We start from the raw sequence: 61,671 nt of genomic DNA, 5'->3' as shown, positions 1-61,671 counted from the left end.
CATTTCATCCTTACTAATCTTTGCCACTTCCTGGTCCACAACAGCCACCTCTTCTACTCTCATTTTCCTCATCCGTCAACTCTTCAAAGTACTCTTTCCATCTTCCCATCACGCTACTGGCATCTGTAACCTGTTGCACATCCTTCCCATCTCTGTCTCTTTGCCTTGCCAACCTGTATAGCTCAGTCTCTCCCTCCTTACTATCCAACCTAGCATACAAGTCATCGTAAGCCCCTTCTTTGGCTTTTGCCGCTTCTACTTTCACCCTATGCCGCATTTCCCTGTACTCCTGTCTACTTTCTTCAGTCCTCTCAGTGTCTCACTTCTTTTTAACTAACTCTTTCTCTGGATTCACTTCTGCACCTCCTCATTCCACCACTGAGTCTCCTTATCTCTTTTCCTTCCAGATGAAACATCAAGGACTGTCCTACCTTTCTCCCTGATCACATTTGCTGTAGTGGTTGGCTGAACCTGAAGTGGCAAAATGGCCGCCCCTTGAGATGGATAAAAACGACTGGATTTTGCTGCAAAATTCATATTCCACAAATGTAATATTAATCAGAATGTCATGTTTAGATTAATGAGGTCACATATAACATATCATTATTATGAAATGTTTAATGTTGACTTCCCCTTTAAGGTGAATTTGCAGCGTTAATACTGCATGCAAGATTTGAATGTAGCCTCATTTAACTAACTTACAGTTTAAATATACTTATGTACAACTATTTGAAATGTCAAAATGTAAGCAGTCGTTCTAATTCCTTGTTCTATAGTTTATCAGATAATTAGCTTCAGACAGTAGAAAAATGTCAGCGACCACTACCATTACAAAGGGGTCATAAAGTGATTTGACCCCAATTTGCAATTGGTTAACGGGCACCTCAATAACCTCCCTCAATAAAAAAAAAAAGACAATGCAGACGTACCATGAAGAAGTGTAATTATTTTCTGCTGATATCCTTGTTTTCCGATCACATCCTTATTACAGTCTTTTGTGCAAGTAAAACCTGCGAGTTGAATTCATCAATCATCTTGACATATTTTTAGAAAGTGAACAATGGCCACTCCGCCGCTTTCATTGCCGTTCAGCAACACCTGGCTCTTAAGAATCAACAGCCACCAGCCAGGCATATGCACCGCCTGCATGCTGAAAGTAGGGATGATGAATCACACGGCCGGTGAATGCCGGTGATTTATGGCAAAGCGTGACAGTGTGGTCATAACACAGAAATGACATGTGGGACGAGCTGCGGTTTAAACGCTACAACGGGAGATCTAATGGGCTATTATTTGGAATTCAGTGCTCAAACCAAAGGGGTCCCCCCACCCCCCACTGCCACTTAGCCAGGGGAAATGAGGGGAAGGGCCCATCTCCCATCTGCTACTTTTGATGGCGCTCTTATAAGGATTCCCTTCTCCCCCCTTTCCCCTTCCCTGTGGTTTCCCTCTGCCTTTTCTTGTTCCTTTCTCAAAGGACACATTCCCACACTGTAACCAGAAAGCATCAGGGCCCACTTTCCCCAAGCAGCTTTTATGGCTCGGCTGGGGGTGGGGTTAGAGGGGCAAGGCGCTGGCCACCCCAAGGGACCCCCCACCCCCACCACCCCCACCCCCCACCTGCGTCCTTGCTGTCCGCTGTCTCTCACAAAACAGATAAAAATCAGACAAATGGATTCTGTCAAGTGCTTTTACTCATGTGATGCTGTGGGAGTCAACAATCATAGTGGTACTCTAGCGCTCTCGCCGCCTTCTGGGACGTCTCTTATCAATGTGAAGACGTCGCAGGAGGAAATGCCAACTTAACTAGAAGGGGCTCGCACACTGCTGTTTATCTGCCATCGGCAGCGACGGGGGATTTGAAGCAGCTAAGGGGGCTGGCACGTCTCGTAACTGTTAACCTCGTAGTGCGCTGGGGATCTTGTTACAGGCCTTGCAGGAAAAGGGCACGACGCACGCAAGCAGCAACTCGGGGTTGCGCACGCAAGCATGGGAAATGTACTCATGTATCGACGCGCCTTTTTCTCTCCGGGCAGGAAACCACACATCTGCAGAAGAACAGCTGTGGGACATCAGAATGGACAGCATGAGAAATAAGTGCTCGTGACTGACTCGTTCATTCTGCTGATTTGTTAGTAAGGTTGCCTGTGCGATGGAGCGCTACTGTGTCTTTAATGAGTCAATTTAAACTGCTGGGTGCAAATACTGTTTAGTGTTCTTTCTGCTGAGAGAATGGCTACTTTATATGTCACTCTAAAAAGATAATTGTTGAATCAATTTAAGATTAAACAGAGAATTGTTGGCCAACTTAGTCAAATTGCTTCAAGTGGTAGCACACGATTGAATTAAGTTAATCCAAAGTGAATATATTAAGTTTAATTAAGTCATTATTAATTGAATTTAATATATTCACTTTGGATTAATTTAATTAACTTAATATATCCCTTTGGATTAACTTCATTAAATTTTGTGGTCAACAATTCTCTGTTTAATCTTAAATTGGTTCAACAATTCTCTTTTGAGAGTAGTCAATAATCCTTTAAAACCCCAATTCTGCCAATATTTGGGTTTTGACCCCGAATATACTCTTCTTCGGGTTTTTATAAACCCCAAAAACACCCCTGGCTAACCTCTCGTTTCTAACCTGAATATTTGGTTTGCATTTTGCGCATGTTTTATTTGAAAGAATTTTGGTGTTTTGAGTACAGGAACTACTATCCGTGGCGGCCATTTTACGCTGCCACACGATAAGTGAGCCTAACTTGCATACATTGATTTCTCTCCTGTTTTCCCGTTTTTTTTTTGTTTTTTTTTTCCTGTCTGTATGGCAAAAATGCCACGGTGTGGGCCATCGACAGATAAGTGTTTTACCAGACCGAGCACAGTTAATTTATTATAAAACATATGAAATATTTATTCGGTATTATTATCTACTATTATCTACAATTTTACTATTATCGTGAAAAGCTTTCTACAATGGTCTAACCAGATGATGGTTGGTTGCACCGGCACATATTAATATTTTCAACTTAAATTTGAATTCTGAGGCTAACAATTAGCCATCTAAACAAAAGAAGATAGCTATAAATATATATTTGTTTGACAAAATTTATATTAATTATTTTTTCAGGTCATACAACATGGGTTTCCAAATATGAAGAACAAGAACATAATGTGAGGTGCATGCACATGGAAGCTAATGCTAAATGTGTCTCATCTAAAGCAGCTGGTATTGGGTTGATGTGATACACGCGAGCCAAGTATGCACCTCTTGAGGAAAGTGGAAAAGCTTCAAATGAACAGAACATGGTCGTCCCCATAGACTGCTTCTTACATTTGCTATTCATTTCTAAAAGATCACGTTTATAAACAGCAATCTTATTTGTATGTTTCTCACCTCATTAGAGCTGGTTTTATTTCAACAAAAATAAAACCAGTATAAACAGTTCAAGAATATTAGATCAGGAACATCTGCTCCATAGCAAACTGCAGTCACGAAAACTGATGATATTGGATTTGTTTTTATTTGCAAGTAATCTCTACTAATGCTTAAATGGCATATTTATTATTTGTGTTAAGTATCAAAATCTGTCATCTCCATTGAATTCCTTTGGGCAAAATGAAGCACCTGACCTCAAGTAGAATTGAAAGCTTCCAACATCTTTGAAACTGAGCAGCTGGGATATCATAAAAGCGTCGCTGAGCATTATCAGATGGGCTCAAAAGCTCTCAACGTTTCTCAACATGTTTTCTTGAAAGAGCAATCAGATATCAACACTTTGTAGCAATCTAATAATGGACTAAATTCTGAATAAGGCATCGAGGTCTTTAAAAGGATACCAAGAAAAAGTTAAGCTAAGGTGCATCAACTTTTAAAGAAATGAAAAAGAAATCTATCTGTCTGTAACATAAAACGTTAAGAATAGATTGATAAGATTATCTTTGATCCGAGGCTGAGTTGTTTCATTATATTTGAAAAGAGAAATCAATTCCTTAAATTTGCATTATAAAATTGTAGTGGGTTGCGTGTCACCTCTCCACAATATTTTGTGAAAATAATAAAATAGCAAAATAAATGAAAAAATATAATAAAAATCATGTAAGTACTTTTCATGATTGCAGGTTCACATAGAGGTAATACAGTGATACAAGTATTATGATACAGTATTTTTTGTGTCCAAGTCAATAGTAGAGAATTGACAGAGAATATAATGTACTGTGATGTTTATTTCATGAACCATAGGTAGGAAAATACATATTGACAAAGTCACAGGAGGTTGTCAGTGACCGGATGAGAGAAGATCTGATGAGTTGTTATGATCTGTTGTCTCAATATATTAGTGTCCACTAACGCTAGACTATAGCATCCTCAGAAGTGTCTTCATGCGTTATGCTTGAAAGGCTCAACATTTGAGAAACCATACATGATTTTTATTTGACTGTGTTTTAAGTATAATCCATGTCAATGACCTTGGTAGAAAATGTGGTTCTTTCAGACCAAGGGCAACCGTCCCAGTCTGTCATAAGCAATACAGAGCTAAGCAGTTGATTTCTTTTGTGTCATGCTCTCCAGAGACAGGTCATATGTTTCTGACTGACGAAATGAATTCGCTCTCAGGCTCAAGATACCTGGCAATCACTTCAACATCCTCCTGAGTTTCCCAGAGAAAAAGAAATGTCATTTCAAAAGGAGATGTTGAAACAGCTTGACTCCACCCCTGAATCTCACAGTTGGTTTAGTTCTAGTACTTGTAATATTTGGCTTATTTTCCAATGTTCCAGTCAGATCACAGTGACCGAAAAGTCCAAGTAAGGTCATTTTCACTTCTGTGTGAGTTCATGTGGTTCATTTTTCATCATCAAGTTGTTCATTTTGATGGAAATACTTATTTGGGCTGCAGGAATAAGTCGAGCAAATGTTCATTTAAGGGCCGTGACTGCTTGAAAACAGATGAAAGAAAAAAGATTTATTCTCTCAAGAGAAGCATTCAAAGGCTGTAAAAAGACTGAAGCAAAGTCCTTATCATATGTCGTCTTCAAGTATCCAGGCACTGACATGACTCTTGTGTCCCCCTAGTGGCAGATAATGTATCTAGTTGTAAAGCAGTGCTCCATTTACCCGCCCAATAACAGGTCAATGCACGTATTTATGAAGATCACGCTAATGAGATTTAATAATTTAGATTTGTTATAATTAGTGCAAATGGATTCACTTCTACCATCATCTGCACACTCCAGTTCATTTGTGCACACTGATTTGACAAATTATTTTCATTTATGTATAAACATTAGAAACGGCCTCATTAAAATTTCAAGATTTTACGTGCAAAAGTTGGATGTCTGAAAATGTTTGCAGGACAGCAATTAATGTAAACTGTGTGCATTGGAAAAATGCGAGTGAATATATACTACTACAATAGTGTCTGTAGAAAATTATTGGGCCTCTTAATCAAGTTCACATCTTGGCCAATTAAAGTTTCCAACTTTGTGGAAGACCCTTTTCTTACTGGGCCCCAGTGCACAAAGCAAGGCAAGTTGGCAAGCTGTGCAGTTTGATTGAGAAGATGCTTCTTTCTGCACACCCACCCAGCTCTTTCCCCACCTTCCCTCCTGGCTGCAGGAGACCATTCTTCATCACAGGGTGGACAGCAAAACAAATGACCACTTCTTCCCTGGAGAATTTCAATCAGATCTCCAGTCGATATCAATCGTGACCTTGAACACCAAGTGTGCCTTGTGATGAGCTCAAACTGTTTTCTGAATTGAACTTCCTGAGCTTTTTGCAACCCCTGCCCCCCAAGCAAATCACCCAGTTGCACTTTAAATTGAACTTAATGAGGGATGTAGAAAGTAGCTCGGCTTGTATTCTAATGGGCTCATTAATCTGCATGAGAAGGTTATGAGTGACAGCTCCTTAGTTAACGCCGCAGTAATTCCGTTGATGGAGCAATTCATCTCAGGACACCGCAGACTTTGAATATTCCATCCATCCATTCATTTTCTATACGTGGCGGAGTACATCTCAACTGATATAAAGTCTTCAATTAAATTAAGAAGCATGTTTCTGCAATGTGGAGTACACACAGGAAGGCGGAAGCCCTGATTCCAATCCCCGACCTCAGAACTGTGAGGCAGATGTGATAACCACTCGTCACTGTGCCACCACTTTGAATAGTTGCTGCATATTGTAATGAGAAAGACCTGAGTGAATGTTAGCTAATAATAATAATAATAATAATATTGAATGTATGACAAATGCAATGACAAACAAAAACCCTGAGGATTTAAATTAGGTTAAAAATCTAATTTACACCCTTTTTAAAACACAGCCCAATACTGTTTCAACAATGATGGGATGCATCAGTCAGGCTTTGTGTTAGAAGGACTTTCATTTCAGAGGATGAACTCTGATTGAACTTCCAGCGTTACTGATTTCAACACAAGGGACGATATTGATTTACTATTTTTTCCCTGTTTCCTTTGAATCATCGCACCATTAAAGCAAAATCCAATCTCAGTTAACTATTTCAAGCATATACTCCTCAAGAAGATTTAACATGTTCCTGTCATGACTCTATACTGAGATTATTTGAATTAAATGTCTAATTCATAAAATATTGATCCCATGACAGCCATTTCGAATCATCTATATTCAAAATCTTTGAAGCGTTTTTAGACAAACTCTAAAATAACATCGACATGAGCATTACTGGTCAATCAGATGAAATGTCCCCTCCTTTGCTCCATGGTGGCCTCACTCTGGCAAACTAATCCATCATCTTGACTGCACTGGAGTGAGTGTGTGGAAAACCCTCACTAAGGGAATTAACTGTGTTATGTCGGGGGCCATAAATCTCTTGCAATTGCTTCCTCAGGTGAGAGCAGGTTCACCCAATAGCTGACTTTTGTCTGTATTTGCAACAGTGAAATACATCAAAATACAGAGTAGTGATTAAATACATGACAGAACACGAGGGAACGTTTAAAAAATAATAATAATAATAATCTGTGCAGGTACTGTGTGTAGAAGCTGAATGTTAGAAAAGTTTTCCTTACAGGTTTGAGACTGGATTGTGTGGACAAAGAGGTATACTGCAAAGCAGTGTAGCCCAAGCAGGGGCAAAGTCATCCACGTCTAGGGGATGATTTTGATAGATAGGATTCTGTGATGTAGATATTCTGTTTTCTGTATGAATGACAACAGGTTTAGGAATACACAAGTTAATAGTACTGCCATCTAGTGGAAGAACATTTAATTGGGATAGAGAGATAGATGTAAAGAGAGAGAGAGAGAGAGAGAGAGCTAGATGGGTGGGTGCTAGCAAGCTAGCTAGCTAGGCATTATTACATTTTTAGCTCAGCAGCAAGTAAGGTAAGGTAAATTCCACTGATTGTCACACCCAACTAAGTGGGGGCGAAATTCGTTCTCCGCATTTGACCCATCCCCTGTAAACTTTAAGCAAAGAATCAAAATAAAAATAAGAACTGAATGTGCGAGATGCATCCGTTTTTAATGCCATACAACTTGTAGCATCCCCATTTTTCTTTTTAGCAAGCCAAGAAAATCTTATTTTTATTCACAAGTGTCTGAATTTCTTTGTTAGCGGCGCCGAGCCTTCAGCTAGAAGTATATTCCGCTGATGAGATGGCGAGAGTTGCTGCACTCTATATTCACAGCCATTCTAATTAGTTTATTGATTGCTGTTTAACTCTATAGGTAAATGCAAAACGCCAATGCTTTCTCCTACAGAGGCCACATGTTTGATCCTGTACAGTCATTTTGCTGATGGCTTGAGTACGTGACATTCTGCCTAGACAACCTGTCCGCCGACATGGCACTGTGTGCACAGAGCACGTGCTTTACATGCAACAAACACACCACATAGCAAGATTTGCCCTTCAGAAAAACACAGACACACACAGTAGCTTATGAAATGTTTATGTGCAAAGGCATGCTTCCAGCAGTCACTGATACTAATTGGCAGCACAAGTACATGTGAAGATGTACTGTACCTGCTGTACGTACTGTACACTGCTTGACTCCTCCAACGACCAACGGCATACTCAACAAGCATGAAACAAGGCAAAGTGTGACTTGGCATAAACGAGGGGCCTATTTTTAACACCGACGTTTGGACATGGTATATTTTATTCATATGTAGGCTGGCAAAAGAGTGCAAGCTGACTCAATTGCCCACAAGTTTGTTTTTGTGGATAAAGGAGGAGGAGGAGGGATTTTATAAACAGGTCACTGTTTCTTTGCAGATGGTAACAACAAAGAAAGGTCATATCATGCTGGAACATCTCAAAGGATAGCATTTTAATTTATATTGTGCACTCACGTAATACTCTAGACAGAATAAGTATTTCTGGCAATGTCATACATTTTTACACCATAAATCTGCGGGATTTGTATTTATGTTTTCTGTTGTGCTTCCATCTTTCTTTTGTTATTTAAAGCCATGCATTCGACCAGAAAACCACAGATCAAATATTTATTAAGCCTTCAGGTTAACACATAAAGCCAGAATGTAACTCATTGCTCAAGTGGCACTTTTTTTTTTTTTTTAACAAACAGCCCTTCTTCTTACTTCCGCACCACCCAGGTTATCTTTAGCGCACATTGAATATTTATGTTGCAGGTGGCTAGGGGGTCAGCCATTGATCTCAAAGGTGACAAATTCATTTTAATTCAGGGGCCACATTCTCCCAAATTTGATTTTAAGAGGTCAAAAATATTTCCAGTTTGTGTGTGTGTGTGGGGCCAACATTCTGGGATTTCACAGAGTTGTGGGGCCCACCCGACCATGTGGGGTCATTTTGCTGGGCCCCACAAGTTTAGACCTCTTTTTTAAGGGTCAAGACTTGGTTTTAGAGTTTAGGCTTGAATTGGGTTATGGTAGAGGTTAGGGTAAGAAATAGGGGTAGGCAATCATTTTTGATGGTTGGGGTTAGGAGAAGGGGCTAGGAAATGCATTATGTCAATAACATAGCCCCACAAAGATAGTAAAACAAATTTGTCAGTGCGCCTTCCAGTGGAGAAAATTCGGAACAGTTAATTTAAGTAAAAAAAATAAAGATGCATTGTGACGTTTAAAAATATATTAAAGCTTTTTTTTACATCATGCATGCTCCGCCAATGCCCCTGATGAGTACGAAGAGCCCTGACTGTTTTACTCTGACTGCACCTATCAGCTTTTCTCTTCCCAGTTTCTTTGGGGAGGGGCGGAGCTTTTCTTATCTCATTTGAAGTCATGTCTTCGTCAACTGTGGCTGTCGCTTTAAGATTCTACACATACTCGCACGCGCACCATGAACGAGCCTGACACAGATGTTGCAGTTACGCTTTGGGCCAGCGGTGGCAGTCACGAGTAAAAAAAAAAAAAAGTGACAAACTGCACAAAGATCCTTTAAGTTAGTGTTCGGCCCTAATGGGCCAGATTTGACTCCTTGATGGGCCCGTTCTAGCCCACGGAGCATATATTTGGCACACTTGATTTAGTGGGTCGGGGGGCACCTGGGATGAAGTCACGTGGAACATACAATCTCTTTTTTAGTGTCTATTGAGCAAAAGATGCATTGTGCTTGAATGCAAACACATGCAAGGGTCAGGTGTGCTACCCCAACAATTAAGCAAATGATTGCAGGGTCGATTACCAAAATCACATTATAGCTCAGCATATATGTAAATGTCAGCCGGTATCTAAAAATAGACATCAGTCTTTGCACACACTAAGCGCACAAGCTGCAGGGAATAAGCACTGCTGCACAGGAACAAAACAAATCTCCTGTCACAAGAAGGATAATAGAGTAAAGGGAAATGCTTTGCATCTAGCGAGCAGGACGCATTTTTATTTAACTCTGATGATGATGATGGTGATGGGGAGAAAATGTTCATCATGTACAGAGAATTTGGATCTGAGGATGTTCTGAATGTTAATCATGTCTGAGATTGGAGCCAGCCTCATTGCAGTCTTATTGCTGGGGGACAAATAGAGGTGATATTAAAGAGGACGTGAGGATGGATTTTTTTTTTTTTTTAATGATGGCTTTTAAGATATTGCTCCAAGGACTGAATGATTCCTTTCACTCGACAAGGAGACTTTGTCTCAGTGCCTCGCAATCAAAATGCTTTTTGAACGTGTATTGCAAGTGGGCTAAAGCTGCACAGACTTTATTTTTTATGTGTTAGTATTTGATAGAAAATAATAACTCAAAACTTGAAAGAGAGCAACTGACGCGTATAGTGCATGAATGATAAGCAGAGCTTCAAAGCAGCAAAATAAAAGGACGCAGCAGAGGAAAACTTCACTTGGACTGCTTCTGCAAAAGCTTTTAAGAAAGTGTCCAGTAATAAATTTTCCCAAAACTTTCTGAGCAATTGTTGTGGCCACAAAGCTGTCCCTGGACTGAATATGCCAGATAAGTGCTTTGGAGCCCAAACAAACTGAAGCAATAGAACATATGGTGGAGATTGGTTCAGTAAGCAAGAAGTGGGGGGGGGGGGGGCACTGCTGGCATCCAAGGGCATCATAAACCTCAGCATCTGTCTGCACAACAATGCAGAAAAGGGGGACACATTGGGAATCGATTTCACACAGTGTGCAGTACTTGGAAAGAGACACTCAAGCGCTGCATCTTGTGTTATTGGATTTGGAGGCCAGTTTTATGAGCAGCGTCTACTACATACAATACAAGCAAGGAGGATCCAGTCAAGTGGAGCATCAGCTCCAAAAGCTGCAACCAACTGAGGAAAAAAAATATGGTTATATATTTAAAAAAAACAAAAAACTTAGTTCATATCACCAATTCTTGAAAATAGTGAGGAAAAAGTGGAAAATCCATCATCCACAAAAGCAACTATTAAAGAAACAAAATTGCATATTGTTCCTCTACAACACATTTATGTTTAATTAAATGAGACATCGCTAAGATGGGGCAGAAAAATTTAACCACAAGCAAACATGGGGAGAACATGCAAACTTGATACAGGAAGGCCGAAGCCGAGACTTGAACCATGAACATCAGAGTTGTGAGGCAAATGTGAGAGTCAATATGGCATTGTGCTGCTCTAGCAGGGTCTTCAGGTTCAGACTTACATGACTTAATCCACGTAGGCTGTTTGGTTTATCCTCCCATTGCGAAACATTATTTTATTTATTTATTTATTTTGCAAATTATTGGCTGGTTTTATCAAAATACTTAATACTAACCTATGGTCACGAGCTGTGGGTCGTGACCGAAAGAACAAGATCCCGGATACAAGCGGCCGAAATGAGTTTCCTCCGCAGGGTAGCCGGGCTCTCCCTTAGAGATAGGGTGAGAAGCTCGGTCATCCGAGAGGGACTCAGCGTCGAGTCGCTGCTCCTCCACGTTGAGAGGAACCAGTTGAGGTGGCTCGGGCATCTGGTTCGGATGCCTCCTGGACGCCTCCCTGGGGAGGTGTTCCGGGCATGTCCTACCGGCAGGAGGCCCCGGGGACGACCCAGGACACGCTGGAGAGACTATGTCTCTCGGCTGTCCTGGGAACGCCTTGGGGTCCCGTCGGATGAGCTGGTTGAAGTGGCTGGGGAGAGGGAAGTCTGGGCTTCCCTGCTAAAGCTGCTGCCCCCGCGACCCGACCCCGGATAAGCGGAAGAAGACGGACGGACTTAATACTAAAATAGTTCAAACTGGGGAAAAATCTTCAGATTGTCCATATCCACTGAAATATTTGCAAATGCTGTTGATTTTATATTATTTTATTATTTCTATTTTATATTTGACCAAAGAAATTAACCTGAGCAGCGATCCAATCAGAGTAAAGCTTATATTTACATATCGAATATTAATGAGAAATCTAGCCATCTCATCTGCCAGGAAAAATGCTGATTCCATCAATGACAAGCTCAATGGCCTTGAAGATTCATTGGAAATCTGGTTGGTGAAAGTCACAGGTAAGCACTGCTGATTCTGAAGGCCCATGTGTAGATTAGGTTTACATGGTAGCACATATGGTATGAAATCTGATTTATAGCATCCACATACTCTACTGGAAGTAGTGCAGACAAGAGAGATGCTAAGAAATAAAGAGAATAGGCTTTAGGGACAACATCACACAATTTTATGGCACACATATTAGAACGTGTAAATGTATGTTCGTGCTTCATTAAAGCCAGCAAAGGAGATCTTACTGGCTCCAATAGCTCATCACTGCTAAGCATACGATCACAGCTATTATATGTTCCACTCTTAGATTGATATAAATGGCGGTTCCTTTAAAATTATGGAAGAATAAATATAAAACTACAAGGTATAACCTCAGCATTAAAAAAAAGAAAAAAGAAAAAACACTAGCAGCCATTTTTTTCCAGACATTCTCACCACCTTCAAGACATGTGACAGTAGTGACACGCCCCCTTGCGGCGCGTGTCCGCCACACTCAAGTTGGGACAAGATCGCTGCGCGTGCAGGAAGGTGCGTAGCAGAGCGTCACTAGAGGAATGTCAATGTGCTAATTGTTGCGGCTTAGACTCCCCGCGACTCTCGGACTCGGATGCATCTGACTATTTGTCCCTGCACACCCGACTGACCATGAGCAGCGCCGAGAGTGTTGTGGAAAGCGGCATCGGGTTGGAGCCCCTTGACGGCAAAAACACCCTCTTGCCGGGCAAAGCGACGCCGACCGGGGGCACGGGTCGCGGCCCCTTAGTGAACGGCGGCCCCAAAGTGACAGCCAACGGGCTGCATGATATCGAGGACCGCATCTTGAGGATCACCGGATACTACGGCTACAACCCGGGATACTCCAGTCACAGAAGTAAGTGACAGCATGCACGCAAAAACGAAGTCAAGAGATGCAACAATACTGGACGAAAAGATGGATGGATGGATGGATGGATGGATGGATGGATGGATGGATGGATAGATAGATAGATAGATAGATAGATAGATAGATAGATAGATAGATAGATAGATAGATAGATAGATAGATAGGCCTCAGAGGGAAAGAAAACATATATTACACACTCACTTTTCTATACTATACTATAGAAATTATGAGGCTTACTTTACTGCATTTTTCATATTAGAATGGAAGAAAACACCAAAACTATTTTCACCTTTGGAATTATGCCTTACTTACCATACGGATCTGTATTAGAACATAAACAAACAAAATTGCACTCTCATTTGTTCCCGTTTTTCTATACAATTAAAATGATTGATGACACTTAACTATACTATATCATATTACTGTATCCTATAAACAGGGGGGAAAAAGGGAAAAATATGTTAATTTATTACACTATTTTCTAGGGATGCTCGACACCACTTTTTTTTCCAGACCAATACTCTTTAGTACCAATACCACCTCTTCTTTTGATTGATAAAATTTCCCCCAAAAACAATGACAGATTGTTTAAAAAAAAGGCCTATATATTCCAATAGAGCATTTTTCCTTAAAATTCCCAGAAATGAATGGCATTTTTTTATTCTTCGAATTTCTCATTTCTAGTTCTTGACCATAAAAAGGCCACAAGAGTGTGGCTGATACTGGTATCGGTCATCATCGCAAGTACCGGTATCTTGCAGGGCTCCATACTGCCCCTAAGTAGAAGCATTTTTGCCTCTACGATTTGAAACAGCAAGACTAAAAATTTCAAGAATTCGTGCCAGTGCAACCAGTAAATTGGCAGATTAAAAAAATTAATATATATATATTTTATTCTTGAATAGTTTTTTTGCTGTCATTCTGCTCCACACTTCAGTCCATTTGTCAGTCATAGGCTTTATAGTGAAAACGAGTGAGATTAATATTTACTTTGCTAGTTATAGTTAATTTCTAAAAATGTCTTAGGGGCTACACGAAACTACAGCACACATAACTAAATGCAGCTCAAATCAATGACCGCAGTCATCCAAATGACAAGTGAGGCTCTCTTGCCATGATGAATGAGAATGCTATCAGCTATCTCTTGACTTTGATAAAAGGCACGCAGCTTCATGTCTATACATTCATGGTTTGTCAACATGCTTTTGATTGGTGGGGCAATATGGGGACTTTTGCTGACACAGACAGAAAGCCTGTAGGATTGTATGGGAGTAAATATGCTATTTTGTTCTAGGGATGATCTTTAAAAAGTTGATTTTGGTGGTGGTGACATTTTACACAGCAAATTCTGTAGTGTTAAATTGTGTTAAAAATCTAGTGTTAATTATTTTTGAGTTACTGAGTGTTGATTTTGGGTGATATTTGAACACTCACAGTGCAGAAAAAGCTCTATGGGTGGTGTTATTTCAGGGAGTCGAACTAATTGACTCCAGGCTGAGTTACCTTATGCTTCTGCTATGTTTTTTTCCCCTGGATTTTAAGGGCAACTCTAGATTTGGATTAAAGATGAAATTATACAGTTTTTGAATTATTTTCTTCATGAGTTAATATAAAAAAAAGCGCGTGAGACATAAAACAAAAAGTTTCCGGATTTTCACGAGTAGTGTAATTTATGTTCATTATTTTTCTGTAAAACTAAAAACGAACATGTAGTATCTCGTGGCGTACTTAGTGTTGTTGCCCCCCAAGTGCTAGGTACTAGGTTCGAGTGCCACTTTCTCCATTTGGGTTGGAAAATAAAAACTTGTCAAGAAGTAACACTAAAACTGTGAGAAATTAAGGGAATTAAAGGAATGAATATAACACTTCATGGTTAAAAGTAACAACAAAACTGTGAGAAATTAACATCAAAAATGAAAGGAAAAAAACACTTTTAAGTGTTAAGAAATAGCACTGATAATGTGAAAAAATAACACTGATAGAAGAAAGTAGATAACACTTTAAAGTGTATAAAATGCACTTTTTTTGGTGTCAAATAATAACACTAAGGGTGTTGTAATTTCACTCTACCAATGAGTTAAATTTTGACACTTTTGGAAGTGTAAATTTCGGAATTGGTGAGAACTATATAAACTTAGGGAAAGTGTTACATTTAACACTATGGGAGTTAAATTCACACTTGCGATTTCACTGTGTATAACAGTTGACAATGCATACAAGGACTGCAAAATGCCTTTTTACCTTGCACCACTCTAGTTGTCTATCGCCCTTATTACGTATGAGGAGCTAAAAGCTTCACCCCAGATGAATTTGACTTTGCACGCAAGCTCCCGAACATCTCACCCCGGCTGTTACATAATAGCTCAACTACACATTATTTAAACATCGACAAGTCCTGCACTCCCAATATCGTGAGGTTGCACCTTTTTGCTTTCTGTTTGTCAGACGAAATGCATAAATGCAAATTCAGTTAAGAACATGCTCAAGCTAGGGGTCCTTAAGATGCTTCTCATCACCACAATAGATTTTTAGGCAAGGAAAAGGAAATGAGCTTTGTGCTCATTAACTGTGTCCTGTCTGTTATAGTAGATTAATCACGGATGCAATCATGCGCTCTCATTTGGGGAGATTTCTAGCTGTCCAGGTTGGTCCCATGAGAGGGAACGCTGATTAATGAGCAGCAACCCAAATTTTAGATTGGAATCCCAAACACAAAACAATTCCAATAATGAGCCAATTTTCATTTGTAAACAATGTGGGAATACAATAAATGTGATTGTTATCGGAGAAGTTTTGATTTTTAGGGTGTTCAATTAGCCGTATTGCAGGACTTCATTGTAGTCGTGAGATATCATCAGGTGTGCTTTAATTGTTCCAAAAATATTTATTTACAACAAATAATGTGAATTAATTCAATTATCTATGTCAGCGATAAGAAAATTAACGTACATTTCTTTTTCTTTTTTGCAAGTGTAATCACATCAAAAGGCCACCAGAAGGTGCATTCATCATTATTGTCATTGTTTAATGACACATTTGACAAGTTGAGTCAAAATATTTACTCCTTTGAGTCACTTTAAAGTATATTGTATATGAATAGCATCATAGGCAGTTCTATTCACATACACATCATTCCACATCGCATTGTGTAACAGAGGAAGGTGAATTATGGGATGTCGACTGTGCTGTAATTTCAGGCCTAAGGGGAGCAGGTGTGCATCATAATAACACTCAATCCCAGTCTATAAAAGACCACGAGTCCGCTAGCTGAGGGCTTTATTTGATTTGGGAAACATTTCAGATTTGCCGATACGATATGCCATCTGTGCAGCCCCCGTCTAGTCATCAAGTCATTTTAATTTATTTGTGTGTTTTTTAAATTATTATTTTTTATTTTTAGATACAAGGTATTCCTTAGGGCGCAGTAGTTGTAGAGTTATTAGACACACTATGATGGTTAGTGAGAAGCAGTCATTAATTACTTTTGTCAACAAGAGTATAAAAACCTAGAATTTTTTTTATTGTACATTTAGAACAGATATAAAATGTGTGATTAATTGTGAGTTAACTAGTGAAGTCATGCGATTAAGTATCATTAAAAATTGTAATCGCCTGACGCCCCTAATTTTTAATATTTTTTTCTTTTAAAAAAAAGAGAAAAAATTTAAAGATTATTAAAATTGTTTAAAAAAATAATTAAAATGACTTTCTTTTTTTAAAACCAAGAAAAGATTATTAAAAATTAGGGGCGTCAGACGATTATTTTTTTTTTTCGTAATTAATCGCATGACTTCACTAGTTAACTCACGATTGATCACAAATTTTATATCTGTGCTAAATGTACAATCATTTTTTTCTAGGTTTTCATACCGTTGTTAACAAAAGTGGAAAAAACGTTAAACTAATAGAAATAGTTTAAATAATTTTTTGACGTCTATAGCCGTCAATGGCAGTGAATGATTTAATCATGTATTGTACAGGCAAATGAGTATTGCTTACCAAAACGTCGATGAGCATCAGTTCCCACAAAGACGGAACACTTGCCTATGGCATAATGATATATTAAGTAAGATCCTGTTGGCATTTTATTATTATTGCCACTTGCCATCTGCGAAGAGCAAGAATTTGCCTCTAAGGGAATTGTGTACTACATTTTATGACAAGCTCTCGGCTGTAATACATGATACCGTAATGGTGTTTTGAGGCAAAGCCAACACGGCTTTTAACAAGAAAATAGATAACATCCCAACCTCGATGATATGCACAAGAGGGATGGAAACAGAACTGACTTTCGAGAAAGGCCAAAGTGCTTTTTCCCAGCGTAGTTGTTTAGCTCCTGTTGTTCCACACGACAATAGCATGCAGTAAATGCCTCCTCAGCGTCTCTTGGAAAACCATTAAAGTAATTTGCTTTGTAACCGGTTTTAAATGGCTAAATTTAAAAGGCGACAACACAGTAGCGAAGGCGCACTCCCTGCTGGCTGAACAGGCCTAATGCAGGAGGAATGACAGGTACTGCTCAGCAATGTGATTGTCCCGTCACTCCTTTCACAGCGAGACTGCTTAATGCAGATTAGAATGAGAAACTACTTGCATCATTGAGGGATGAATACACCACGTTTAATAATTCAATCTTCTTTTCTGAAGCAAATTTACAAACAGAGTCAACAGCGAGTGAATTTCCTTCCATAAACATCGAGCATTATCATGCAGCTATTTTGAAATAAGCCGTTCCCATGCCTTCTCTCGCCGAGCTATTTATAACCATCCGAGTGTCGACCGGGATGTAAGCCTTGCCCGAATGACTCCTGGAGTGCTGTTAGCCTCCACCGTCTCCTGGGGTGATCTGTGAAAACACCCTGCATGCAATGGGGGCAGTGTTTCACCGCGGGACCTTTAGATGTGCTGACCTGTACTCACCATCCTGTGCACTGCAGCCATATGTTGATGTACGTCCCGTCAGGTGATTTTGGATAGCCGGTCAGCTTCAACTTCACTGTGATAAATGCTAAAATTAGATGATATTATGGCACAATGGAGTCAACTTTAGAGTGGTCTTTCACTTTTTACGAGCATGCCTGAGTACTGTGAGCTGCCTAACAGTGCCCTTGTGGACTCTGTGAGTGCACAGCATCAATAAGCTGACCTTCAATTCCCTCTAATGTTATGTTTACTCTTGATTTGTTGCAGCGTGTACATAAGGATGGAGTCTAATGCAGCATACACGCATGAAGACAGGTCAACTTAAAAAAAAAATCACTCATAGAAACAGTTCAGTTGTCATGCATAGGTTCAGTACTAGGCATGTCCAAAAATTAGGGATAACCAATACCAGTACGAGTTCTCAACTCTTGATACCGATACCACCACTAATACTTCTGATACTTAAAATTTCCCCCCAAAACAATGACAATTTTTTTTTTTTAAATACCTATATTTACCAACAAAAAAATTTTCTTGGCAATTTTCTATTCTACTTTCTCATTTCTAGTTCCTGATAGTAAAACAGCCACAAGACGGCTACCAATATCTTGAAATAAGACCTGGTAATAGAACTCATTCATCACTACAAAAAAGAGCAATAATTAGCGATGTTCGATACCACTTTTTTTATACCGATAACAGTATGAGTACTGAACTATTCAGCCATTGCTGATACCAATACCAGTAGTACATCTGATACATACACCCCCCCCCCCCCCCCAATCCAAATAATCTTAAACAAAAAGACCTATATATCCCAATATAGCTTTTTCCTTAAAATGGCAGGAAATTATTGGTGATTTTCTATTCTTTTCATTTCTTATTTCTAGTTCCTGGTCATGAAACGAGTACAGATACCTTGAAATAAGGCCTGGTATCGGCCTGATGCCATTAGCTTGTATCGGTATTCACCCATCCCTAGTAACTAATAGCAATTAGTTAGCCATAAAGATAGCATCAACAAAGAGAAGGACATAGGTATGAATTTGCAATATTTTCAGTTACAGTATGTGTCTAGACTCTTAAGCTTCCTTTAAAAAAAAAAATTGTGTTGGCACTTTAGACCTAAAATGTGTTTAAAAAAAAATTCAACCTTAAATTAGAATAAAAAGGGGGGTGGGGGGGAAGCTATTATGGAAGCAGCCTTTTGATTTTTGTTTGTAAAAAATAAAAAGATAAATAAATAAATTGTATTATTTAGTTCATTCGATAATGGTATAGCTTTTAACACAATGTTCTCTAGTTATTTGTAAATACTAATTTTAAAAAATCTGTTTCAATTCAGGTTAAAATATTGATGTATACTATTTATTCAGTAATGAACGGTTGATTTTTTTCCTTTTTAATATTCAGTTCTTAATTGTGTTTATGACCTTGTTTGAGTGTTTGGGGTTCATTTTATCGAGTTTCCTCTGTGGACTTGCATGGTTTCCCTGACGTCCACCTGATTGTGTAGCTTGTTTCCTCTTTGTCCTTCCTCACACTTTCCAAAAGGATTCAATGCATGGCGGGAGGAGCTGACTGGTGACCAGTCCAAGGTCTAACCTATACTTATAATCAGCTGTCAAAGCCTCCAACTCAGCTGCAATGATGATAAGCGTTATAAAACAAGGATTGATAGAAATGCATTGTCTATGCTATTTCGCGATTGGCCACAAGGTGTCGCCATCTTCTACAGTTCCAACTGCAGTACATGGAGGGCTGAGTGAGTTCAGACACATCTGGCAGTCGAGGAAGAGAGGATGTCTCGTCTTGATGGTTAAAACAGCAATTACTAACTCTTCATCTTTCCTCCTGGTCTTTATTGAGAGATTTAGTGACAAAGAGGCTCTCAAAAAAGCCTCATACGAGTTAGATGTGTTTGGAAATCTAAATGACAAAAGGGCCTAATAAAAGGATTCAGTGCGTCAGTAGATGGGAGTGCAGCTGTTGCTATGGGGGTAAAAAGGGTAGATTATTTTATTATTTGCTGCTTTGATCTGTGGTAGGCACGTCCAGTGTAGTTTTGGTGGTCACAATGGACAGAAGTTATTAATTCAACATTGTGTTCATTTTAGGCTTCATTCTTGCCAGATGACACATAACACATGCTACAAAACAAAAAAAAATCTAAAAAACACTGTGTACATTTTACAGAGCGACAATTTTTCAATCCTACTGCCCATTTAGCTTACATTTTAGAGTGACAGCTGCAGTGCTTGTGCTGGGGACACCACTCTTAATCAGGTAGCGATTAGCATCCTGGGCTTTGCTGACTGCATGCATTCTTTTGCCGTCCCTCTCTGTCTAGCTTTTGTCTCCACTCATCAGCAGGTCTATTTTTAAGTGACCCTCCTCTCACGGGATGCATCCTCCTATCTTCTGCTTACACCACAGCAAATGTTATAGCTTCAGTCCAACTTGGCTGGCATATTGATTCATTATAATGGCAGCAAGTTTAGGGTCCATTTAGCTGAACTTTGCTAATTTTTGGTCGGGATTATATGAGATATATTAAACGTGCACTCGTGGTTGTATATCACATAAAGATATTCCACCAGAGTACTACATGTGTCTGTAATACGGCTTCAGACAACTAAAAGTCACCTTGGTATTGAAATATGTCCCTCAACTATCCAATGAGTAACTTTGCTTAGGCGCAGCACACATAAAATTATACTGTACATTTTGGTGCAGTGCTAGAACTTTGACTGATTGATCTGCACTGCAGAGAAGAGACAGATGACTGATTGTGATAACCGTCATCCTAAGCCAACAACCCCCCCCCCCTCCTAAAAAAAATCTATTTATTATTATTTTTACAGCTCGTTATAGTGAAAATGTAGAATTGTGAAATAAATGTCAGGCATACATCATACTAATTTAGTGTTCTTGTAAGTCAAGAGCTTCAGAAAATGTCCATTAAACTTACATGACATAAACCACAGTCAAAATTTCTATTTATTATTATTATTATTTTAATTATGTGTTTAAATGTATACTGGATGTTTCATTCTGCTTTCATTTAAACTAGTGATATCAAAGTTAAAGCGTTAACTCATTGACAAGCAAAAAATATTGCATTAATAATCAGTATTAGTGCATATTAATAACACTATTAATTTTGACCACAGATGATCCTTTAGCTTGACAGCAGATGACGTTCAGAATATTTATTCATGTCATATTATTGGGGTCATTTTTTTTTCAATTTTGCATGTAATTAACTGATTAGAAAAATATTAATAGGATTAGCCTGTGCAGTGGAACAAAAAATGTTGAAGACGTCCTCATAACATTAGATGTAGAATGAATTAACACATAACCGGTGCTCTTCAAATTTGGCGGCCAAAAAATATTGATTAAAAAAAGTATTTTTAATAAGTGATTAATCACGATTAATCACATTTCTAAGATGTGATTAATCTGATGTAAAACAGCTCCAATTTAAACATACAACACAATATAAGATAAAAAAATAAAGCATTGGGACAGAAATAATCCAAAATGGGTCAAGAATGGACCGACCCAACTTTTTGAGTTATTTGAGGTTATTTGGGTCAAATTAAATTAACAATGAATACCCCCACAAAACAACCCCAAAACTGGGTTGCTTTGTGGGGGTATTCATTTGACCCAGCTTTTTGGGTTAATCAAAACACCCAAATTGAATTGGGTCAAAAAAAGAACTAATCGACTTTGAGTTATTTAACACAAAAAGTTAAATAACGCAAAGACTTATTTAACCCCAAAAGTTGGGTCAAATTTAATTAATAACCCAGAAAGCAACCCAATTTGGGGGTTTATTTTGTGGGGGTATTCATTTGACCCAGCTTTTTGGTTAGTTTACTAACCCAATTGAACTGGGTTAAAAAATGAACTGACACAAACTTTTGAATTTTAAGACAAAAAAAATGGGTCAAATAAAATTATTATAAAGCAACATATTTTGGGGTTGTTTTTTTTGGGTTATTCAGTTGGCCCAACTTTTTGGGTCAACTGAATAACCCACAAGTTGGGTCAGTCCCTGTTTGACCCAATTTGGGTTATTTTTTGACCCAACTGTTTTTACACTGAATATACCTCTGATTAACAATAAATGCTGTGATCCCTCCAGGGGGCCATTTTTTTTTTCATAGCCAATACCAACATTACAAATAGAGCGTTGGCCCAAAACTTTAACACAGTACCATCATGTAGGCCATTTCTAGAACTCATTTAGATGATGTTGATGAGATGCACAAATAATCTGATAACACGTGAAAGTCAAAACATGACAGTGTACTGCAGAAGACAACGAGGGATTGCAGAGACAAGCCCGCTCAGGTAGAAAGAGGACAGGGAGCACTAGAGGAGAGAAGCTAGCGCAGCATAATTAGGCTGGGCTGCTTGGTTACCATCCAAACAAAGCTGCTGATTTGTGGAGCAAAAGAGGAGGGAGGGGTAAAGCCAGCTGAACAGAGACAAACGAGATGGGGGTGGCGAGGATGGAGTGAGATGAGGATAGTGATTGCGCCGTGCCACACACACTTGACGCTCAGTCTCCCTTGGAGACAGTGGCGGGCGGCGCTGGATCACGGCATGACATTGCAACAGTAGTAGCGCCAGTCAGCTGTGTCACTACTCTCCACACAGACGAGAGTGCCGGAGAGTGAGCCGGAGTGTTGGGGAGAAGAGTTGACAGATCTGGGAAGCAGGCAGGCAGCTAGGCGGGGGCGGGTGGGGGAATAAGTGAAGAGTGGGAAAAAGAAGAAGCGGAGGAGTAAGGATGCGCGGAGCGAGGAGGAAGAGCTGCTGAGCGTTCACACACATAAATAGACTTCCCAGGGAAGGACAGTGTGTTGGGGCCCCCAGTGGAGGATGAAGAAGCACTCGGCCCGAGTGGCTCCTCTCAGCTCCTACAGCACTCAGGTCCTGACCTGCCCCATCTCTGAAGGTAACTTCAAGTTGACTCTACATAAAGCTTGCGTCTTTACATGTAGGCGAAGTGAACAGAAGAAAATCATTTTTTATATGACACTGTTTTCGAGGGTGACATGCTGCATGCAGATGGATAGCCAGCCTGGATAAAAAAACAAAACAACAAAACAAACACATCAGCAAGTTCTGCTCATGTCCTTTCACTCAAAAATAAGCAAGAACGCGGATCCCTAAGAGCTTCAAACATCTAAATCCGTTTTCTAATCTGTACAGCTCACCTTTGTTTTAGAGAAATCAGATACCCTAATCCCCTTTCCGTAAACATCATCAGCATCTCACTCCTCCTTAAGACGACTTACCGGGGCTGCACATTGCTGCTGACGTGACCATGAGTTCCAGCGGGAGTCCATCCATCAATGTCACGAGAAAAACGCACACCAGATTGAAATGTTGGGTTGGATTTAGGGAAGTGCATCACACGGGGGGCAGAGGAGCTCCATTAAAAACAAGCCAGTAATGAATGGCACTTCTTCTATGCAGCACTTTGGAGCTGCTTGGTGAGAGTGAATCAGCGTTGTGCTTTGAATGACCTCATAGGAACATAGTGTAAATATATAAATAAATATATGGTTTGAAGCAGTGCAATACTGTTGGAACTTTGGAAGCAGGAATATTTGTGAGCAATAACACAGCCTCAATTGAGAGGAGAGTGTTGGCCATGAGAGCTGCTTCCCTGGGGCAAGGGAATAGCGGAGTTTTAATATCACTGCATCTTGGCGCCAGATCAGCCTGTAGCGGCTTTTATACCTTAGGACTGAAGCGCTTGCATCCAACACGAAAGGCTTTAGTGTTGCTGCACTCTTGCGGAATGACAGCAGACAGAGTGGAATGAGACCAAATCACTTTCACAAATTCTCTCAAATCTGTAAATTAGCATCGTGTGGCTCATGGGTGTATTTAGGTATTTAGTGAAGTTTCATCCCCAAAACGTACAAAGAATAAAAACCGGGGGTGGGGGGTGGACATACGTGTTTTTTACATAGCAGCGACGATATACTCTCATACCATTAGACAAGCAGGTCATTGATGGATAAGTTTGTCCAATGATGCCCATTTTATGAAATATGATGTGGTGCGACCAAAAATAAATAACCTATTTGGGACTCTTATTCTGAAATACATTTAAAAACTGGAGTTTATATTATCCACGAGACAGTCAAGAACACATTGGAGTATCTACTATCAGGTTTGTACTGCCACACACCGATGTAAAAAAAAAGTTACCCTTTGAGCAACTGGCATGAAATATTGTATTTCATATTTGGACGTCATACGGTATTACCTGTGAAAATATAATTACTAGTAATATTAAATTTTTCCAACAAATATGCATTTTCATGGTAATTTTACTTGCGTGGCCTAGCTAGCTTGTTTTGTTTAGATGGCTAATTGTTAGCTTTATAACTAGGATTTAAGTTGAAAGTATTATGTGGTGCGACCAATCATCATCTGGTGCGACCATTGTAGAAAGCTTCCCATGATAGACAAACATTTTTTTTGTGTTTTTTTTAATTAAATGTTAAGTTTGGTATTATTTTGAGTACTTAAAACTCCTCACAATTGTTACTCTATGATGATTGTTCCCTCCTCATGCAAATGGAGTATATATATATATATATATATATATATATATATATATATATATATATATATATATATATGCATATGCAGAATTAATTCAGGAAGATGATGTTTGATACCACTTTTTTCAGATTGATACCAGTACAAGTACTCAACTTTTCATCACCAAAGCCGATACCACTAGTACTTGATTGTAGACTGACATTGTAAAAACACTCAATAATAGATATATTTTTTAAAGAAAGACCCATATATCCCAACATTAAATTTTCCCTTAAAATTGCATGAACTTAATAGCAATTTTCTTTCATTTGTTCATAAAATACACACACAATAAATTGAATTTTAATAAATAAATAAATAAATAAATAAATAAATAAATAAATAAATAAATAAAATGAAACTAATAATTCAGTGGCCAGAATAAATCTTAATTAAAATATGTGGTTGTACGCCTTAAGGGGCATCTCTCAGACATGTATGCCTTTAGTTCCTGGTCATAAAATGGCCAGTATCACGAGATACCTAATATCGGTACTCGCATATCTCTTGCAATCATCAAAATAAACTTGTCATGATGAAAATAAAGCGGCATTATCCCAGTGGAGTGAAGAAGAGGAGAAGGCGAGCGGAAAATGAAAAGTTTTTGTCAAAACTTTTTAATGGTGACACTGAATGTCTGTAACTGGCAACTGCAAGATCCAGACACTCTTGCCAGTTGCAGCACTGTTGTCAGGCAAGATTATCACACAAGTAAACAAAATATGATGCAGTCCTAACTAACACATTAGTACATTTATTTGTAACCTATATTGTGTCTGCCAATAACAAAGGCGTAGTCGCTAAAGTTCATTAGCTTACCTCCAGAGGCCCTTCAGGGCGGTGGTATTAGTGTATTTGTGTTCCATTGCAAAAATGTAACTTAAATTTAACTCAAAGAGAACTCTAAACTAATAATAACACTAACAGAGAGTAGTTAATGAACCTCTGACCAGTAATCCAGTTCCAGTCATTTGCTTATTCAGTCTTAGTGGCATTAAATGTGTTTCAGTGACACTGATGGCTAATTAAATATTTAATTAATTTACACCATAATTATAAGTTGACTTGATAAACACAAGCAAAGAAAGTTATTTACTAGCAATCCATTTTCATTGAGCTCGTGGGTGGCTTTACTGCACTCCCTTTTGCTGAACTGCTTATCGATTGAAGAGGGGTGGGGGGGGGGAGCGGGGGGGTCCATCGATGCAATAATGAGCACTGAGATGCTTGGCTATGCCGGAAGGGAGATACTTGCAGGCATGCTCCACATGCTGAGCTAGCAAAGACAACTTGGGCAGCGGGCAGCACAAGTCGTCTTTGATTTCCTGCCTTGGTGTAAATTGATCACGGCATGCGGAAAGTTAAAGAACGTACCTGAACTTGTCTGTCGGTCGGTCCATGTAAAATACTATGACATTCATTTTGGTTCCAGTTAAACTAGTGTTAATTAAGACAGTTTTCTGTGTCAGTAAAGGTCACATTAGTAGATTCTGAATGCAGTTTTTTTTGTCTGTATATTATAATCGTGATCTTGACATTTTAGCCATGCAGTGAATAACTATTGGCCGTGATATATTAATACACTCATTTTATTTTAATGAAATTCAACTCACGCCCTGCTGGATATGCAGGATGCAAGGATGTCAGAGTGAAGGGGCGTGAAAAGGGTGCAGCACCTCTTGAGCTGGGGGTGGGGTCAATGCCTTGCTCAAAGGCACCTTGACAGTGACTAGGAATAAGACTAGCATCTCTCCAAAAACTACAGTATTTGCCATTTTATTTTTGTCCACAGTAAATATAGATAATACTTTTTTAACAAAAAGTTTGAAAGTTTTTTTTATTGTACATTAAGAACAGATATAAAATTTGTGATTAATTGTGAGTTAGTGCTAGTGAAGTCATGCGATTAATTACGAAAAAATTTAATCGCTTGACGCCCCTAATTTTTAATAATCTTTTCTTCGTTTTTTAAAAAATTAATTTTAATTATTTTTTTGAACATTTTTAATAATATTTTCTTTTTTTCTTTTTTTTTTTAAAGAAAAGATTATTAAAAATTAGGAGCGTCAGGCGATTAAATATGAAAAAATGTAATCGCTTGACGCCCCTAATTTTTAATAATCTTTTCTTCGTTTTTTAAAAAATTAATTTTAATTATTTTTTAAAACATTTTTAATAATCTTTTCTTTTTTTCTCTTTTTTTTTTTAAAGAAAAGATTATTAAAAATTAGGGGCGTCAGGCGATTAAAAATTTTAATCATATTTAATCGCATGACTTCACTAGTTAACTCACAATTAATGACAAATGTCATATCTGTTCTAAATGTACAATAAAAAAGTTAAAATGTTTTTTTTATTGTACATTTAGAACAGATATAAAATTTGTCATTAATTGTGAGTTAACTAATGAAGTCATGCGATTAATTACGATTTAAAAAAAAATTTCATAATATTTAAGGCGATTACAATTTTTAATTAATCACATATTTTATATCTGTATTTCTAAAAACAATTCTAGGTTTTCATCCTCGCGTTAACAAAAATGGAAAAAAATGTTAAACTAATAGAAATAGTTTAAAAAAAATTTTTACGTCTATAGCCGTCAACGGCAGTGAATGAATTAATCACTGGACGTTTTGCTGTGTATGAGTGGCAATTTATCCTGAAAAAACTATGTTTGTCTTTCCTTTAGGAGAGGATGGTTTGGAGTCTCACGCCGAGACGCCTGGTAGTGAGACAAGTGCTGAGAGCCAGTCGTACCAGACATGCACCAGCACAGTGCTGAAGGTGCTTGGTGGCTTGCTGATGGTGCTTTGCATCTCCTCCTCCTGGGTGGGTACCACTCAGGTGGTCAAGCTGACCTTCCAGTCATTCTCCTGTCCCTTCTTCATATCCTGGTTCAGCAGCAACTGGAATATCCTCTTCTTTCCTATTTATTACTCTGGACATGTGGTGACCACAAGGGAGAAACAGACACCCATTCAAAAATTCAGGTAATTTGTTTCTCGAGCCAGGGTTGTAAAGCTCCGGGTGGGAACTTCGCATGGAGCTGCTGGCTATCTCAACTGAATTCTCATCCATGACACATTAGTTTTATAGCCTTGTGGTTGACTGGTAATCGTTCCAGAATGTAGTCCAACATTCACCCCATGACAGCTGGATATGGTTCGAGCCCCATTAATGATCTCAAACAGGATAAATACTAGAGAAAATGGATCGATGGACAGATGGTTAAATGGATGAACATACACTACAGTGTTTCCCACAGATTTGAAATCTACTTGGGTGGGTAAACTCCACTTTGGGGGGGAATTTGTGCCATTTTGCACTTCAGATTGTGCATTCTAAGGAATTTTCAGAGTAAAAATGTTGTTGTAACATTACTCGGTTACTCCATATTTTTTGCACTTATTTTATATTAAAATAATAATACAAATAAAATAAGGCTGTCATACGGATTATAAGTGAAAAAAACGGGATCGGGACCAATCGGACGTGAATTCACAATCCCAAAGCACAAACTGCGAGCATAAAGTGCACAAAGTGCTATGCGGTGGCTAAAGAGAAAATATTATGGGATGATTCTGGCCGAAATTACTTTACAGAGAAAAATTTTAAAACATCAGACACTTTAACCCAGATGTCAATAATCCATTCACATATCGTGACATACCTTGTCCGGCCGGCGCTGCCTCCCAGTTTGTTTTGGTGGAGTGTGTTCGCCTTCTTTCATTGATCGCTCCCATGCTTCTCGCAACTTTACTTTCAAAGCCCAGTTTCAATGACCAGTTGGAGTTCCGTCGTTAATCCTCCCAGAATGGTGACATCACAGATGCTCGGGGCTCAGGCAATGACCAATCACAGCTCACCTGTTTTCTGAAGCTGAGCTGTGACTGGTTGTTACCTGAGCCCTGAGCAACTGTGATGTCATTTTCCCTCGACAGCAAGTGGCAAAATAGCCATCCCCTGAGATTTTGCTTCATAACTCATACGTATACCAAAAATGTAATGTTAATCAGAATACCATATTTAGACTAGTGGAGCTGCATAGAACATATTGTCAAGCATTTGAGGGGGATTGACTTCCCCTTGGGGGCGATGTGACCCCAGTTTTGCTTAACGCATATAAAGTGTACGTAATTACACATCCACTACAGTAGGTGGCGGTGGCGCTTTCATTGTCAGAGACTGCGCAAGGAATAATAGCTTCTGTGCAGAGGTGTATTTACAATTATTTTATAGACAAATAATGTAATTTATCGTTGCAGTGGAGAGTTGGCGGGATGTGTGGCGGGAGGGGGATTGATGTGAAATATTTCTTCTTCTTATGTGTGTGTGGGGGGGCATAACAAAAAATAATCAAGAAGCGCTGCATTAATCAGTATCCAAGAAGTAGCTCTCAGTTTTTTAAAGGTCGGTGACCCCCTGCACTACTTTGTATATACAAAAGTATTGGCCATGTGGTCACTCGCCTACAGGAAGGAAAACAAAGGAAAATATTTCAGGTCATGCACACTATGCATTTTCTTCCAAACAAAACGTATCCAAACTCTATGAACCTTGTTTTGTGGGACACAGTCATGATGGAACAGAGAGGATTGGCACAGGATGTCTGACCTCAACCCCATCATCATATTTAGCTGCAAAACAGAAACCATCTCTTCTCTGGACTTAAATGTTAGGTAGTATACATGTATACATAGGTGAACTAATGAATACACACACGCTCGTACACACGCACATACACATACTCACCCACATACAAAAAAATAAAAATAAATAAAAAATTAATAATAAAGAGAGCAATGATACGGAAGCGTATTACATTCACTTGAAAAAAAAAGTCCTGTTTTTCTGACTAATTTTTTTGAGGGAGCATTGTTTTTTTGAATAATTTTTTTCCCTGTTTTTTTAAATAATTTTTTTCCACAAATATTTTTTTCCCTGTTTTTCTGAATATTTTTTTCTCCTGTTTTTCTGAATTTTTTTTGGGACAGAAAAGAAAATCTGTAAAACTGAAAAAAATATTCAGAAAAACAGAAAGGAAAAAAAATACTCAAAAAAACAAAGCAACCCAAAAAAATTAGTCAGAAAAACAGAGAAAAATATATTTTTAAAAAAAACAGAAAAAAATATATTTAAAAAAACAGGGGGAAAAATTATTCAAAAAAACAACGCTCCCCCCAAAAAATTAGTCAGAATAACAGGACTTTTTTTTTTTTTCAAGTGAATGCAATACGCTTCCGTACAATGATGATGACATGTCAAATCGGTAAAATTACCGAATGAACAATACTGAGCTCTCCAGGAAAAAAAAATAAAAATAAAAAGGTAGTATACATGTAATGGCCAGGCATCCCATTACTTTCATCAAATCCATGTCATTATGGAACAAAGCATTAAAAGATACAGTGTCTTTTGCCAGAGAGTGCAGCAAGCTGTTTGGCGAAGAAGGGATGACTCTGAAGCATTTTGTAAAGAGAACCGCACCTTTCTCCATCCTGTGGACGCTGACCAACTACTTGTACCTTATGGCCTTGAAGAAGCTGACCGCCACTGATGTCTCCGCCCTTTACTGCTGCCACAAGGCCTTCGTCTTTCTATTGTCCTGGATTGTCCTCAAGGACCGCTTCATGGGTGTCCGGGTATGTACGTTATGAATTTTTAAAAATAAAGCAAGTTACGTGAATACAACTCATTAACGGACCCCTCGTTTAGATTGTTGCTGCCATCATGGCCATCACAGGGATCGTCATGATGGCGTATGCTGATGGTTTCCATGGCGATTCCTTTGTGGGTGTCGCACTGGCTGTGGGCTCAGCCTCAACTTCAGCTCTTTATAAAGTGAGAGCACCGACCACCCAAGCATATTAAGCAACAGGTCCAAGCAGCTGGTGTTAAGCATTTTGTCTTGCCGCCACCTACAGGTGCTGTTCAAGATGTTCCTGGGAAGTGCCAATCTTGGCGAAGTGGCTCATTTCCTTTCCACCATGGGTTTCTTCAACCTCATCTTCATCTCCTGTGTGCCCCTCATCTTGTATTTTACCAAAGTAGAGCAATGGGGCTCCCTCTCCTCACTGCCCTGGGGTTACATGTGTGGCCTGGCAGGACTGTGGCTAGGTGAGAATGACATCATTGCTTTTGCTTTCGTTTACATCCAAATCAGTATGAATTCAAGTCACATACAGTAAGTAGTACAGGTTGTAAGATGTACTTAGCACATTTGGCCCAACTTACAAAAAAATCAGCTAAAATGTCAGCTTTAATCATTCTATTGTGTATTTTAGTGTTCAACATTTTGGTCCACGTCGGTGTGGTCCTGACGTACCCCATTCTCATCTCCATAGGAACTCTACTCAGTGTACCAGGAAACGCGGGTGAGGTTTCTCTTTGTGTTTCAAATATTGCCTTCGGTTTTATTTTACACTCTGTTCCAAATTATTATCCATATAAGTCACGTTAAATAAACATCCGGGTTTATTGTTTATCTTGTCTGAAAAGATCACTGATTCAATTTCAGACAGTTTACCCGTGGAGACATTTTAAATGTAATGACTGAAGGAGGTTGTCAAAGTTTTTTTTTAATTAAGCGATTAATCGTGATTAATCAAAATTCCAAGATGTGATTAATCTGATTTAAAAAATGTAATCGTTTGACAGCTCTAATTTTTTTATTAAAATAGGTAGTATGTTGAGTTTTTAAAGTCATCATAATCTTGTTTATATACAATGTTCAAACTCTTTTTAGGGCTTACTGCAGACAGCGGTTATGTTTTGTTTTGGTTTGTTTTTGTTGTTATTATAGTTACATATAGTTGTGGTTATAAGAGGTGCATTAAGTCGAGTACTGTACTTTAAATCCCCACTGAAGGCCAGGATACTTAATGTGCAGACTGCCTCTGCACATGTAAAGTGTCCAAATTAACAAATTTAACAGCTTCTTGATTGGTTTATGTAATCTAAAAATAAATAAATAAATAAATATTTTTCTATTTTCATGCCCAGCACGTTTGCGTTGTGAACATAGCCAGCTTGCTTTCTGGTCAATGCACTCAAAAAAAAAGAGAATTGTTGAACCAAATTAAGTCTAAAAAGAGAATTGTTGACCAACTTAATTGAATTGCTTCAAGTGGTAACACACAATTGAATTAAGTTAATCCAAGTCAATATATTAAGTTTAATTAATTATGAGGTCATTAAGTTTAATCACTTGAGTTCATGAAACTTAATATACTCATTTTGGATTAATTTAAATACCACTTAAAGCAATTTAATTAAGTTGGTCAACAATTCTCTTTTCAGACTTAAGTCATTTCACACAATTCTCTTACTTGAGGGTTGGAGCCGATGTGAATTATTAAAATGGTTAAATTCCTTGCAATTGCAAGCACTGTGACTCACAGTGTGCTCAGCACCTCTTCAGCCCAAGAAAGCCAATTACGAGCGTTGCTCAAATACAGCACACATGTGCAAATGTGACTGTATCTAGCAAGGGGAGAGTCATGTTGCCACGGCAACACAAAATGCCTACAGACAAGTTCTTAGCTTTAACCGAGATAGACCATATAAAGGTCAGGGAGTTACACTGAAGTGCAGTTGTGCCGACGCAGCGGATCAGGTGGATCACTTTTTCGGATGCTGAGCCGCATTTTCTTCACTTATCCGCCTACTCATCCCCGTAAAGTCACTTGTATAATTAATCTCTATCTGCTTTTGTTTTGTTTGTCTACCCTGGCCCGCCGCCCCAATCCTTACTGTAGCTGTCGATGTCCTTAAACACGAGGTGATCTTCAGCATGGTGCGCCTTGCGGCCACGTGCATCATCTGCCTGGGTTTCTTGCTGTTGCTGCTTCCAGAAGAGTGGGACTCGGTTACGTTACGTTTCCTGGCCACCATCGCAGACAAGAAGTCAGAGGATCACGGCGAGGAGCTCACAGAATCCAGCATTCACACGAGAAGCCGCAGTCGGGCCAACGGCGCCGTCTCCCTTCCCTTAGCATGACATTGTGAGACTCCTCTGCGAGCTTCTTTCCTCCACTGCCCACCCAAGGAGGGGAGACCGGAAAAAACATGATGAAAACAATCACAAGATATGACAGATTATCAAGATTATTTGTCAAGGATGCATCAGATGCACCTGGCTCACTGCGAGAGGGATAATTATGATGTTGAAATGAAAATGGTGGAAAGTGTTATTTACTTTCTCGATAAACCTGCCACACTCGGTCCCTCACACGCTGACTGACCTCTGACCTGCTCTGCTCTGCAGAATGTATTCTGTGAATATAAATCCTGGCAGGGACAGTCGGGCTAGACCTATATATATTTCTATTTATTTATTTATTTAAAGACACCAACGTGTATTTATTTCAAATATTACTTACATGAATTATATCTAAGAAAAACTAACAGTATATCATTCCTATGTATAGGCCTACAAGTATTTTGTTTGTTTTCATAATGATTTAAAAAAAACTGTGCTCACATTGTATTAACTTTTATATAACCAGCCAACTAGCCAAATGTTAATCTAAGTATACAAAAGTTGGCTTCATTGAATCTCATGGTTTCCCACAACTTCTTAGAGGGGAAGTCAACCCCCTAAATTTTCTTTACAATATGTTGTATACGCTCTAAGAATTCTAAACATGGCATTTTGATCAATATTGCATTTCTGCAATATGAATTAAGCGGCAAAATCCACTTGTTTTGATCCATCTCAGAGGGCGGCCATTTTGTTACTTGCCGACCAGCCACAGCTCACCTGTTTTCTGAAGCCAGGCTGTGATTAGTCGTTACCTGAGCCTTCAGGAACTGTGATGCCATTTTTTAAGTCAACAGCAAGTTGCAAAATGGCCGTTCCGTGCCCTGGGTGGCGAGGTGGTACCATCGCTTGCCCTCGATCGAGGCGGCGCAGGTTCACTTCCCGCTCGGGAGACCACGTTAGTGTGGGATTTTGAGTGGATGCGTGTGAAAGATTGATAGATAAATAAATGAATAAATAATAAAAATGGCCGACCTGTGGCGATGGATAAGAACAGGTAGATTTTGTTGCTTAACTCATATTCCACAAACACAATATTAATCTTAATATCATTTTTGGATTAGTGGGGCTGCATAGAACATATTATTGTAAGGTAAATTTGGGTGGTTAACTTTACTATTCTATTCATTGAACATTGTTGGAAAAATAAATGCATAACTTCTGCTACAAAAAGAGCGAGTACAAACAGGGCAGAACAAAAAAATGAGTGCAATGTTCAAATATTACATAAAGATTCTTAAAAATTAACCATATTTTTAAACAGCGTAGAGCAAATTGAAATATTCATTTGCTCAGGCTTCATGTTCGCGTGAGCAGGATGTCTCTCTTCGACAAACTCAGTTGTGGGAACAAAGAGAAGACTCATTCGAATATTAGATTTTTTTGAATGACTATGTTGCTTTTTTTGTGTGTCTTTTTTATTTATGATGTTAAACCTTTTCATTTCTGAAAGATGAAATTCGGGACTTTGCGGTTCTTTCTGAGGCTTTAAAGGACTGTTGCATTAAGATTTTAAAAACATTTATAAAATTTTAATTTGCATTCATATAAAAGAAGGCAAGAAACAGCTGGAGCAGGGCATTAATCAGCCGAGCTGGAATGAATGAGTTATGAGTGTTATTACTTGAAATTCAAACAGTGAAGGAGATTGAGATGAGTGCACGGCGCTGCAATTTATCACCTTCTCCAAACACACACCATCTGAAATAATATGTGCATGCTACCGAGCAATAGAGAAAAAGCCTAGGGGAAGTTTTAAGATGCACAGCATACAGTGTATGATTGGTAGCTCTCTCTCTCTCTCTCTCTCTCTCTCTCTCTCCCTCTCCCTCTCTCTCTCATTATCTCCCTCCCCACCCCCTCTCTCTCTCTCTCTCTCTCACACACACACACACACATGTTTATTTTACTATCTTTGTGAGACCATCTCATTGACATAATGCATTTCCTAGTCCCTTGCTCTAACCCCAACCATCAAAAATGATTGCCTACCCGTGTTCCTTACCCTAACCTCAACCATAACCCAATTCAAGCCTAAACTTTAAAACCAAGTCTTGACCCTCAAAAAGAGGTCTGAACTCTGTGAAATCCTTGAATGTTGGCCCCAATATGTAATAAAAACAAGACCACACACACACGAGTCTACATTACAGTGCTTCTCTGGTTTAAGGAGCACAGTGAGTGAGCCGAGACCGCTAATGAAGCGTTTACTAAGGTGACATTTAAACACTTCAAATTTAATAACACGGAATAATCCAGTAGTCCAAATCAAATGTTATCCAGTTGTATTTGCAGAAAGCAATATAATGCCAAGAGAAGCTGATATTTTATTAAGCCAACAATTTGTCAAATAACTTCTCTTTCCACCCAGAAAGATATGCCAAAAACATCAAGCTCTCTCAAGCATTTGCCGTGAAATACACAAGGACCTGTGGGAAGAGTTTCTATAGAAACATCATCACAATAAGAAAGTGTAGAACAAAAGCATGGCTGAGACCGTAAACAGACTTCTTTGTTTTTTACCATCTTTCTTTTTGTTGCTATGACACTCAAGTGCTCTTTTCCAACATGCCAGTCAAGAAAAGAGACCGTTCATCTTCTTCCTGTAACAATGTTGGTTCAACAAGGGCTTCACTCTCCGCATAATGAGGCACACAAAGGACTCAATCAGGTAAAAGAGGAAGTAGAATCCACAGAGGAAGTATGGGAAGGCATCTGGGTCAGAAGAGTGTTTGAAATGTGAGCACGAGCTATCCTGGAGGTCTGATTGATAAGCATTGATATTCAAACATTTTACGATACATAGATGCGGAGGGTCCCAACACTGCATTTGGCTAGGGCCAACAGCTCTACCAAAAGTATGAGAACAGAGGCCATCTTTAGATGTCATGTTGCCTGTTTGCTGGAGGAAAACACTAACACACTTTCACACAAACATTGAACATGCGTAACCAGCAACTGCAAGAGCCAGATGCTAATGCTAGTTGCCAAAGAACTGCTGTTTGTGTCAGCCGAGCTGGAATCAGTATGGAGAGATTACGCTTTTCATTTTGAAGATGTGAAAAATGGCAAACTATATTAGATGTTATTGTTGATTAATGCTCCTATCAACTACAGTAAAAGTGTTGAGATGATTCACTCGTTTGATAATACTAATTCTCAAAAAGGATTTTAAAAACTTTATCGAGCTCAGGAAATGGGAGACTGTTCTCAAATTCACACTATTAGTTGATGATAAACCTTAATAATCAAAATCTTTGACGTAACATGGATATAGAGGGAAGCATGACTGGGTTTGCTTTGGGCACACCCAAACTACGGAAGTGCTAACCACGTAGTCTAATGTGCTCCCCAAAGCTATTCTTAGTCCACAGGAAACATCAACATTGTATAATATTAATAATATTAAATGGTTTGATAATTGCATATTCAATACGTAAACATTTTGGATTAATATTTCAACTGCAATAATATAATAAATAAAAAGCAAGTTATTAGATTACACAGTCGTATTCAAGAACGTCATTGTGACTCAGGTTAATTGTTGGAGTAATGACGGCCTCTACAGGCGACTGTGAGGTACAACTGGAAAATGAGTGCTTGGCTGCTGTTTTGCCTTATTCAAATAGCATGAATTCATTAATCATGTAGTGTATTATATTTAACTCTGAGATTATCACACAGATTTTGAGTCTGTGATATCTGACTTAAACAGGTTCATAAATTGCTGCTAAAGGAGTTTCTGGAAGCAGGCAATTATTCTTCCAAACTAACCGGGAACTAATGGAAATAAACTCGACCAAACACCTGAGACCACAGATTTAATAACAGTGCAAACGTTAATGCGATCACATCACATAGCAGATACTCAGAGACTAGTTAAGAAGCAGAAGTTTGTGAATTTTATAAACAGATAGGGTTGACCTAAGAATTGACCACTAGATGGCCTTATTGTGCTGAAAGACAGCAGTTTTAAGTAAATTGCTTTAAGAACATTTATAAAGACTTTGACTACATTTATTTAAAATACACAATTCTGCTTCATTTTATTCCTCCCGTGAGTGTAATAAGTCTTCAACTTCATAGTGTGCATGTACAATATGTATGAGAGTTAAAAATGAAGCAACAGAATGCAGTCTCAGTAAATATAGCCAAAGTCATTGGAGCAGGCAACACCTTAAAACAAGCCAATCCTCCAACAAAGCAAATTCAGAAGCAAGAAGTCAATGACTGCAGACTTGAGGAGCCAGTCTGGCCTCATATTGAGAAAGAAAAAAAAAACTCCTTTTCCAGCTGGCTAAACATACACACTGGGCCACAAAGCCAAATCACAGTGGAGGAGAAGATTCGAGAGGTCTCGTTGCCCGCCGCTCGGCGTGGGCACTTAAAAAGAAGGTGAAGGATGCCGTATGAGCAATTGGTTCCAATTGACAGAGGATTGGTCATGGTCAGCCTTGTGAGTGGAAATCCACGTGAGAATGTAGCATTTGGACCAGCAAGGGGCACAAGAGGCCAAGAGCAGACAATGGGGGCACTCAGAGGAGTCTGGATGCTGTGGAGCAGTGGGGCACAACCGCCTCCGATTTAACCCTTCAATGGCTGGTTATGCATTACACTTAATGCAAGTAGGTACCTCGTTATGTGCCAGAATAGAAACCCTCATCAATAATTATCTTCAATTGACTTTTGTAAAGAGCATTTATTAAGAAGAGTGTGACCAAGTCTGACTGCTACACTTTGACAGCTGTGTTGCTACAATAACAACAAATCAAGCACTCTAATTGAGTTAGTGCACCTACACTAGTACAGAACATCAAAAGACAGCCCAACCTCATCCATCCTTGTGACTCTTTAACCAATTAGCCAGGTCCCGCCAGCTGAATGTGACCGACTGCTTCCATGTCTCGGAGGGCCAGAGGGGTCAGCGCTCAATCACAGCCCGGTTGGAGAGGTTGTTTGTTTGAACTACTCACTAGTTGACAGGGCGGGGATGGGGTCAAAAGGGGTGGGGGCTGGTGCAAGGACCCCTGCCAGCTCTAGAGAGTAGCCCTTTTGTCGCCAAGGCAGTGTCCGAGGCAGCCAAGCCTTTCACTGCCCTGCCGGGCCCCCCTCCTCCAGGACTACAACAGCTGATGACAAGGCCCCAGCTGCTAATTATCCGGCTGATGGAGAGTCACTGAAGTGGGCCTGTCAGAACGAAGGGTGGCCCTTGTGTTTGCAATGGGCTCAATGTAAGGGAAGGGAAGTCAAATACGGCTGACAGCAGTCAGAAGTACTCCAAGCAAAAATCAATAGTTCAAATGTTGTACATACACCTTAATCACCAGATTCTACACTACTGAGTTTTCTGTTACAAGAATTTGCATAGCCTAAAATGGAAAATCTGGACAATATGTGGCTCCTTTGATTCGAGTCCATCCTAAAGTAACATCTGGCATATGGGAGCAGAACTTGTCGAATTCCATATGAAATAGTCCTCAGATTGAAGTTCCCGAGCTACAAGAAAGAAGAGGGAATTTGTTTTCAACAAGTGTGCTTTGAAGCAAATATAAATTTCAAAAGAATTGCATCAACTTACAAGTTATAATTTTAGGTTTTGTGGAGGAATACACCTGTACTGAGTGTTGGTCAACACAGCATCCAGAGAGTGTTGTGTCAGGCACTTTGAAGTACAACTGGATTGGAATGAAAATATTAAAATACTTCACAATGCATAATTTGTTGGTGCTTTCATGATTGCATACGAATTCATGCAGATTGTCTTTAGTATTGTCTATTAACATACTTTAACGTAGGCTGTGAGGTCTGTACAAATGGGGTCAGTAGGTCCTGCCGTTGGCCCGGTAAAGTTGATCTTGCCTTCCAATGTGACTTCACGAGATTTAGGAAACTTTTGACCTAAATATTCATGAGTGGAAAATAAATTATTAGCTTTCTTACAAAAAAATATCTGGATATGGAACACTCACCGAGGTTCCATGCCAGCAGGTTCTTCTCCTTCGAAGCATCCACATGTCCAGAGCTCACTTTGACATCCACAGAACCCATCTGAGGCCTGCACAATTGTTTTGAAATGCAGATATACTATTGATAAAGTCGTATTCTGAATTTGCGCCGCGCATTGTGTTGCTGGTGCGACTGCTTATTGTTCTGTGAGATGCAAATAAAGAAGACAGATTTTATTATTATTGAGAAATCATGTAAAAGGAGACAATACTCCCGTGTCAACATGCATGTTGTTGCCAAAGGTAGAATGCTCAAGGTAAAAATTATTAACAGTGGTTGACAGCTTTTGACACTGTGACTTCATCATCAATGAGCACTTCCTTTTCACATTGTTTTTCCTTACTTAGTGGTTGAACTTGTTTTTGCATAACTTTAGATAATGTTATTTGAACTTTCCCAAGCGGTTAAAGGTGAGGTCTTTAGTTTGTTTGAGGAGCAACCTTTCACCTTTGCGTAGCAATTTATTTATTTATTTTGCAGAATAAAAGAAAGCATTTTATTAAACAATCAAAATAAAACAATATAATAAATGAACAATTGGCTTATTTTTTTTTAACAGAATCAACAGCTTTAATTTCTTAAATTCACATTGTGGATAGTAGTAAACTATATTTTTGTCTAGATGCAAAGTTAAATTGATTTTAAAAAGCTCTGGTGTAATATTTTATCAACTACTTTTTTTCATACTTTTTTTTTATTCCTTATTTATTTGCTTTATGTACTGCTACAAAAAATAAAGTTAAAAAAGTTTTCAATTGAACTGTTAATAATTAAAGCTTTTAACATTTTTTCTGCTAAACCAATTCAAAGGGAAACAACGCCAAATCACTCCTAAACACAAAACACAACAGAATATAAATTAAAATATGTAAAACAAAAAGGGCAAAAAAACAGGATCCGGATAACTTTTGTGCACTTAAGATTGGCAATGAAAAACACTAAGGGCCTCTGCTTTGAGGCGCTGATCCGGTTTCTTCTGTCAGAAATGACCTGCCCAGTTTTAGAGAAGATTCCGTTTCATCCGCGACCGAGGGACACGTCACTACTATTGACGGTTGTTTCTGCATTTGATTTTCAATTTTGTGATTCAATGTGAATTAATCAGGCGCAAAATACACATTTTGACAAACAAAATACTTATTTCAAGCCTTGGTATGATATGGTGAGGAAAACGAATTGCATGAGACTAAAAAGCACGTATGCTCTTGTTTACCTGTTGAAAAAAGGTAGGTGTGCTTCACAGTATTCAAAACTGTTCTTCACACTCTCGTGTAGTTTCAGAGTCACTGACGCAAGCAGATGGTTTTCCTCTTCCTTTAGTTGATATGACCCAAGGATGGGAGGAACGGGCACCTATGGGAGATTTTAGGAACGTCAGCAGCGAGTGGGATGCAAAGTATGGTCACAACAGCTGTGGATTTTAACCTGTGATGTGTAACCGCACAGTCGAAAAAGCTCCACAGGAGGCGAGAAGGGAAACTTGTACGGTCCGGAGAAGGACGAGCTGTCATAGGTGTCGACGCTACATGCAGTCAAGATACTGGAATCCAGCGAGGTGACACAATGATGCACCATGATATCCTGCAGTGGTGACCCATTGGGTGGCAGAGTGAGGGTCACTGTCACGTCAGGGAGAACCCCCTCCACTTCACACTGTTGAAAATAAGGACATGCTTAAATGAAGGCCACTGATGCAAAAAGGATGGTTTGTGTTTACGTACTTTGCACATCACTTTGCCGTACACGTCCCACGTGTCTTGTTTACTGGGGTCACCATATTGCATGGAGCGCACAGTTTCAGTCAATGCTGTATTCACTACAGCACGACCCCGGTGAAAGCCCGTCTTCCAGGCTGGCTGCTTCTGGTTCCCGGCAGGAGCGGGCACAGATGATGTGGCAAGTACCCCGACAGAGGGCACATCTAAAGGTGTACCAAACGGGCAAACCTGCAAAAGCACAGAGGGAAGCATTGCCAGGCGAGAGGCCAACACCTCATTATCGAGCGTACCCCCTGAGCCAAGAAGAAAATTCTGTAATCCAAGCAGAAATGTGATGCCCTGTGAGACGGACAACAGGTTGGCGAGAGGTGGACGGGGCTCTAGGGGGACATCCACTAGACCCAGGCAAGCTACGAAGAGAGGTCCATGAGTGATAACCACCACGGGCCAGAGTGTTTCCTGGTCAGGACCAACTCGGAGCTCAAAAGCGGGCGTCTTGGGGCAGCGACGGCAGTCATCTCGGAGAAGGACGAATGGCTTGTGTGGGTCTGAGAGGCCGAGCTCGGTGAGCAGGAGTCGAAGCACAGCGCTGTCCTCCGGAACCGGAACATACAAGGAGCCTCCAAGTCTCTTTGCACGGTGCTCCACTGTAGCAAACCTCCTGCGAGTGAACATGTACGGTGTTACAAACACGTGACATAATCTCAAGGGAAGTGCATTGAATAGGTATGTGTGCATCCACTGCTAAATGGTTCTTTAAAAAGATCACTCAACAAGGCACAGTTATGGTCATGCATTCTGATTGAAGTTTGAAGCATTGTTTTCAGTGTTTGACTGCATTAGTGTTCTTCATCGTACTGCTATAACCACTAACAATGAACGAGGTGTCCTAGTTAAACCAAATTTTTTCTTGAAAAATCAAGTACACGCTGTATAAGACTCGGTCAATATTTACAGAAACATTTTTTGGCCTTATAGTTTGCCAGTGATGTTACTTGACCCGCCATGATGGCTCATATTTTTCCTTGCTTCCAATGTTTTTAGGAACTTGATCAATTAAAAATACCTCCTAACCATGATGCATTTTAGGGATGGACCGATTATTATTTTTATCGGCGTGGGTTTTCACCATTTTGATGAATAGCGGCCCTTTTGAAGAATCATTTTAAATCTGTGTTCATATCAGGGAACTATTTATTTAAATGATTAGTTCACTTTTTAAGGTATGCTAATGACCCTGGGAGGTCCCTGAAGTTTTTGTTATAATTTTAAAACAAAGATGTCTATTGTCCAAGGCTTTAAAAAAAATCTATTTTGAAAATCTTAAATGGTGTCCAATAAACATATGCTTAAAAAAAAATCAACAGAGGTTTAGTTTGTGTTTTTATTTATTTATACGCCAATATTTTCCCCTTTAATGAAACTGGATATCGGCTTCAAATAAATATCAGTTATCGGCCTCAATGACTACTACGATGAAAAAAACATACGGTTTATTTCTAATATTTATCCTTACAATCTATATTAACAACTAATGGAGTGTTTGATCATTCTCGACTCATTTTTTATGTACAGCAATAATAGTCATTCCTACATTCATGTTACTTTACAATTATTCAGAAAAAGAAGGCTCAGATTATTTTCTGTTGACATTTTTTTTTATTGAATATTCATTGTTTTCAAATAAAAACGACGCTTGCTATGATGACACTCACCTATTGTTTCAATGAGTGCCTAGAATTAACCAATCGTTTAGAAATAATTACCATCATTGTAGTATCTCGTCTGTTTCCGTGTTTAGCAAGGCTTCCAACCATTGAAAGTAGAACAGCTACAACTTTCTTATTATCTGTCACAATAAAATCCTACTTTCATCACTGGAACCGTCTAATAATGCTCGTTTTGTTTTGGTTTGGCATATATCTACAATAAATAAAATAGCTAATAAAGCAACATACGAACCTTGAAAAGCGAACTGAAGCATTTTCGCCTTTATCATGAGTAACAATCCACAAAGCACGAAAACTCATTTACCCAGTTGATCCACCTCAGAACATACAGGAAAAAATGCAACTTAAAAGTTGCAGTTCGCTAATTCATCAACAAATTGTGACATTTCCGACCAACACTGACAACGCTCTGCAATGTACTTCCTGTTTTTCTTTTCACGTGACATCCAGCACCAATCACCTGACAGAAACGCATGCGCAGTACCAAGGCGCCGTCACCGTCTCCACCCTGCTCTCTCTCATACAGGAAGCAGGACCCGCTAACCAGCTAGCTGTCAACAAAGGGCAAAATTGGAGGAAATTAGCAAATCCATGTCGAGGTCGGCGTCATTGCCGATCTTCCGCTCCTCCAAGCAAATTGTATTTCTTCACATCGCCAGCTGATCCTTAAAGATGGCGACGACTGCTCAGCTTTTTGAGGTAAAATGTTTGCTGCTCTCCGGAGTTTTGTTAGCCATCACCAGCTAGCTGGCTAACCACCCTAAATGCTTGCGCTACTTCTTCATCTGCTTCGTGTCATTTTTTGGATCCACTTCATAGCATGACATAATGTTGCTGATGCGCTTTGCATATCCCGCGACGCGTTTTTCAACCACGTCATTATAAGTAATTTCACCAGGACGTTAACCCCGAATGTTGTTGTTTGCAATTCATGTGAGATGATCTACACTATTATTTTGATTTGTGTATATTAGGAGCCCTTTGATGCAGATGAGTACATTGAGAGATTGGCCTGGAGGACTCCCGGGGGAGGCTCAAAAGGAGGAGCTGAAGCATTCGACCCAAAACGGTACTGATAGCGTCTTTTGATTGAAAACTTTTTCACGAACACGCACTGACAAGACAAATCTTGAATGCAGTTTTTCTTGCCGCTTATAGTCACAACAGCATTATTTCGACACGAATGTACATTCTCTCATGACTGCAAGCTAATGTCCCTGAATTCAGTCATTGCACGTTATTTTCTTGAATGTCAACCATATTTCACTGCTGCTTTGTCCTCAGAAAAAAAATAACACGCAACAGCATTGTTGACTTTTAATTAAATACGTTGTATTTGTAAATTCCAGTGAATATTTTTTTTACTTGTAATTTTTTAGTTTGGTAGGGAGACAAAAAATAAAACTACAACTAAACCCGCCAAATTGTAAAGATCATTAATATTAATTGAACAAAATAAAATATGCATGCACAGAATTTTTTTTTCCTGTATACTTGTCCTGTTTATTTTATTTATTAATTTTGGTCAATGAAATTTTATGTCGTTATATGCTTGTGGTGGAAGTTATTTTTCATTAGCAAAAATGCCACAACACTTTAGCTGTGTGTGTTTATCCTTCTTGCCTTATCTACTTCCTGCACAAAACTGTTGCCACCACCTCGTCGGAAGCTCTTACTGAGTCAGAGACGACGTATCTTCGGAGGCCACCACATTTGAGTCACCAACCAGGGAATGAGTGTCTGTTGGGGAAAGGCTGGGAGATGTCTTTAAGCTGCAGCCATTGCTTAGGGAATTAGTCAGAAGATTATACACTCATCATTTCGGGATGTTTCCTGCTCTGTAAAATATGCTGCTGACTTAGAACATTTGCCCGGTTCGAAAATGCAGCTGACGAAGCTGCTCAAACTTCTTAAGGCAGGCGACCCAAGAATTAAGCATGTGACACTATTCTCTGCCTAATAACCACTATATGACTGTGAGGTCACTGGGACAAGTTTGGGACTTGATTACTTTTACATGCACACTGTAGATAATTCCAGATGAATTCTGCAACTTAACAACATATTTGCTTTAATGACAAGGTTGTTGGAGGAGTTTGAGAACCACATTGAGGAGCTGAAACAACTGGACGAGAAGATACAGAGGCGGGTGGAGAAGTTGGAGCATCAATGTCACCGTGAAGCTAAAGAATTTGCCCACAAAGTGCAGGACCTGCAGAGGAGCAACCAGGTGTAGTGTTTGGACCACTTTCAACCCTTTGTACTTTGAATCATCACATCACATGCTTTGCGTCTCGCATTCTTCTCAGGTGGCCTTCCAGCATTTTCAGGAGCTCGATGAGCACATCAGTTATGTGGCAACCAAAGTGTGTCACCTGGGTGATCAGCTTGAAGGTGTGAACACTCCGCGACAACGCGCCGTCGAAGCTCAGCGTCTGATGACCTACTTCAACGAGTTCCTGGATGGGAATCTGCGTAGCGATGTCTTCAATAACCCAGAGAAGGTGGGTACGATGTTCCCTCCCTTTGTGTGTTTGCGAGACCACTAAGGAGGAATGTTGTTGCTATTTAGCTGGAGGTGAGGCTGTTGAGAATTAAGAAGTAAACCTCCCGTAATGACATGTCAAGTTTATCCCCCAGGTTGCATCCCACAGCTTATTAGAATTAATAAACTGTCATCTGCCGTTTGACAGTTTGCTGATTGACTAGCATGGATGTCAGCATGCTCATGTCAAGCCTAATTTTATTGGATGTGATATGAGCAAACGTGATGCTATAGAGAAGTTGAGAAGTCCTTGGTTCAAGGAAAGACAATAGTCAGGAAGGCATACAATGAACTCTGAAAGTTTAATTCGAGGAAACGTCAACCCAAAAACTGTCTTTACAATAATATGATGTATATACCCCGACTAGTCCAAAATCCACTCGTTTTTATTCATCTCGGGGCGGCCATTTTGCCACTTGCTGCTGACTGAAAATGACATCACAGTTGCCCAGGGTTCAGGTAACGACTATCACAGTTATCACAGCGAGTGGCAAAATGGCCGCCACCTGAGATGGATGAAAACGGGTGGATTTTGCTGCATAATTCATATTCCACAAACACTGTATTAACCAGAATGTTGTGTTTAAACTAGTGGGGTCGCACAGAATATATTGTAAAGAATATTTTTTGGTTAACTTCCTTTTTAAATTACAGTGGATTAGCCTCTGCAAGTAGTGTGGCTGTGAATCAGCGAGTGTGAGTGGGTCAATCCCAGAGTCAGGAGCTCAATTTCCAGAAAGAGATGCAGAAATATTTGTCCACATTCCTTTTCCCGAGCATACCTCCAGATGAGGGGGGAAAGAGAAAAGTTGCAAGTGAATAGCTGGAGGGGAATGGCTTTGCTAATCCTCCTGAAAGGGAGGGATGGCCCGCCAGCGTGGAGACAAGTGCTGCTAAACCCTGACTGCAGGGAGACGGCTACATTACTTACATGGGATTTAGCTAATCTTAGCTGGGGGACAGATACTTAGAAAACCTTCGCTGAGCAGAATGGCTGGATCCTCCTCACGGGAGCAGAGTAATGATGTTAGCTGAGGCAGGCATCTGCGGGAACAGAGGAGTTGCAGACGGCGGGCCTTTCGTGTGTCCAGGGCTTTTTACAGTCAGCGTGTATGTCAGGGGGGGAGGGGGGAGAAAGGCCCCCCTCGCTGTTTTTTTTTTATTTTATTTTTTTAGACAGATATCCCTGGCCGGACAGATTATTGAAAGCGATTTGGAATCCTTCAGGATTACAGGCCATTGAGAAAAGCCATGCCAATAAAGAGCTGGATATGCTGCTAAATCAGGACCGCTGGTGCCGATGCCCAGGTGAGCTCCGCCCGTCTGTTATCAGCCGGCTGTTCAACACGGAGAGGCGGAGGAGGGCTGCTTTAAGATGATGATCCCCCTAGTGGAGACACTGCCGGCGGCCTTCTTCTCTCCTTATTTCAGAAATGTCCACCTCTCATGGTCATGATGGTCGCTCTCTCTCTCTCACTCTCTTGCTCGTTTCTCCCACGCACTGACTTCCTCTCCCTTCTTCAGATTAAAGAGGCTGCTGATATCATTCAGAAGCTGCATCTCATTGCCCAGGAGCTGCCATTCGACAGGTGAGTCAGGCATCCTGGAGGCAGCTTTAGACAAGGGCACTGGCAAACAAGGGGAAGGTGCTGTATTAAGCATGTAAACTCTTCGTCAAAGTCTAAGCCGATTTTTACATATGTAAGCGTTTTAAATGTTAATAGGTTTTTAGCAACAAAGCTCTGGCTTACGCGATACTTCATGGTGTAGGTGTGTCCATGTGACAGATCGGAAGCAAGATCCTGCCTTAACTAAGATAATAATGCTCACTTTTAATTGAAACTGTTAGGTAATAATTTAACTTTTTTTTTGTTAATGTTGCTGTGGTCTGCAGTGATGTATAATATAAATGATTTTATTACAATATTTAGCAGTTCAAATTATTATAAATGTTTTACTGTTCCTTTTTGATACATAAATAATTGCCATCTTCTCACCCGTTCAAAATGTGCATTAGTTTCATTATAAAAGGAGTTTTTTTTTCTTTACTAGATCTAGGTGTGCCTAATGAAATGTCCAATGAGGTTTGTTGTGGAAACATATTCCAATTCACAACACTTAAATACAGTATGTCTCTAAATGTTTCATTTGCTTCTTTTGTATTGGCTCTTGTGATAATGTACAAGTGTACCTGATGAACTCTTTGCTGATTGACACTAAACATCCTCTCTTATCAAAACAGATTTGCAGATGTCAAAGCCAAAATTGCAAGTAAGTTTACACCATGATTCAGCATTTACAATGATCTCCACCAAAAGGTTATTGTCTGAGGGGTCTCTGTATTCTTGTTTTCAGGTAAGTACCATGACCTGGAGCGACAGCTAATCCAGGAGTTCACCGCTGCCCAACGCAGGGGAGAGATTGGACGAATGCGGGAGGTGGCAGCAGTTCTCCTACATTTCAAGGTGACTCGAAAAGATGTAATTCTAGTAAACATTTGCTGTAGTTTTTGTTGTTGTTGTTTAAAGGGAAAGTCAATGTTAAACATTTCTTGACAACAATATGTTATATGTTACCTCACTAGTCTAAACATGAAATTCCGATTAATATTACATTTGTGGAATATGAGTTATAAAGCAAAATCCAGCCGTTTTTCCTCCAACTCAGGGGGCAGCCATTTTGCCACTTGCTGTCGACTGAAGATGACATCGATGATGCTCAGGGCTCGGGCAACGACCAATCACAGCTCACCTGTTTTTTGAAGCTGAGCTGTGATTGGTTGTCACCTGAGATCTGAGCAACATTGATGTCATCTTCAGTTGACAGCAATTGGCAAAATGGCCGCCCCATCAGATGGATAAAAACGGATGGATTTTGCTGCTTAACTCATATTCCACTAATGCACTATTAACCAGAATACCATATTTAGACTAGTGGGGCAGCATGGGGGGGGGATTGACTTCCCCCTTTAATCTTCATTGCGTGGCTTCAATGAGGTTTTCCAACCATCACTAAAAAATTGCAACTATTGTGTCATTTTCTGAAGGGCTATGCTCACTGTGTAGATGTCTACATCAAACAGTGTCAGGAAGTAAGTGAGGTTTCTTTTGCATACAATATGAAGATTATTTATTATCTTGGATACATATCTGGATTAAAGCTTTTGTCTTTGTTCTAGGGTGCTTACATGAGGAATGATGTGTTTGAAGACACAGCAGTCCTCTGCCAAAGGGTCAACAAACAGGTGGGCGAGGTCTTCAGCAGCCCGGAGACCGTCATGGCCAAACTGATCCAGAACATCTTTGAAAACAAATTACAGGTATTTTTCTTGTCAACTTGATAAAGCGAGGGTCCTCAAGTGGCCTTTCGTTTGCAGGATTCTGACTGGCTTTGTGTCTGCAGGCCCATGTCAGGGAAAAACTGGATGACACACGGCACTCTGACGTGGAACAGTACCTCAAAAACCTCTATGACCTTTACACAAGGTAAGCTACTCCTCTTTTCATTTCCTTTCTGTATACACAGCAAACTTCATCCTAATGTTTTGTGTGTCCCAAAACTCCAGAACCACAGTATTGGCCACCAAACTCAGCGAGTTCAACCTGGGCTCTGACAAGCACACTTTTCTGTCCAAGCTCATAAAGAGCATTTTCACCTCCTACCTGGAAAGCTACATTGACATGGAGAAGGACTACCTACGCACTCGCGGCGCCATGATTCTTCAGCGCTACTATGACTCCAAGAACCACCAGAAACGTCCGATTGGCACCGGCAGGTCAGTTTTGAGTTAAACGTTTATTCCAGTGGCTCTTAAACTGGGTTTGATCGAAATCCCAGGCGTTCAGTGAGTCATTATCAAGGGTTTGGTTGGAGGTCGAGTGATTTGTGATGATACGCTGCGCTTGGCCATCTGTGCTGCAGGGAATTTGATTCGCTCAGTAGTCGACTTGTGACTGTTGTGATGGTACATCATGCGATTTCTTTATTGTATTCCTGTCATACTGTGTCGAGCAAAAAAAGAAAGTGTTTGGACAAATATGTGCAATATGAATTTACATGTATAACAGAACTTATGGTGTTCCACAGGGTTCAATTCTGGGGCCTCTGCTGTTTTCATTGTATCTGCTATCTATGGGTTCCATCTTAAGAAAACAGCGGTGGTTGTTTTGAAGCGCACTATATAGAGTTGAGTCATGGGAGTCAACAACCCAACTACATAATTTGCAATGCCAATTGAGCAATTCTAGTCCAGCATTTTTAGTATATCTAGCAACTGCATAGAGATGTGGAATACAAGAACACAACACTTTCTGAATTCAAGGTGAAAAGAGCCAGATTCAACGAAAAAGCTCCTCTCCCTGTTCATTTTCTTCACCAGTAAAACCTACAGTATACCTATGTACTGAATTTGAAGAAAAAAAAGAATTAAATTTTTCAATAAAGAAGAGTTTGGTGGGGTTCAGTAACTCCAAAAAGGTTAAGAACCACTGGTTTATTCACCTATTTCAGAATCATATACTGATGTGAAAGTGTGTCCCTGTGCAGTATCCAAGAACTGAAGGAGCGGATCAGACAACGCACTAATCTACCACTAGGCCCGAGTATCGACACCCATGGGGAAACATTTCTGTCTCCAGAATTGGTGGTCAACCTGCTGCAGGAAACACGACATGCCTTTGAGAGATGCCACAGGGTGAGCCTACCGGGAGCAGCGTGTATATATCACATATAAATATTTGCTGTGCTTCATGCAAAACTTGCACTCTGGCTTTTTGTTGATGGCGCAGCTTTCAGATCCTGCCGACCTGTCCAAGAATGCCTTCGTAATCTTCCTGCTGCTGGTCGAGCATCTGTGTGTGGATCACATCGACTATGCTTTGGAGATCGGCCTCTCGGGTAAAGTCACTTTTCAGAATGATGTTAGAGAACCGGGACCAAGTAATATGTCAAGTATACCGTTGACCTTCACTAAAGGGCATTTACTGATAATCATTCAAAATACAGTATTAATAAAATTCATTTTGACCTTGGCAGACTGTCAAATGTATCATCTGATTATATTCTCGCTCGCTCTCTCTTCTGTACAGCAATCCCCTCTTCAGATGCCAAGAATGCGAACTTGTACTTCCTGGATGTGGTCCAACAAGCAAACTCTATATTTCACTTGTTTGACAAGCAGTTCAATGACCAGCTTATGCCTCTAATAAGGTTTGTTCAAGGTTGAATATATATATATATATATATATATATATATATATATATATATATATATATATATATATATATATATATATATATATGTATATATATATTTATTTATTTATTTATTTGCGGTCCATTTGACATGGCCAGCAAGGCTAGTTAAAAACTATTTACAACTAAAATAACACGGTTATTCTTCAGAACACAAATACATAAAATTCTATTTTATAAGCAAAAATATTTGTTTCTATTTTAATGTCTAGTCATGTTCATGTTCAGTCATGACAATCTATGTTTGCAGTTCATCTCCAAAGTTGGCCGAGTGTTTGCACAAGAAGAAAGAAGTGATTGAACAAATGGAAGTGAAACTGGACACGGGAATAGACAGGTCAGTGTGTGCTGACGGGACAACCCTCCTTTGTGTTTGCTTGTATTTTTTAAATTCTGCTCGTTTGTGATGGATGTGGTACTCCTGTATGCTGCAGAACGCTAAACTGCATGGTGGGACAAATGAAGCACATCTTGGCAACAGAACAGAAGAAGACTGATTTCAAGCCAGAGGACGAGAATAACGTCATGATCCAGTACACTACAGTAAGTCTGGCACAAGCTAAAATAACTGCCAAGTTACTTGTATTTTTGTTTATTAACGACTTTCCCCGTCTATCGGGCAGGCCTGTGCCAAGGTCTGTGCTTACGTCAGCCGGCAGGTGGAACACGTGCGCAAGTCCATGGATGGCAAGAATGTGGACACGGTGCTGACGGAGTTGGGTGTCCGCTTCCACCGGCTCATTCACGAGCACCTGCAGCAGTACAACTACAGCTCCATGGGAGGCATGCTGGCCATCTGCGACGTGGCTGAATACCGACGATGCGCCAAGGACTTCAGGGTGAGAACGGGCCAGAGGTCCACGGCAAAACATGGCCTTTTGTACAAACACTCAGCCTATGCAATCTCCTGAAGTAATTTACCCATTAGATGACTTCTCTCCTACTTATACTTAAATACTATTTTGGATTATAGTGACACCTCCGAAATAAAACTCAGATTTGTTCTAGAGTCCAAACTGTAAAATGAATTTTCAGAAAAGGAAATAAAATAACAGAAATCAGAACTCCATCATGTAAAAATAAAATTAAAATAAATAAAAAAGATGGGACTCCAATTCACAATGCCAGTCATAAAATATCCACATTGAAGATCTTTGCTAGTCAGTACAAACTGGCTAAGAGTCCTTAGTGTCCACTTAATTCATAGTGCCCTAACCTCCAGGCGAAAGTATTTTTTCCATTGCTATTTTCTTACTAGTGTCCTGTTTTAAGGAGGAAAAAATGCTACAAACATCCAAAAAATAAACTCGGACTTTATCCTTGATATGATATGAAATCACACACTATGATGACCAAAATTTGTAGAACATCCACCCATCCATCCATTTTATTTTTCTCTTGTGTGCTGGGAGAGAGAGAAGCCTGCACCATTAAATGGATTTTAATCTTGATCCACTATTTGTCTGTCACAATTAAATTAGACTGACCACTGGCGATATTAACATTTAAAATGCAGGCAAAAGATGTGTCTCTAGTCATGTACAATGCATGCTAGTCATCCAACCACCAGGGGGCAAAGGCAAGATTAAGACTTTATGTAACAACCTAAATAAATAGTAAATGATAAATGAAATACACTTATATCACAATTTTATCTACACCAATCAAAGCGCTTTACAAACAAACGCAACAGAAGTCATGTGACCAAACTCAGAAAACAGGTGAGATTGGTCGCTACCTGAGCAACTGTGATGTCATTTTCAGTCGATAACATGTGGCAAAATGGCCGCCCCCTGAGATGGATACAATTGGATGAATGATTTTGCTGCCTAATTCACATTTCACCAACACAATATTAATCAGAATATCATGTTTAGAATTGACTTTCTATAAATGGTGTCCAAGTTGTATGTAATTTGTCCTACATCTTTCGGTGAACTCATATCTATGTTTCCGTTCTGCAGGTGCCTCTTGTGCTGCAGCTCTTCGACACTCTGCACGCCCTGTGTAACCTCCTGGTGGTTGCCCCTGACAACCTGAAGCAGGTGTGTTCAGGCGAGCAGCTCACCAACCTGGAGCGCAACCTCCTGCACGCTTTCGTCCAGCTGCGTGTGGACTACCGTTCAGCCCGACTGGGCCGCCATTTTAGCTAATGACTGGGCCAACACTTGACAAACGCCCTCCGTCCAGTCGCACAGTCCGCCGCCATGCTTCAATGAGTTGATGCACTTTTGGATAGAGACACCTCCCGCTTGAGATGGTGCAACAGTCCAGTCCGCCTTGACAGACTCTCCTGGGATGGCATCAAAGATGATGGCTACTGCTCCTTGAATGTGGGATCATGTGCATTTTACCTCTTGCTTAAAACGTGTCAATTTGTTTTTAAATACTAATCTATCCACCATTTACATAATTAGTTTCACCATAATGGACGTTGAATTGTCTGCCTATGTACAAAGACACATTATTTTTTGATTGTGCCAACTATATAAATTCTCTGGGTGCTTTTGTACACCCGGAATAAACCCTCAAGCTGCTGATAAATGAAATGACATCGACTCGAGTCAGCCTGAGAAGCATGCGATAGAGCTCCGTCTGGATAAGAGAGACACATGACCACCTCGCTGACCATTGACCTTTGAGCACAAAGCAAATGTCAAGAGGCCGCTGCAGTGAAGTGAGATCCAAACTCGAAACAGGTCTGAGAACCTCTTCAGAGGTTTGGGTGGTCCTTTGTTGGCTCAGATGACTGCTGTGATGGGTCACTGAGTATGTGTCACTGTAATTGCACAGATCAACACTTGCTCAAAGACGTTCCCGGCGAGGAGTGCACTGTTTCTGGGTCAGGAGAGATGGAAATAGTGACCTTTTGTGATTAAAGAAACACACCAGGGAAGACCCCTCTTCACACAGGGCTTTTAATGGCGGTTGCTGTCTTTTTGCACTACAAGAGGCGGTAGATGATGCCTGCTGCCTGGAAATGTCTTCTCCGCAAAGCTGCTCCCGATGTACTGCTGTTTACCTTAACCACAGACTCATTAAACAAAACAAAAAAAAAGATGCATTTTTTATCTTTGTCCTAATCCTCAAGGAGACGAGCCACCACGCCAAGTTGGCCCGGCGCTTTATGTGTGAATGTCACTTTCAAAGTGAGATGAAACCCCTTTTTCATTTCTATAGAAGTCATCAAGTATTCATGGGAATTCTTGCCACCAGAGTAAAGTTCTTTCTTCAACTTGGGGAAGTGAGCGGCGCCAGAGGGGATTAGATATCTCTAGCTTGATGAATTGTGTGCAGTAGTCACGGACGGGGGTGAGATAGAGACGCCTGAGAGCTCGGTTCCAGCTCCGGCTGGTTGGCGTTGTGTAGAAGGTACACACAGACCCCAGCGTGTTCAAACAACATAATTAATTAGGCTAATATTAATATTATCAATGCCACATAAATTCAATTCTCTCTGCCCTAATCACAACTGGATAGCTTGTAAAAATTATTTTGTTAGGCCCTGATGCAAACAACGGGTCTCATCCAAACATTTGAAAACTATTTGTTTTTGGGGGGCGATTAGTGTGCGTGATGGAGGATGGGGATGGGAAAGAGATGCCAGGCCGGTGATGATAACCGGTGTGGAGACCGAGCAAAGGCAGAGACGCGGCCTGCCCCCAGGGATGCCCAGCACGGGCTGGTGGAAAAGAGGGAGGGGTGTATTTTTTGGGGGAGGGGGGTGTTTGAGCAGGTGGAGGGGATTAGTAATAGTGTCAACACTGGAGAGCTGGATAAGACTGTCCTCTCTTACTCATCAGTTGAAGCAACTCACATTCAATTTTACATTTAAAAAAGACACCTGGACATACTAAACAGGCCAGTGGACAGAAGAGGCAACTTGATTTAATATGAAAACCAACGTTACCTTAGTAAAAGAATGCAATGCAAAAGCACCCACATATTGTGAATCCTGTCTCTTTTTATTATGTTATCATTATTATTTAGCCATCCATTTTCTATATTATGTTTATATCTTCATGAGAGTCACAGTGTGCCGCAGCCTACCCTAGCTGACTTTGGGCTTGAGGCAAGCTAATGGTTATATTAAATTTTGATTAATGTTCTTATCAGTAAAAGCATTGTGATGATTCACTTGTTAGGTAATAATCCTCACTAAGGGTTTGAAGGAGTTTTTCTAGCTCAGGAATTTGGAGGATTTCTAATTCCCGAACGATCATAGTCCAACCAAGGGACTGTCGATGATAGTTAGCTTAATTTAGCTAACGTAAGCACATTTACATTGTAAAATGTTGATTAACTCATTCACTCCCAAAACCATATTTATGCATTTTTGTATGTGTTTTTATGCTAGAGAAGGCTTTGATGCAGCTTCTGACCTGAATAGGTCGCTTAAAGCAATGGTAGTTATTACCACAAAAAAGCCAGCAGGTGGCAGCAGAGTATAAGAGATCAGCCATGTTGCGACAAGCTGTTTTTTGCGTTTTTTTCAATGAGTTTGTGAATAATGATGAAACTTAGCTATATTCTATTGCTAATTGCTGCAAAATGGAAACATGTACAAATATATGTTTTTTTCCTGATGAAAGAAGAGACTCTAATCTTTCTTTTGGTAGGTTCCATGTTTTTAAAGCAATAGAAGACAATATTCTGTGGGCTTTGCAAAAGTCCAGTAAAACAGCCGGGAGCAAAGGGCATTGTGCATTGTCCCTTTTCAATTAAATAAATTCAAATTCAGTTTAAAAAAATGAAACATTTTCAGTCTTAAATAATTCAATATCATTTAAAGCAAGGGTATCCAGTGTCCACTGTCCGAAATCCAGCTGTGGATCATTAGCGGCCCACGGCAAATATTAAAACACCATTTGAATAATTTTGTTTTAAATAGTTTTTCTGAATATAAACAAAAAAAACAAACACGCATTTAGAACTAAAGTCAGAGGTGGAGAATTCAGGTCCAGAAAGTATAAACCCTGCAACAGTTTGGCTTTATAGCCACAGGTGCTTCTACTCAACCAGCAGGTAACAAGATAATAGAAACCTGTGATGTAGCAGTTTGTAGCATTTTTTTTTTTAATTAACAATGTAGCTACTCCAATGGATTGATTTAAGCATGTTTTGTCATGATTCATGTTGTAGTTTTGTTTGCGTCTTTATTGTATTGTGGTTTGTTTCATGTTTTGTCACATTTGGATTTGCGCTCGTCTACCCGGTCCCTTGTGTATTCCAATCAGCTGCCTCATCCACGTGTGTCTTCAGCTGTTCCTCAGTATTATTAGTTTGTTTGTATTTAGTTCCTAACTCCTTCTTTCTGTCTGTTGACATTTGCATCTATTGTAGTTCCTGTCAGTTGCCGTCTCAAGCACAATCCATGACATGTTTAAATGAATGGTGAAGAAAGTCAAAGTGGTCCTAGCATCCTTTAATTATTCTGGATGTGGACCGCGGAAGAAAAAGGTTGGATAGCCATTGCTATATTTGCGTATGCCCCTCACGCGCCCCTTTTCCACGTCTCCGGCCACACTCTCCCATGTTAGTCCACTCATTGTGCACCCCTCAGCTAGTCCTCCAACATCCCATAAATCCTCGCTTTCAGCACATCGCCGCCCCAACTAGGCCTGCCCTCCCTCGGTCTCCTGGAGCACTGACAATAAAGCATTACAGCAGTCAATCCATGTCAACAACAGCTTTGCTTAATTCCTGCTAAACACGTTTCAACTAAATCTTCACCTAATGATGCATAATGACTGCTCTTTAGCGTGCCTGCGGCCCGCATCCATTGATGTTCTTTATTTCCCTATTTTGCATGATATCAAGATGGCCTTGTTGAAATGTACTCATGTGCTCCCCACATTCTTTGCTCATGAAGTCGTATTTTGAAAGCCTCTCCGTGAGATACTGATGTCGGGGTGGGGGCACAGTGCCAGACTGTCTGATGTGATGCAGATGATGCCCGGCCATTGACCTCCTGCCCAAAAGATGTCAGGGCCAAAATGGCACAGGTGCTGCCTCACCTTCACTCTCAGATGACCAGGAGGTGCGCTGAGCAGGATGCGGATGATGCCAAATCTTCTCTTTTGCTTACTTCTTCAATTGTGAGGGGGCTGAAACAAAACTCTCTATTCACGCATTTGTACATTGTGATGATGACTAGTGCGCTAACCCGTCACCCACCACCCCCTCCCATCCCTCGCCTTCCCCCATGCGTTTCCTCTATAAAATCACTATTAATTCTCTGCCGTAGTGGAGTGTTTTCCAGTGCGATTTGTTGGCCCGCCGCCCGTGCCTTGCTCTCTCTTGGCTGGGTTTGTGTGCTTGACTGCTCCACAGGAACAGACTGGCACTCTAACTGAGGGCTCCAGGGTTCGCACACACAATCCACTAAACATGACTCTGTGAGTGCAGCTTGACTGCTCGTTTCATCTCAAGCCTTTTTCACGTCTAATTTTTGTTGGTATATTTTATTCTCCATTATTTTTGTCTATTATTGGTAAATATTTGCCACAGGGCTTGGGGCACATTTTGTGTCAACATATATGAGTGGTTTCTTTCTGTCTATAATCATCTATTTCTTAGATTATTAAATCCTAAGAATGGAAAGAATAAACGATCTCTTGGCAAATAATGAGCCTACATTTTATTCTATTGCTTTGCTTATGCGGTTAGAATAGATTGCAGTTCATTATTAAATATCAATGTTATTCTTTATAACAAGGATCCCTATTGCCAGTGTAACCAACAAAGGTAAAAATATAACAAGTAAAGCACACAAATATGAGAGCAGTTTGAACCTGCCAAATAGTGAGCCCACACTAACTGTTGAAAATTGTGTTTTGCAAAGAGTTTGTATAAACTCTCCATAATTATTATGTTATTGTAAACCGTTACCATGATTATTTTTTTTTATTAGGGGCGAGCGAGTATCAGAATCGGCCGATACCAGGCCTTATTTCAATACATCGGTACCGTATTTGTGACTGAGGCCGATGCCTGTATCGGCCGCCCTCTTGTGGCCGTTTTACAATCAGGAATGAGAAGAATGGAAAATGTATCCTAATATAGCAATACATCGCTGGCACCTGGCCAAAACCATGTAGGCCACTTCCAAAATTGTCACTTTTCAGGAGACCCCATTCCGCATTGCACATAAAAGAATGGTAATTGCGCTTTAGTAACATGCTGTATGCTTGATGTGTAAGGAAACGTGTCATCGGTTTTATATTGATTATTGCCCTTAGTGATAATTGGTGTCGTATCTGTGATTCCCGCATGACTGTGTACAAGTTCAAATGGCACAGTTAGGCTAAGAGAATGAATTGATTGTGACGGTCGAGGGATGTCCGTACTAAGCACATTCAATTACAGGGCCAAGCAACATCTGTCACATTTGTAAGGCCCGTGGCCCTCCTAACCACTGATGTTGAACCAAGGCCGCACAAACAAATGAGGTTGCTCGCTCTGTCTCTCCCCCTCTCAACTCCACTAGAGATGAAACACCAAAGCATGTGCATTTGTCTAATCAAGCATTTGCCCGAGGCTACGTTGAATGTAAAATGAACATGCTAGTGCGTGCCAACCGCTATTTCTGTTCACGGTGCGTGTTTGATGATGAAATAGTGCAGCTGACAGCAGACAGGAGGGGGCACTAGTGCTCCAGCGTTGCTCTCATCCCCTGTGAGGCCTGCTCTTCCTCACAGCTCCTCACAATGGGGATGTGCCTGAGGGTGGAAATGTTGCTTTTTTAGGTCTGCAGTGAGCCCATATCCCTTAATCCCCAGCCATGATTGACAATCATGATTTAGGGTATATGGTGTCCCGTTCTAATCCACGAGCAATGATTTCATTTGCATACCTTGCGTACGTGGCCTCGTTTTGGAGGGAAAACGTCTGCCTTTGTAAGTGATACAGAAAGGGAGAGGCAGAAAGCTGAGAGAAATAGTGAGAGCAAGATAGAGACTAAGGAGAAAGAGAGCAGATGAGGAATGTTTGTGTTTTCTCCCCTTTTCTTTTTTTGTTGTTGCCAGGAGCAGGATGAGAGCACGCAGTCGCCACTTCCTCACCAAGCCTTCACATGCTCCTCTTCAACACTTTTTTACCTCTCAAACAATCATTTTGAAGCATAAACGATCACATTCAGAGAAGACACAGAGATGAAGGAACATGCAGGAACACACAGAGATGCTCCCTCACACGATGCAAAACGAAATTGCTATTTGCTCATTCTATAACCAAGTCAGGCTTAATTATAATCATGGGAGTTTGGGAGTTACCGTATAATCTCTGGAAGGTATTAAGAATTACCCAGTGTACAACACAGGGGAAAAAAACAAAAAACAAATAGAAATACTTCCAATTATTTCCCATGCAATAGACTCAAGGGAGTGGGAATCAAATAATACTCAGTGTTTGGAATGTCCACGGAGACATTCATTCTCACTTTTATCTACTGAGAATAAAATATTATGTATAGTTATTTTATCCTCAGATCAAATAAAATGGTCAACAAGTGATATTTTGAAAGTGATAAAAACGAATATGCCAATATTTAAATGCATTTCAAAATAAGCTTATTCAATATCAGTAGCAATTATTTGACTAAAAGTAAAACTCAAAAAACATAACTGTCATTTTTATTTGCTAATATATTAAATCGAAGCTGTTCTATTTTCTCCATTTCAGATTGGTCCAAAAAACTAAATTATATATATATATATATATATATATATATTCTGTGTATTATTAATGAAACACAGCATATTCATATATATACAAGTATTTATTTGCTGCATCAAGAAAATAAAAGTACAAGATTAAAAACAACTTCAACCTCATCAAAGCTATTTAACAAGCAATAAATACAGGCCAGCAGTATGTTAAGAGGCTAAACCTTATCGTTTATCAAGATGGTGGATAGCAAATTACAGTCTATTTGCACATTTTGTTTACAATCACCAGTGTATGATTTGTAAAAAAAAGTACAGCTAATCTGATGAAGAGTGCCATCCGTCCGTCCATCCATCCATCCATGCATCCATCCATCCATCCATCCATCCATCCATCCTATTCTCCTCTCTGACTGAGCCTGGTCAGTTCTCTGTTACATAGTAAAGTCCCCTTTGAAACAATAAGAATGTGATAATCTGCTTTTCTCTGCAGTTTGTTTAGTGGCTGCTTAACCGGCTGTCAACATGATGATCTTTCCCCACATAAACCAGTATTGTGTCAGTCTCAACCTGGAAAGAAACCAACAGCAATTGAGGACAGAAGAGTGAGCGGTGGGAATCCCTCTCTGATGACAAAAGGGTCACTCTAAAATAATTTAACTTTAATTTTGTAAACTAAACATGCTAATATCAATCAAGTAAGCATTTATGTATTTTATTTTATTTTACATTTTCTGGTTGATTTGATGAACTGCTAGATTATAGCCTTCTGTTAAATGTGATAAAGCAAATAGTTGAGGGTTATTCAAGATGTTGCTGTCTTGTATCACACTATGGAGTAGATTCACCCCTGCACTGAACATTCCATCTCCACATTCAGAACCAAAACAAACGTAAACTGTAGTAAACTAATCTTCTTCTTTAATATATTTTTTTTAAACACTACACTACTTGAGGATCATTAATGTGATATGTTCAAAAGTCGGACCTTGATGTTGAAAGTGTAAGAAGCTATTTTTGCTTCTAAAATAGAAGTATATATATTTATTCACAACCAGTGTTTTGAAGAGTAACTGTGTTATTATAGTCGGAAATTGTTTTTAACTAACCTTGTTGGCCATGTCCTTTTTTTTCAAATGTCATTTTTCTTAGGAAGCTGTGACCCGCTAAAAAAATGGATGACGGGCCTCATATGGCCCCTGGACCGTAGTTTGGACACCCCTGTTACAGCTTAGGTACACCTGCACATTTAAACAGATCCAATACAAAACCTGCATTCATTAGTTTGCTTTTACTAAATGACTGTCATTCACAACATTGTGTATGACACTGTCAAAAGTATTAATTTAACAATGTTTATTAGCGTCGATTTTACATTGGTAATGTGTTTATTATTTGGGCTATTGCAAGCACCTCCCATTGTCATTTGCAGTGGAGCATTTATATAAAAAAGGGAAAATAAAGAAATTAATAATAATAATAATAATAATGATAAAAATAATAATGATAATAATGTTTATAATACATTTTGATACTCTCGATATTAAACAGATGTACCTGATTAATCTCATAAAGTGAATCATGGTTGCTGGGTTGTCCAATGAATTAACACACATACAAAAAACAAAAAACAAACTCCCCTCTGCCCTCATCCATCCCTGCTGTGTAGGATGTGTGCGTGGGAGGTGACATAAATTGATGGAGCCCGAGGGTTTGAGCAATCTCGCATCATCATCACCATCATCATCATCCTGATTCTCACCATCATCCCATCTCCAATGTCCGTCCCACCCGCTCCACAATTAGCAATGTTTACCAAGCCTGGCCTAATTGATTGCTTCTCTTTATCTTTTTTACCTCCTTCATTTTGCTATTAGTGCGGCAGAGGCGCAAAGCGGCTCCTCTTTCTCCCATATTGAGAAATTATACTCTTGTACTTGATCCAGCTAACAGGATTTTCTTAAATTACTTTATAAAAGACCATCTTTTAACTTTCTTGATGCGTTCATTAGCAGGTCTGCCTGAAGGCCCGCTCACATCAATTTCTTGGGTTAAAGTTACAAACTTAGGCAGCTCAGCGACACGCTCACGGTGGTTTGTGGTCGACGATGGGGGTTTCTGGAGGCGGAATGGGAACAAATTAATAATTTGGGAAAGTATTAGAAAAATAAAGAGATTGAATTAAGAGTATTGGTCTTCTGTTATCCAGCATGGATGCCTCAGGGACTTACTGTGGTGGAGGACATTATGTAAATTCTCTCTCTCTGCCTCTCTAGCTCTCCCTCGCTAGCTCTCTCACTTTCTGTCTCACATACACACGTACACACAGTCAATCTCTGCTCTTCTATAATCTTTCTCTCTGTGTCTCTTTAATCTTCATCAGTCACTGAAGAGACAATTTCTCCTCATTGCTGCAGCTCACTTTTCTCTCTACTCCTCGTGCATGGAGTGGCTATATATATATATATATATATATATATATATATATATATATATATATACACACAAATGCAATTATGCCGTCTGGTGGCAGAAAAATCACCTCAACACAAATCAATATAACTCTCATTTTTTACAGCACAGTACATCTTTTCGATTTTAACTCAATTGTATTAATTATTATGAAATAACTGTATCAATGACTAAAAGATGCAGCCATATTTCTATTTAACTTTTTTTTTTTCCTCAAATTTTTCCGTTAACAAGAGTATGACAAATTAGAAAAAAAACATTTTATTGTACATTACACATCACATCACTGGGCCTAAAATCAAACCCTGGAGCACACCACATGTGATTTTATGTACCCCTTTTTTTTTTTTTATATATATATGTAGTTGTAGTTTTAAATAACACAAAATACATTAGATCCCTGTTTGCCCATTCATCCAACAAGGCTTGTTACAGCTGGTCAAGTGGCTTCTAAATGTTCTCTTTTAGTGCTGTATTTTGATTCACCACAGCTAAGCCAACGAGCTGTCATATGATGCTTAATATTAATATTCAAGGTTAAATGCACTAATCCGACATCAAAAACATGGTCAATATGGGTGCTTGCTCGGGGAGTCTGCAAAAGGCTGATATTGCTTCAATTAGGGTCTTTACGGAGGCAGGACAAGCTCGAAGAAAAGGGCCGAGGGCTGCATGATGACAGGGAGATGCCCAAGGGGGGAGGAGAAGGAGGAGGTATGGAGGAGGGCACCAAAGCATGGTTTCAGTGACAAGGCCACTAATCTTTCAGCGAGAGGAGAGGGGGAGGCGTCGGAGGCATCCTGCGCCGACACTAGAGGTACAACAGACAGGTTTGATGTTAACAAATATTAGCTTTTTGCT

General features: G+C 39.7%; 3 protein-coding genes across 5 annotated transcripts; 2 read left to right on the top strand and 1 right to left on the bottom strand.

The window, feature by feature from the left end:
• The first annotated feature begins 12,441 nt into the window (after positions 1-12,441).
• On the top strand, positions 12,442-34,555 carry slc35f4 (solute carrier family 35 member F4). Of its 3 annotated transcripts, none has more exons than XM_077556127.1 (7): positions 12,442-12,799; positions 27,069-27,369; positions 29,802-30,021; positions 30,095-30,220; positions 30,304-30,496; positions 30,724-30,753; positions 32,137-34,555. In XM_077556127.1, exons 1-7 carry the CDS (start codon positions 12,574-12,576, stop codon positions 32,376-32,378), a joined length of 1,338 nt encoding a protein of 445 aa, XP_077412253.1. In that variant the 5' UTR covers positions 12,442-12,573; the 3' UTR covers positions 32,379-34,555. The 3 variants fall into 3 exon arrangements, with proteins under 3 accessions (XP_077412253.1, XP_077412245.1, XP_077412261.1); XM_077556119.1 differs by having other exon boundaries at positions 30,664-30,753; XM_077556135.1 differs by lacking the exon at positions 12,442-12,799 and adding an exon at positions 22,291-22,709 and having other exon boundaries at positions 30,664-30,753.
• Positions 34,556-36,224: 1,669 nt separating this feature from the next.
• ap5m1 (adaptor related protein complex 5 subunit mu 1) lies at positions 36,225-42,347 on the bottom strand. The gene is made up of 8 exons (XM_077556111.1): positions 42,107-42,347; positions 40,148-40,805; positions 39,852-40,079; positions 39,640-39,779; positions 38,390-38,475; positions 38,206-38,318; positions 37,999-38,095; positions 36,225-37,916 (listed from the first exon to the last, which is right to left on the bottom strand). The coding sequence occupies exons 1-8, from the start codon at positions 42,172-42,174 to the stop codon at positions 37,840-37,842; spliced, it is 1,467 nt and encodes a 488-aa protein (XP_077412237.1). The 5' UTR covers positions 42,175-42,347; the 3' UTR covers positions 36,225-37,839.
• A 24-nt stretch (positions 42,348-42,371) lies between these two features.
• On the top strand, positions 42,372-52,230 carry exoc5 (exocyst complex component 5). The gene is made up of 18 exons (XM_077556098.1): positions 42,372-42,573; positions 42,849-42,943; positions 43,957-44,104; positions 44,184-44,378; positions 45,944-46,008; positions 46,662-46,690; positions 46,775-46,884; positions 47,466-47,510; positions 47,598-47,738; positions 47,822-47,904; positions 47,985-48,194; positions 48,965-49,112; positions 49,207-49,315; positions 49,507-49,627; positions 49,923-50,009; positions 50,107-50,215; positions 50,296-50,511; positions 51,637-52,230. The coding sequence occupies exons 1-18, from the start codon at positions 42,547-42,549 to the stop codon at positions 51,823-51,825; spliced, it is 2,127 nt and encodes a 708-aa protein (XP_077412224.1). The 5' UTR covers positions 42,372-42,546; the 3' UTR covers positions 51,826-52,230.
• Positions 52,231-61,671: the final 9,441 nt, after the last annotated feature.

The sequence above is a fragment of the Vanacampus margaritifer genome, chromosome 1 (genome assembly GCF_051991255.1).
Source record: "Vanacampus margaritifer isolate UIUO_Vmar chromosome 1, RoL_Vmar_1.0, whole genome shotgun sequence".
Taxonomy (NCBI): domain Eukaryota; kingdom Metazoa; phylum Chordata; class Actinopteri; order Syngnathiformes; family Syngnathidae; genus Vanacampus; species Vanacampus margaritifer.
Note: the sequence above shows the minus strand (reverse complement) of the source record. Positions and strands in the feature narration are given on the sequence as shown.

Bases quoted from the DNA above. Each gene is read 5' to 3' on its own strand.
- slc35f4 (XM_077556119.1), top strand. From the start codon at position 12,574: ATGAGCAGCGCCGAGAGTGTTGTGGAAAGCGGCATCGGGTTGGAGCCC. The intron at 30,022-30,094 runs GTATGTACGTTA...CCCCTCGTTTAG, and splicing joins ACCGCTTCATGGGTGTCCGG to ATTGTTGCTGCCATCATGGC. The intron at 30,221-30,303 runs GTGAGAGCACCG...CGCCACCTACAG, and splicing joins CAACTTCAGCTCTTTATAAA to GTGCTGTTCAAGATGTTCCT.
- ap5m1 (XM_077556111.1), bottom strand. From the start codon at position 42,174: ATGAGTTTTCGTGCTTTGTGGATTGTTACTCATGATAAAGGCGAAAAT. The intron at 40,806-42,106 runs GTTCGTATGTTG...GTTCACTCGCAG, and splicing joins GCTTCAGTTCGCTTTTCAAG to GAGGTTTGCTACAGTGGAGC. The intron at 37,917-37,998 runs GTAAGTTGATGC...TCTTTCTTGTAG, and splicing joins AAAACCTAAAATTATAACTT to CTCGGGAACTTCAATCTGAG.
- exoc5 (XM_077556098.1), top strand. From the start codon at position 42,547: ATGGCGACGACTGCTCAGCTTTTTGAG. The intron at 47,511-47,597 runs GTAAGTGAGGTT...TCTTTGTTCTAG, and splicing joins ACATCAAACAGTGTCAGGAA to GGTGCTTACATGAGGAATGA. The intron at 50,216-50,295 runs GTAAGTCTGGCA...TCTATCGGGCAG, and splicing joins TCATGATCCAGTACACTACA to GCCTGTGCCAAGGTCTGTGC.